Raw genomic sequence first — 72,089 nt, 5'->3', positions numbered from 1 at the left:
TTCCAAGGAATTGGCTTGGCCCATCATTGATGACTCCATTATTTTCCCCACATAATCTAAAGGATGTCTACTAGAATTCCTCAAGTTTCCATGAGGTTTCAACCATGGGGAATGTTGTTAGACATCATTTTGTCCAGATTGCCCAACACAAGCCAACAAGCAGCCTATTTACTAAAACATTTATTTTGCACACAAAATGGATTGTGAAAAACTTATACAAAAACAAAAAACCTAGTAAAAACAAATTAGAAACTATCCTACAAATAAAATTCCTAATTCCAATCACATAGCAACCGCAAACTCACATTCTCATTCAATTTGTCATTGATTTGTTGATATGATGTATGGTGTCATACAACTCCAAAACTTCTAAACCATACAAAATGCTTTAGAGGGCCTTCATACCCATGCCACAAATGACTCAACTAAACTTTTCTCATTGGTGACCCCTTAACCACTTCTAACCAATTTTGTAACTTTTACAAGAAAATTTGCACTTTTTGCAAAATTGTCAATATGCAATTTTTGCATTTTTGCTACTTGGACTTGGTAGGACTAAAAATTATGACTCCAAATAAACTATGGAAGATATTTAAGTCATATCTATACCATTTCCATGCCTACCTATCTTTCTTTACATATTTATCCCTCTAAAACCACATTTTGCACTTTTCTCCTAATTGACAACAATGAAACATTGCACCTAATGTGCTCACCTCATGCATACATTAATGCTTCTTGTTTCACATACATGACTCATGACTCACTCATGACTCCTTATTCCTAACTACTAGGTCTAGGTCCTATCTGTAGGGCCCATTTGCCGTTGCACCAAAAGCCATGACTGTTAGTGAACATGGAACATCACATAATTAACCACATGTGAGCAGGGGAGCACGTCACATCACCCAAAAATCTCCCCCTCGACGCGCATACCAGGTGCTTACGCGGGTCGGGAAGGCACCGGGGAGATTTGAACCCATGACCAAGCCAAAAGCCCTGACTGTTAGTGAAAATAGAACACCACATAATTAACCACCCGTGGGCAGGGGAGCGCATCGCATCACCCAACAATCTCCCCCTTGACGCGCATACCAGGTGCTTACGCGAGTCAGGAAGGCACTGGGGAGATTTGAACCCATGACCAAGCCAAAACCAGGCTCTAATACCAATTGTAGGGCCCATTTACCATTGCACCAAAATCCATGACTGTTAGTGAACATGGAACACCACATAATTAACCACCCATGGGCAGGAGAGCACGTCGCATCACCCAACACTATCCAGGCTCCCAGACCCTTATTTTCTTCTTAGACCTAACCTAGGTGCTCTCGCACCATATACTTATTTCCTTATTCATAATAAGAAAAAATTATTATAACATATATACACTCAAATTTTTTAAATAACCAACAATAATTAAATTAGATGACAACTGCATTGCTTTTATATATGTATATCTATATATACTCAACAAAGTTATAATTATTAACATGTAGTGTAAACTCCAAAAATTTATTTATGATCTTTATGTTAGTAACAACATTATATATGTGTGAAAATATAACAAAAATATATCCATACATACATAAAATTTTATTGCAAAATCATTTTTGCAATGTATCTATGAATATTTATAAAAAAATCTTCAATATGTGTGTGTGTGGCAGAAATGTGGACAACATATACTTGATTTCTATAACAAGGAGTATATGTGTGTGTGGGAGAGAGAGAGAGAGAGAGAGAGAGAGAGAGAGAGAGAGGGAGTGAGAGAGAGAGAGAGAGAGAGAGAGAGAGAGAGAGAGGGGTTCAGATAACATATGCATAATTTCTATAACAAGGAGGAAAGATAAAGTGTAACCAAAATTAACTTTTAGTTCCTCATTCTCAATGTGAACTATTTAATATATATTTACAATATTTATGGTTGTAAGTGTCCACATGAACCCTATCATACATAGTACACAAGAATTACTATATTTTTATATGCATTATAAATGAGCAGTCTAAGTTAATCAAGGCATTGATATATTTTATTGAATATACAAAAATAATTGTACTAGTCTACTAATTAAATAAACAAATATGAAATCAAGTGTATCAAATTTCCACAATCCATTTAAATATTATAGATCTTCTGGTTTTGATCGTGTATATATTTTTTAGCATCAATATTTCAAATCACACTCTGTGATCTTCATCAACATGATATAAGATAATGTTGGATATGTAAAATCAAACATATTAAACATTCTCTTACATCTCGATGATGGATCACATAGTGTGATATGAAATGTTGATGCTAAAAAATATATCCAAAATAAAACCCAAAAGATCTATAAAAAATATGAAATCACATAATCATATTAGAAAATCAAATAAAAGATACATGGTTATGCATAATTGGGACCTCAAGGAAAAACTAATGACTCCCAATTTTAATTATAAATTGTTGTAAAAGGCTTCAGAAGGTACGCCAAACCATTTTGAAAAATTATCCCAAGGCTGAGCACAAACTGATCCATTTAGCTCTATAATGATGAAATTTTACTAATTCTCCTAGATATAAAATGAATTACAAGGCATGTGGAGTATCGAGTTGGTCCAAAACCAATAAATTAAAATTTAACTAATAAAACACTAGTTACCATACAATCGAAATATAATGCCTCTAGTTACCATAAAATCCAAAACATACACTGTTTTTGCCACCACTTTTTACTTCAGCCAGGATCAATTCTGATTGAAAGATCGGGTGGAGCTTTACAACTCGTGAAGATAGAAAGTGCGTAAAAAAAAATCATCCATCATATATAGCTCCCGAAAGGGACAGGGCTTAATCCCAAATAGCTTTCACAGATCGCACGATAAGTTACATAAACGAAAAGGCGCGCTAGGTAAATGCCACATCTTGCTTTCATATAAACATCTTTTAAAAGTCTACGTTACATGACTTCATTTGAATTTTTCATGTTACGCTGTTCGAGTACCTATCAATTTAAATTATCAACTCTATCTTGGTCATGTGCAATGGGTATTTCGAAGAATTAGGGAAGGTTAAAATTGTATAATAAAATAGATTGAAACGAAATGTGCATTTATTTAATATAGGTGCAAAGATTCAAGTATGACTAAGCAAAGACGACAATCAGGCTTCAAATTTAAAATAGAGTGGAAGAGACAGTGAAAAATATATGAATAGAAAGAAGGTAAGATAGAAGAGAATAATGTATGGGAAAGAGACGGATTAAGAGAGAGCTAGGAGATAGAAGTATTGGTGTTAAATTGGTTATTTAGATAATTAGTTTAGAAATTACAATACATTTTAAAGTGCATCATTCATCAAGTACAATAGACATTTCAAATATAAAGAATTTAGCTCCAATAAATTACAAATTTGATATGATGATTCTTATTTAAAAACATAACTATCTAATTAATATTAAGATTTCTAAAGAGGTCCTATCAAAGAAAAAATAGTACTATATAACAATGGTGTTAGATTTGAATGTGGCACCATTCCTAGCTTTCCTAACTCCCACAAAAATATTTTTTTAAAATTTGATAAAAAACCATTTAACAATAGAAACACCAATACATAAATGTGAAGTGCACAAATTTTCATACTAATCATATTTTACTTGAACTCAAGTGCAAACAATTGGTGGAAACCTTCCAAAGTGTTTGGCACACCAATGAATAAAAGGATAATGTTGCATGGAACATGACTATCAATGTTTAGAAGACATTTTTTTTTTTCTTGAAAGCAATCACATTGACGCAAAGAACAATGATTACTCGATGCACTTTGTACACATAACTTCAACTGCCTTGCATCATTTTAAATATTTATTAACCAAGATAGATACCAAGTCTACCTTATATGTAAAGTCTAAGAGTTCATTGCTAATTATTCTTTAATAAAGTTAGTATTTTGTTGTTTCTTTTGATTGTTTTCTATCATTGTAAAGGAGTAATAACTACAATGATTATTGACCTATAATTATTAAAGGGTAAATTTTAATTATTTATTTATTGATGTTGAATATTTCTTGTTTGTTTTGATCTCTTTTTGTTGTTGTGAAGGAATCAAAGATAACAGTAATATTGGTCATCAATTTAATATAAAGTCGATAAACAAAAATTTAACATTTTAATAATAGATTTAACCCAAAACAATTAATGCATATTGAGTTAAAATTATCACAATAAGACTAGGGTATCATTATCGAGGTACATCAACGTTCATACGTCTTTAACAAAATGTAGCAGTACTAACTTATAGGTATCCATCACATCCGTCTTATCCCATCTAAAGAAGCTTTCTCCATATTTCAACTCCAACCCATTTCAACATCAAAACTTGACAAGTATATAAAAGATGAACAACTAACAAATAAAAGATTAAAATTGTCACTGACAAATTCCATATTGAAACCAAAGAAAAGAAAAGAAAACAACAAAAGTACTCTTCATATTTATTAGTATGAACAATTTGATATCATAAGACTAGGACAAAGGTATCATTATTGAAGTATATCAATATCACAATAAAACTAAGGTATCATTACTAAGATATATCCATGTTCATAACTAAATGTAAGAGTATTAACATATGGCTTTCCATCACATTCAACCTGTCCCATCTAAAACAGCTTTCACCTCATGACGAATCGAAACCCACTTCGACATCAATCTCTGAGAACCAAACTGACAAGACCTCCTCGTGCCGCCTCTGTATTGCTCAGGGAATTTGTCCTCACATTTTCCTCTCCTCTCCCAAGAGCATGATTATGATCAGTGGGCCATGTCAAACTTGGTAAAGAACCCCCGCACACATATTTGCGAGCCTTGCAAATGTTGCTGCAAATCCTCATGCTGCTCCATGAATCCTCCTGATAAATGCGATGGCTCCCACAAACCTCGCATACTCTCGGCACAAACGCCAGATAACCCACAACACGCTCTATAACACCTTCCACGACATTCTCAGCACCATCTTTGCCCACAGGGGCGGTCTCGATGTAGTTTCTGATCATGTGCGGCAAAAGCGAACGCAACCCCACAGACGTCTCGGGTTCGACTCCCTCCTGTGAGCAAACCATGCTTATCTTCTCTCCCAAACGCACATTCACCTTCAGCACAGAGCTATTCACAAGCCCAATTTTACAAACAACATCATTCCCCTGCAACAAGTCTTCTACTGCAACTTCGACTGGGAAACGTGCTCTCCGTCTCCAAGACCCGAACTTTACACCACTGAAGCACGTTTCCGCCATTAATGACCGCCTGTGCGACGCCAATATTCCAGGCCTCCTCTGTACCAGAAAAACGCCAGCGGCTGCATGAGCTCAACAAGAATAGCCGCGGCCGCTTTCGCAGCCTCTTGAGTCGCCTCTCTGGCTGTTTCACATGCCACAGCCATGATCTCGGCATCTACAAGAATCCACCACCGCTTCTCATTTTCTGCCCGGGACAAGAAGCAGGAACAGGCATACAATTTATCCAGCAATTCCTCCTCCCTGAACATAGACCTGACGTACCTCTGGAGCGCTGCAAGCAGAAGATCCAATTTGGCTTGCAAATAAAGAAGGGATTCGGGTGGATTGACATCAATGATATTGAAAATGTAATCTTTGCAATTGGGCATGCGCCGGGCTTCAACTGACCACGCCAGCCCTTTCATTCGCATGATCTCAATACGCCCACATCCGACATCAAATTTAATGGAGTCATCTGAGGTCCTGGAGCTCTGCCATATGGCGATTTCAATTTCCAAATCCAATATGTACTCATTGCCTCCGCCTCAGAACTTTTCTGTACACCACAATCTGTGTGATTGGTTTTAAACAGTTGGGTAATTATAAGTAGCAGGTTTCATGGGCCTTCTTGTCTGTTGCACTCTACTTTCCTCGCAGCATCCAGGAAACGGAGAGGATTAATTCCTCCAATTTCTCTAGCCTTCCATGTCCACTTCATTCGCTTTTCATAGCAATATCCAGGAAATGTAGTTCCATTTTCTTTTCCCCTTCCTCACACTGGCTAGGAAATTGGGAAGCTGCCCCTCCAGCGCTTCATGGCATCCTCTTTTATCCAACTTTTTTCAGATCCCTTCGTCTTCCCGTTTTCCTTTTTCCTCTCCCTCGCCTCCTCCTTTTCTCTTCAATATCCCCCATTTCCTTCTTTGTTATTCCTCTATTTTTCCGCGTCTTTTCATTTTCATAGTCTAATTCTATCTTTAAAAAAAATTTGTAGAATACATTATTTTATTAATAAACTAATTTAAAACAACTAGTGTACATGTGTACTTCACTGCAAGGAAATTAGACTTGAAGAAAAGAATTTCAAAAAAATTGTAGAATACATTATTTTATTAATGAACTAATTTAAAACAACTAGTGTACATGTGTACTTCACTGCAAGGAAATTAGACTTGAAGAAAAGAATTTCACATAGCAATAAAGCTATTTTGATACTTTTCACAAATATTTTTCAATATATATATGAAAAGTATTTAAATTCAAGATATACTTTTGTATTATGTTATTAATTAAGTCGATAGGTTTATTGTAGGAGTTTTGTTCTTCAAAATTGTTTTTAAATGGAAAATTTGTAAGAGTTGTTGATTTTTAATTTTCTAATCTGGTCAACCCAATTTTAGAAATTTCTAAAAGGTATTTAGTTTCACAGGCAAGTTTCTAATATGTGTTAATAGTCTTGCATATCCACTGCAAAAGCTGCAATGACCCCTTTCTAATCTTTAAAAAAAAAGTAATTTAATGTAGATCATTTGGAACTTTTTTGGAACGCTTTCCATAGAAAATTCTTCCAAACTTATAATTTGAGTTTTAAATTTATGCACAATGGAGAAATGCAATGTGTATAGCTTTGGAGTGCTGGTGTTGGAAGCAATAAGCATAAAACATCCAGTCATAGAAGGGCTCAAGGAGGCCTAGTTTAATGCAAATCAAAGTAATAATGGAGGTGAGCTTCGGTAAAGGATATTTTGGATGAAAGACTCGAAGATCCACAAGAAGCTATGGTGGAAAATATTGTGTGGCTGTTAAAATTTATGGGGCCACACAAGACACGGCTTACAAAATCATTAACCATTCTCAACTATTTGCAGGCTACATAAATGGTAGAACATGTGTTTTTTTTTCTTAGAATTTTCTAGACCATAGTTACAAGTATGAATGTATTATAAATTGGTAGAACGCATGCTTTAAATTATATTCACTAAGATGCCCTTTTTTTCTTCCACTACATGTTGGGATCTAATCTCATTAGTGTACTCTTTAATGTTGAAATTACATAACAAATTTGTAGGATGTTTGTGAGCAATGTTTCTGGATTAGATTGTGTGAGTTTTTTTAGCATCAACGTTTCAGATCATACTACATGATCCATCATTAGGACAAGAGAACATCAGAATATGGAATGAGCAGACTAGGACACCACAAGCAGTCCTAAAAGGAGAGGGGGGGGGAAGGCACAAAGACCAAGAGGACCAAAAATAAAGACCTAACCACCCAGAGAACCGGTACAGAATAACCAATCACATGAAAAAATGCAGATAATGTGCATAGATGTAAAGGAATTGTTAATATGCATTAAAAAATAAATAACTAAATAAAAATTTTAAAAATAAATAAATAAGTAGATAAATAAAAAATTAAAAAATTAAGGATCAACGAGAAAAAAGGAGGAAGCACACGATTATGAAAAAGAATAAATAACTATGAGACGTTGAAAATACAAAATTAGGACTTAAAAATTAAGTATTAAAATAATAATAATAAAAAGAAGGCTCAATCCCTAACCTAAATATATAAAAGAACAAAAAATAAATAAATAAAAGCATGTGCAAAAATTAAGAACTTATATACGACTATATCTAAAAAATCGAACAAGCCAAAAAAATATTTTTTTATTATTTTATATCCCCAAGAGAAAGAACAAGAAGAGAAACATTAGAAAGGCCCTAATACCAAAACGAAGAAGCTATACACCAAATAAAAAGCTCAGGAGCAAAAAACCTAAATGAATCGATCGAACCTAAGAACTAAAAATGCTACTATAAGAAAATGCGTAAATATGCCATGAGTGCGAAGCAAACGCAACACTGGAACTAACCCAGATTAAAGAGAACGAGCACAAAGAGATAAAAAGAAAACCATAAATAAATAAATGAGGATAATAATAGAAAACAAGACATCAAGAAGGAAGACCCAAGGCTGAAACCACCGGCACAGGAAAGAGCTCTAGGGTTAGAGCGACACAGAGGGCTAAGACGGAATGCAAAAGGAGTGGAGAGACAACAGGAAGCAACCTGAAAAAAGAACACAGAGAGTATGAGGAGGGAGGAGCTCGGAGACCACAAGGTGGGGCCAAAATGGGGGAGTGACGGGGGAAGGCTAGGGGACATACCCGGGGGGGCAGGAAAGCTCGAGAAGCGTCAAGGGTGATGCTGAGTCTTAAGCGAGCCCAGGAGAGGTTGCCAAGACGAGCTGATGGACCATCCATCATCTCGATTGAGGTTGATGGGATGATAGTTAATTTCAATAGCTTCCTTAGGTTTTCTTTTGAAGAAGTTATCCTCCTTGGAAAGAATTTTGGCGGCCTCCAGACAAATGTGATGCTTGGTGGCCGAAGAATGCTCAGCAAGGGCAGATTTATGGGTTCTATCATGTCTGATATCTGCACCATGCTCCCAAATTCTGGTACGAAAAGAACGGCTTGTTTCCCCTATGTAAGGGGCCCCACAAGAGCACTCAATCTTATAGACTCCCGAGTCGAGGAAAGAGTCTTTGGTGTCCTTAAGGGGAGGAACTCGATGACGTAACTGCGAAAGGGGTTTGAAAGCAGTATGAAGACCCTTTTTAGATAAGATCTTGGCCAACTTCTGAGAGATGCCATCAACAAAAGGAAGGGTGGCGAACTGGGGAGGCTGGTTGGGTGGAGGACTGAGGGTACATCTAGAAAGATAGAAGGACTTGGCTCGGTTGATAGCCTTGGAGATCTGCCTGTGAGAATATCCATTTAACATGAATACTTGACGAAGATGAGTGAGCTCTTCATGCAAGTTGTCATCATCACAGATTCTGAAAGCTCTGAGGGCGAGGGTCTTAAGGATGCCAACCTTCTGGCTGGGGTGATGGTGGGAGGATGCGTGCAAGTACAAGTCAGTGTGGGTGGTTTTGCGGTGAACCTTGCGACCGAATGACCCATCAGCCTTTCGGATAAGAAGGACATCTAGGAAAGGCAACTGATAGCCAGATTTGAGCTCTTTGGTGAAGGAAATGTTGGTGACCAAACTGTTGATGTGAGAGTGAAATAGTTCAAGGTTCTCAAGCCCATGTGGCCAACAAACATTAGTGTCATCCACGTATCATTTCCACCATTTGGGTTTGAGGGGGAAGGACTGGATAGCCATCTCCTCAAAATACTCCATGAAGAGGTTGGCGATGACCGGGGAGAGGGGCGAACCCATGGCTACTCCATCGACTTGTTCATAGAAGACATTTTGGAAAGAGAAGAAGGTGGATCTTAAACAAAGCTCAACCAACTCTGCGATCTCATCCCCGACCTTGCGTTTGACAAGATTGATGGAGTCAAGAATGGGGACCTTGGAGAAGAGGGAAACCACATCAAAACTAACCAAGATATCGCTAGGTTCCAACTTGGTGTCCTGAATGAATTGGACAAAATGGTTGGAGTCTTTGATGAAAGAGTCAGACTTTCCTAGCAGAGGCGAGATGATCTTGGCAAGGTGGGAGGCCAATAAGTATGTGGGAGAGCGAATGGTATCCACAATTGGTCTTAAAGGGATGCCACGTTTGTGAATTTTCGGAACCCCATAGATGCGAGGGGTCACCTCTTTAGAAGGCAACAGTTTTTTCTTTGTTGACTCATCAAACGAGGACTTGGCCAAACTGGACTTAACTCTCGTAAGGATCAAAGAGCAAGGGTTGCGAGAAAGGATCTTGTAGCTATTTGGATCTGAGAGTAAGTCCAGAACTTTAGACACGTAGTCTTGCCTGTTCATCACAACAGTGGCATTACCTTTGTCCGCTTTGGTAATGACAATGTCATTGCTGCGAATTAAGTCATGGAAGGCGCGCATCTCAGAATTGGGGATGTTGCGCTTGGGTGGCTTGGCATGCCTCAGGGCCACAGCACAGTCTTGCCTAATTTCTTCGGCGACATCCGTAGGTAGGCCACTAATGGCATTCTCAATCTCAATCAAAAATTTGACATGAGGGATGGCAATAGGGGTGCAAGCAAAATTGAGACCTCGCTTAAGAAAATTAAAGGACAGCGGGTCAATGTTGGCACTAGATAAATTGACCACGATTTTATTCTCCCAATCGTGAACCAAAGAGGTGGAAAGAGGAGAGCTTGGGGGTACAGGCACAAAAGGGGAAGTGCGCAACGAGACCGAGGAGGGCGAGACATCTCGAAAGGTGAAAGGAGAGGAGGTCTCACCGGGAAGGGAAGGCAAGGAGGACAAAGGGATAGGAGAAGACGAAGCAGGCAAGGTCAAACTGGGGCCTAAGGTAGCGGCTGCGGGGGCTACTGACATGAGGTCGGCACATCCTAGGGTGACATGACCTGCACCAATAAGGGGGGATGGTAGGTGTGAGGGGGACCTCAATCTATCAAATCTACGATCTGCTGATTTAATGCGAGACTTTTCAGGCACGAAAGAGGAGGACGCATGAACAGGAGGTGTACCTGTGCAAGTTGGAAGAGATCCGTTGAGCAAAGATGACCGTTGAGAAGGGGAGGACCTCTGATCGAGCGCGCCAAGGATGGGAGACTGCTGCAGCCGATTACTGGAGGACATCGCGTTTGGAATGACCAAGGGGTCCCTGTTCTGTCTGCGCCTATTTGCCGCCAACGAGTGGAGAAGATCCGGGCTGGAAGCGCTCCGAGGAGAGACACGCGGGTCCAAGATGGGAGAAGGCACTGGAGTGATGCTCTGCGGAGCTGGCGCCAAGCGTCTGAGTGAAGAAGCAACCAGCGAGGGATGATGGAAGACTCGCAAGGAAGGAGCGCGCCGAGTTGAAGATAACCGGTCTGGACCATGCAAGTGATGAGGACCCGTGGGTGCAAGAGGGGCCACGGGATTGCTAAGCACAGGAGCAGACAGGCCAGCGTGGTCAACCACTACACTGGGGACATCAGCCAAAGCGGAGGCCGAACGAAGAGATGAGTCACAGGCCGGAGAGAGCCGAGTTCCTCCCATTAAGGACACCAAAGACTCTTTCCTTGACTCGGGAGTCTACAAGATTGAGTGCTCTTGTGGGGCCCCTTACATAGGGGAAACAGGCCATTCTTTTCGTACCAGAATTCGGGAGCATGGTGCAGATATCAGACATGATAGAACCCATAAATCTGCCCTTGCTGAGCATTCTTCGGCCACCAAGCATCACATTTGTCTGGAGGCCGCCAAAATTCTTTCCAAGGAGGATAACTTCTACAAAAGAAAACTTAAGGAAGCTATTCAAATTAACTATCATCCCATCAACCTCAATCGAGATGATGGATGGTCCATCAGCTCGTCTTGGCAACCTCTCCTGGGCTCGCTTAAGACTCAGCATCACCCTTGACGCTTCTCGAGCTTTCCTGCCCCCCCGGGTATGTCCCCTAGCCTTCCCCCGTCACTCCCCCATTTTGGCCCCACCTTGTGGTCTCCGAGCTCCTCCCTCCTCATACTCTCTGTGTTCTTTTTTCAGGTTGCTTCCTGTTGTCTCTCCACTCCTTTTGCATTCCGTCTTAGCCCTCTGTGTCGCTCTAACCCTAGAGCTCTTTCCTGTGCCGGTGGTTTCAGCCTTGGGTCTTCCTTCTTGATGTCTTGTTTTCTATTATTATCCTCATTTATTTATTTATGGTTTGCTTTTTATCTCTTTGTGCTCATTCTCTTTAATCTGGGTTAGTTCCAGTGTTGCGTTTGCTTCGCACTCATGGCATATTTACGCATTTTCTTATAGTAGCATTTTTAGTTCTTAGGTTCGATCGATTCATTTAGGTTTTTTTCTCCTGAGCTTTTTATTTGGTGTATAGCTTCTTCGTTTTGGTATTAGGGCCTTTCTAATGTTTCTCTTCTTGTTCTTTCTCTTGGGGATATAAAATAATAAAAAAATATTTTTTGGCTTGTTCGATTTTTTAGATATAGTTGTATATAAGTTCTTAATTTTTGCAAATGCTTTTATTTATTTATTTTTTGTTCTTTTATATATTTAGGTTAGGGATTGAGCCTTCTTTTTATTATTATTATTTTAATACTTAATTTTTAAGTCCTAATTTTGTATTTTCAACGTCTCATAGTTATTTATTCTTTTTCATAATCGTGTGCTTCCTCCTTTTTTCTCGCTGATCCTTAATTTTTTAATTTTTTATTTATCTACTTATTTATTTATTTTTAAAATTTTTATTTAGTTATTTATTTTTTAATGCATATTAACAATTCCTTTACATCTATGCACATTATCTGCATTTTTTCATGTGATTGGTTATTCTGTACCGGTTCTCTGGGTGGTTAGGTCTTTATTTTTGGTCCTCTTGGTCTTTGTGCCTTTCCCCCCCCTCTCCTTTTAGGACTGCTTGTGGTGTCCTGGTCTGCTCATTCCATATTCTGATGTTCTCTTGTCCTGATGATGGATCATGTAGTATGATCCGAAACGTTGATGCTAAAAAAACTCACACAATCTAATCCAGAAACATTGCTCACATACTAATGGATTGTGGAAATCTGATTATGTTAATTGTAGGATGTTGTTAATAGAATTTACATAACTAAGTGATGAAGTGATTGTGGGGCCTTAAAGACCCAAGGAAATGCGAAAAAGAGGAGATTTTACCACTTTTACAAGAGATTTTGGAGTTCGATTATTTGTTTTGTACATTTTTTTTTAAGGAAAGTTGTGATAATTTTAGCCATGCTAATTTTTTGTTTTCCCTTGACATATTTTGATATCTATGTGAAAAGATTTGAAGGAAAAGCCAGAGGCATGGGTATTAATTTTTCTTATGTTTTTTTGGAATTCACAGTTCCTTTTTAGAGAGCACAATTCATCTCTCTATTTATCGAGCTCTCCAAATATAGAGGAAAAAGAAATTGGTTTCTGATTTATACTTTATTTTTAGAGCTAAGATTAGATTTGAAGTAGTGGAGCAATGATTTTGGGGTAGATTTATTTAGCCCTCTCATTTGATAATATTTTAAGAGAGGGAGAGCAATTAAGAAATGAAGAAAAAAATGAGACATTGTAAATATTTTATCTCAGTAGATATTCAATTTTTGTTTGAAACATTAGATATATATAATAAACTTACACAATACAAATATATATAATAAACTTACATACCCTTCGTATATGTATGGGATTAGTGTAAGCTACTTTTAATATGATATTTACTAAATATATATTTAGAATGACCAAAATTTAATGCCTCGTCTCAACAACAAAAGGTTCCTCATTTTGGCTACTGAACATAAAAAAATGTCACCATTATGCCCTAGACTTCAAAATTAGAATATTACTAGCTTGTGGCATGGCATTGAGGTAATGTGTGGAATTTAAATAAAAAAATCAAAATCCTTAAAAAATCTTTAAACTAAACATTGTTCTTTAATTTCCAGTGTTTAATAATATATTTTAATAAACATATAGTTCTTTTATATGATAGATTATTAAAAATATTTGTTTCGTTCAATTTTAAAACTTGCGTATGATTAAATTTTTTTAATAAAATTATTTTGACGATAAACCATTAAATTTAATAACTTGTGTCAATTAAAAATATTTTAATTGAATCTTCCTATAAAATTATTTATAGATCACTATTAAGAAATTTTTAGATCTTCACAAGTCTTCAATTGAAAATGATACTATTTATAAATTTGTTTATATGTTTAAAATCTCAAAATTAAATCTAAGTATAACTTACAATTCATTTATAAATACACAAGATTAAATAGGTCCAAGACCTTAGATGTTTAGAGAAGAAATAGTTTGTTACTATTTATATCATTTATTTATGCAAGTCCAATGTTTCAATCCTTATCATCTTAATAATACTAATATTTCAATAGTAAGGAAATTATAAATGATGCAGTATAGGGAACTTCGAAGAAATCTGAATGTTGTAGAGTATGATGGATGCATCACATTTTTCATCTACAGTTGGAATGGACATGATCTATGCAGTCAATTTTTTATTTCTTAATTTATTTTGAAGACCTTTGTCCATAATATGAGAAGAATTTTAACATGAACAATTCTAAATGAATCTTTTGAAAAGTCTAGATTCCTTGGTCAAATTTTATAAAAGCTAATAATAGTCAAAACTTTAAAGTATCATTTTTTCCTAAATTTTTAAGCAGTAAGACCTCTCCATTTTACAATTTCCAGATGAACAAAAAAATACCTTTTATTTTTTAATAATGTAAAAAATAATTAACAATTAGAAAGTTGTTAAATTTCCTTTCCCAAATTTGGAACATTCTACTTATTTAAGACCTCTCCATTTTAAATTTCAAGAGGAGCAAAACAAAACTTTTATTTTTTAATGATGTAAAAAATAATGAACAATTAGAAAGTAATGAAATTTCCTTTCCCAAATTTGGAACAATTATATGTTAATTCCAGATTAGCAACAATGGTTTTTTCCCATTACTTATGGAGAAATTTATGTTAAATGTGAACTATTAATTATTTTCTCCACCTCTTCAGAAATTACATGCACATTTTTTCTTCTTCCTTTATTTATTCATTGCAATTCACACATATTGTAATTATGGTTGATAAAAAAATTATTTTCAATGACTTTATGTTTTGTCTGTATTTTTTTATAAATTTTGTTTCTTCAGCAAGATCTAGAATTGGACAAACAAGTTATCTATGGGTACCAATGATAGAATTGTGATAGAATATATATTTTTATTTTATTGATGATTCTTGTTTTTGTTCTATTTTCGATATTATTGAGAGCAAACCAATGTATAAGAGTCAAAGATGTAGATATTTTGGGAGCAGTCAACATGACCATATTTATTTGGAACATGAATAACAATTGCTATATTGATTATTTTAGCTTTCATACATTAAGTAGAATTTAGTTAGTGATATAATTTTTAAATTACAAGAATGTAACAAATTTTGCGAATATACATTTTTATTAAATAAAAATAATTACTAGATTTTATAATTGGGAAGAATAATTTGATTTTCAAATTACATAAAATATATATTTCTTAAATATTTAGCACCTATTAATAAAAACAAAATGAAATCATTGGTACTTTTCTCATCAAGTTTTTTTATATTAATGCGTCATATAACTTTTATAGATACAAATAAAATCTCTATCTTAGGCAAGAGCCTACAACACAATGGTAACTTGTGAGACTCTCACGTGGAAGGTCTTGGGTTCGAATTCGCTTAACACATAAAAAATAATTAATTAAAAAAAATAACAATAATTAATCTAGGCTTCGACCAACTACTGATCAAAAAAAAAAATTCTATTAACTTTTTGTTGCATGTACAAGACATGCAACATTAATCTAGGCTTTGGCTAATTACTGATCAAAATAAAATCTCTATCAACTTTTTGTTGCATGTACAAAACATGCAACTGCTAGTTTTATTAGTTGCTTTATAGCAGACATTTGTTAGCTACAATTATTTCTAAAATTTAGACCCAGTTAACTTTAAATAATTTTTGAATTCATTAAATTATTATAAATTTTGATAAATTTCATGTATTTACAAATCTCAAAAAATGATAATTATCAATGTTTCAATTGGTTGCAAGGCATAAATGTAAGGAGAAAAAAGAATTAGTAAAACTTGAAATTCAATAAATTTCTAGCTATATTCAATGCAATTAAATACTCCAAATCCATAACGTAAATTCTAGAAAGTAGTTTATTTATCACCTATAAAATCATGTGCTTGTTCGGAGAAGCAATTTTTGTCAATTACAACTGAAATTTGAAGGCTCATTCATTGTTTCGGACTAAAGCATAAGGAAGGTGGAAAATTAAAAAAAAAATTTAAAAAAAAATAAAAATATATATATATATATATATATAGGGCAAAACATTATATTTATACAATACTAAATGGTTCAAAATAGCTCCCGGAGAAAAGAACCAGAAAAGAACAACTTTGGTCATTGCCTGATACAAAAAAGATAGAGAAGAAGAAATACTGCATCGAGAGAGAGTATCTATCAACACTAATTAATCTTTTTCTAGAGATTCCCAAATCGAGAATATAGTGATTACAAAGAGCCCAAAACTCATATGAATACAATTCATTTTTTGGTGCCAGAGATAGAACTAAGAGCCCAACCAAAAATTGTCATAAATATTATCATCACTGATCTACATCCAAAACTCCAATTGAGACCATGATATTAGAAAGCCATTTGATGCAAGTGCAATCCAAGACCCTGTCCTACATACAATATCTCAAAAGAACAAGTGAGATCTATAAAAGGAAAAACATGCGAAATCATAGAGAAGTCATGATTTACTATTAATAAAAGATGAGAATGACTCAAGCTTATTCTAAAAATATTCTTTTGTCATAATATTAACCAAGTTGGGGAGATCAAGGAAGTTAAGTAGGGAAAGAAAAGAGTTAATATAAACCTCGTTAGTACCCAAATTAGCTAGACAATCAACTAAAAGATTGCCTTCTCTATAAGTATGCATGATGTAACATTTAGAGATTGAATCAAGAAGAGACCATACTTGATGTAATATATACAGTATAGACCAATTATATACATGGATTATTAATAATAATGGATGAATCCCCTTCAACATGTAACTTAGATATAGAAAGTGATTTTACAAGTTCCTAACCAAAAAGCAAGGCCAAGGCCTCAGCTTTATTATTAGTACACTGAGGGAGAGAAGATGATTATGCTGCAATCACATGACCTTAAAAATCTCTAATGAATATGCCATAGCCAAATTTTCTTGGATTTCCTCTAGAGGCCCCATAAAGATTGAGTTTGAAATAACCCTCACTTGGAGGAATCCACTTGGTTTGTGCTGGGATAAGAGGAATCTTGGATGGACACAATGGAGTAGGAAGATGAGGAAAAAGTAAACTCTTCCACTGATGAATAACATAGCAATCCCAAGGGAAAAAAACATGTTTATCCTTATATTTATTTATTGAAGTATTAACTAGCTCAACAATTAATCTCTCTAATCCTTCCAAAAATTGAGGGTTTGGAGATGACGCCTTTCTAAAAATTCTCTTGTTTCTTTTCCACCAAATTTCCCATACTACAGATGTAGGGATGTACTTCAAAAGACATGAAAATATTGATTTAGAGTATAAGATTGGCCATGCTTGGAATAAATCCCATAGAGAATTAGGTAATGGCATATAGAAATTAAGCTTATTAGGGACAAAATGCCAACAATCTTGGGAAAAAGGGTAGTTTAAGAGGAGGTGATCTGTTGTTTCTATAACTTGTAGATAGAGAACATAGTTAAAGGGATTAGAAATGCTCAAACTATGAAGATGATCACTAGTTAAAATTTGGTTCTTTAGTGCAAGCTATGCAAATGTAATATCCTCCCCTGATTTGAACTTTGACTTGCAGAAATTTAACTTAAGGAATATTGTCAAACACTTTGTATGCAAACTCATAAAGCTGATTTCCTCAATAAATTGCTTTCCAATGAGTAGATTTACGAACAACTATGAAGTGACATTAAAATGCATAATACACATCATAACATTTTCACAAACACTTGGTACACATTCAATAGTATATGAAAAATCTAGAAACTCTTTCAATCTGCTAATAAAGGGTGATTTTTAAATGTAGATGTGCACTTACAGCTACCTTAAAGGCTGCAACAACTATTCAGACTTGTATTCAACAATTATTATGCAAAATATCAAAATTTGACAGAAGAAACCTGGAATTAGTGGCCGTAGTATTTTATAGAAGTAGTCAGCCAGCTCTCCAAACTTCTAATCAGCCAGAAAAACAAGTAAACTTGATACCAACACTGTTCACGCCGTACTGTAGCAAAATACTGTTCATGCCGATTGTAGCAAAAACTAACTTCAGATCTGCACTTCAAACCCTTGTAAATTTCCTTATGCAAATGCCCCAAATGAAACCCAGTGTGTTTCCTGAAGTGAAAACACCCTTGATCCTCCTGACTGTGTCTTCCAACAACGAAGAGAATCCTAGCAAAGAGGGATTCCGTCCTCCAAGCCCGATAATCAAATATCCAGCAACATAACATTAATCTTCATCCAAGCATACATAAAAAAAGCTCTTCCATTTCTTTTATGGTGTTCTCACAAGAGCTCAATCCTTCATTTTCTCAATGTGGGATAAAATATAACTCCCTATATGTACCTTATGTCTCCAATGTGTTATAAAAATAAAGGGAACTCTTTTAATTTAAATATTTCCCACAAACTATAGTCTATGCATTAATAAAGTTAAATATTTAAATTTAACTTTATAAAATGGATTTATCAATGCATAACAAATCTTATCAATGATAAATAAATCTTCTTGTCGATTTTAAACAATTACCATCGACATACCACTTTGACTGAATGTCCGGCCATGTCCAAGATGACTTACTATAAATAGTAAGTCTGCCCAAAGTTGCCTCAGAACCCCTCAGAAAGACCTACAACTGAAACTCTCTAGGCCAAATGGCCTCGAAGCCCCTTTAATCTCCTAGTTAGCCTACGGGACTGTGGGGAAATAGGCTAATGACAACATCAGGCTATGAATGCTAGAAAGGGGACATTACAACAAAGCATCATGCTTTTGGCAGAACTAAGCTATTCTAGCAAAATTCAAAAGAAAAATATGTGGGTTGATTAAACTGGTTGTGTTGGAGAGCTAAGTATCCTAGTTTAATAGAGTATTTACCATCTTTAGTTGGAACCCAAAAGAGGCAATCTGGTTGATTAGACATAAAAGCATTCATTTCAGCTAGTACTTGTTTGAAAGATGTAGCCTGATTGTGGGATATAAGAAGAATTGAGGGGTCTTGCCAAATGACTAGCCCTGTAAATCTATGAATAACTGAGACATAAGTAGAAAAATATGTCCCCCAAGCTTGAATCACTACATTTGAGAAATCATTTAAAGAATCAATAGTGGCAAGGGGGGTAACCCATTCCATGAATCAAACTAAAAATTGACACTATCCCTGTTGTTCACTCACCATGATATGAATGAAGTAAAAACTTCTCGAGAAGCCATCATGAAATCCAAAATGATAGACCCCTTTGGCAGGTCTAGCACAGTAAGAACTTTGGAAGGTTCCAAGTTATCTAAATATTTCTTTTGTAAAAGGCAACACCATTTGGCAGAGGATTTTTCATACATTTACCAAACAAGTTTAGCATCAAAAGCCCTATTCCTATTGGTAATGTTGGGAAGTCCAACACCTCCTATTCTATAAGAGGTTGGCACATGTGGCATGAATAGAAATTAGCGGTACTTTCTTCTTACCATTCATATTATCTGACCAAAGAAAGGTGCGGATTAAAGATTCAATTTAAGAGATGATACCTTTGGGGGCTTGTAGAATGGAGAAGTAATAATTAGGAATAGCAGAAAGAATAGTTTTGATAAGAAAAATTATACCCAAGAGGGATAACCAGTGAACCTTCCAAGCACTAATTCTACTATTGATATGATCAATCACAGATTTCCAATAAGAGGGTTTGTTTAATCCCATAAAAAGGGAACACCAAGATAAATAGAAGGTAAATGACCAGAGGGAAAACCAAGAAGATGGATTATTCTTTGAGTAACCAATTGAGATGTATTAAAAACATAAAATTTAGATTTAGTTGCATTGATACAATAACCTAAAAATTTTGTATATAGATCAATGGCTTTCTTCATACTTTATGCTTCTTGATACGTTAATGATCCACAGAGTAAAGTATCATCAGCAACAAGAGAATGGGTTAGGGACAAAGATGTACCTACAATATTGATACCTTTCCGCAACTCTTTTTGATTAAAAGAGTTAATAAGTCTGCTAAAGGCCTCTGCCATAATGATAAACAAGCATGGAGAAAAAGGATCACCTTGATGAACTCTTTGGGAAGAGGCAAAGAAACCTACTGGTGCATCATTAATGAGAATGGAAAAATGTGCACCTAAAATGCAAGCTTCAATCCATTTGCACCATCTAGAAGAAAAACTAAATTGATGAAGGACTAGAACAAGGAAAGACCTATTCAGTTTATCGTAAGCCTTCATCATATCTAATTTGGCAACAAAGGCTACAATATAATGTTCTTTGATGGAATGTAGGATCTCATGGGCTATTATATTTTCCTAATTTTTATAGATAATTTTTTAGGTGCTAAAAAATGCTGAAAATTAGGGGTCTAGTTTCCACCACAAAACCATATGAAAATAAACTTATTTCCCTTTTATCTCAAACTATTTTATAGATAACATATATATCTATAACAATAAAAAATAAAAATTTTCTTTAGAACTATATTTTCTCTTTTATAAGGATTGAAATTTCAACTCACCTGAAATTGATTGTTTTCATCTCCCACCATATTTTTCAAAAAAAATCTATTCTAACCAAGACAAAAAATATACATTCTAGAAAAGGAATCTCTCCTCTAGAATGTCATATGATTTTTAGATTTTTTTTGATATGATTAATATTTTTTCTTTCTCAAAATCGACATCTTTTCGAGTGTTAAAATATGTGGTTGTGAAATTTTTTAATTTCAATATACTATATCTGAGTAAAACACTATAAACTCCACATGAGAATATTCTTGACTCTGAGCTTTATAAAATGGTGTTTATATGTTATTAAAAAAAGTATTGTAAAAAATAGTAAGAGTTATTTAAACACCACTTTTCTAAACTAATTTTATTTCTTCAGTAATTGGATACAAACTACTATAAAACATACATTAAATAAACATTTCCAATTGGAAAAGTGTGAGACCATATATAACTTATCTAAAATGAATTTATCTAGATCATATATTTTTTTTAAATTGAATTTTAGATAAAATACTCAAATTCAATCATTCTGATAAGTCAGCATGAAAGGTGACATAGCTTTGTACTTTTATCTAGAAGTTCAAGGAAATATAAAGGATAGCACGAGCTATGTAACAAAAGTAATAGATTATCAAAGTTATTTTGGAAGCTTTTAGAATGTTAGGTTTATAATTTGAGGGATGATCAATTGCAACCCATGTCAAAATTTTATATTTACAATAGCGATGTAAAGAAATTATTTTTGTGGGCCAAATTGATGATAATCTAGTGACACTCTTTGATATTCTGTACTTTGATCTAGATTTTTTATTTCCATTGCTTCTCACTCTCACTACAGGGATAGACATCTCCCTTGGGGTTTGTTTAATCTTGGTTGTGTGAAGTGGTATCAAGTTGTTGGTTACAGATTGTGCCATCACTTAGAATCTTGTGTCTTGACTTGCATGTCTTGTTATTGTGGAGTGATAGAAGTAAAGATTATAATCTGCATCAATTGAAGACTAGTGTAAGTCGGAAATAAAATAAGAGAACACATGTACAATTAATCTGAGTGTGTATGCCTTTATAGTTAATCTAAGGGCATTGTGTGATGGTATTTTTGTATGGTCATAAAAGTTCCTTTCATTGTCATTCTAGAGTCTACATCATTTTGTAGACTTGTTACCATTCAATCAAGGCTATTTGCATTATGTTATATACACAATTTAATGAGATGTTCATTCTTCATAATCTATATCTTTTCATCCCCCTTTTCATTAGCTAGATGATGAAATAAACTATCCCAAATTTGGATTGTGTTCTCTACGCGTAGAATCTTTCTCTTGGAGATAAATTGCATAATAACTAAATTGACAAGCTATTGTTGGGTCTCTTTTTCTTACTGATATCATACCAAAGCTTCTCTAATATTTTCTATTATTAGTTTTCTAATGGCTAATGGTTGAGGAAATTTTGTCTCCTTATTTATCCATTCTTTAGAGCATATTGTCTACTCATTGTACCAACTCTTCTCTTAGTTTTAGTTATCTCTTGATAAATTGCATTGTCATTATATTGACACCAAAAAATTTTATGATACCTCTGGATTATTGGACAAGCCCTTGATTCTTCTAATATTATAGAGGAAGGGATTACAACTTCCGCTTGTTGTTATTATGATAAACTCATATTTCAAATCTCTCAAATTCCCTCTAAGATTATCCTCAAACATCCATACCCCAAAACATGACAACTTGCAAAGCTCCTATCCAAGAAATGCAATATGCCCTCATAAGAGAACAATAAGTTACAAATATGTTTGAAGGTTTATGCTATAATTTCTACTATCGGCCAAGAAATTTATAATTTGATTTGTAAAACTCTTCTCTATTAAAATTTATTGCTTTGATTGTATAATGGAATTAGTTTTTGCCTATAATAGTTGTGGAAAATTTGCATCAATCTATTTAATCATTATTCTACTTTGATCCACTATGGATGCTAAATATTTTAGCTTCAAACTTTTATGTTCTCTTCTAAATAAAAATGAAATATTTTTGGTTTTTTTTTTTACTTATTAAGACAAGTTATTATAGTTGAGGGGAGCCATTGAAATGGTTGAATCTTATGTGTTTTTGGACAAGGCTTGTTATATCAAGACTTTTTTCCTTTTTCACTTCAAATTAGGTTTAAAATTATTTCAAAAATTAAAAAATAGCATACATGTAGAAGGACCAATCATAAACTAAATATGCACATTTGCTAATGGAAATTTTAGAGGATTTCTATAACACAAGCACCATATCAATGTTTTTTTATATTAAAACAACATCTAACAAGGGTTTTATTCTTTTAAAACAAACTATCCAAGATTGTAAAGATCGTATCAAAATATTAACAACACGTTATTAGTACAATAACATAAAAAAGTAAAGAGAGTCCAATAGTTGATTCTAACTATCTCTATTGATCATATCTTTATAGTCTTTATAAATCATTTGTTATCTGTCTCATCTTCCCCTTTGTATACATAATTGCATATCTTTCTAACCTTTATAATTCACTCTTCATGTCACCTCTTATTCTTTATTTACATTTCCACCAATATATCTTTCGTTCCTTTCCCTTTAACAATTGAGAGGAACTTTGACACATTGTGTATCTTATTAATTCTTGTCATGGGTAGGATACTATTATATCAATAGAGTGTTAAAATGTAATTAATATGATCAATTATATTTTAGAATTGTTTTAAGCTCTAAAGTCTTTTCTATAGTTTGTAAGTTATTCTTGTTTTTAAAATATTAAAAAAGACTATTTGTTTTCATTCTTAAAGATGCAATAAAAAAATAAAATTTTGAAAAAATTTAAAAAGAAAAACTATTACAAAAGAATTTGGATTAAATATACATGAATTTGATTTTCCTTATTTTCTCTGCATACTCCAGAAAGGATATTTTTTCCTTATAATTTTGAATCCATCACACCATTACAAATCATAAATATAATTCATTTTTTTAATCTATTCAATAAATTTCTTCTTTATAGCCCACCCTTTGTGTCCTTATTCTAGAAGGCTTTGGTTTTCTCTTGGCCATTGTTGTATCATCGAATTCAACTAAAGACTTTGTTTTGAACAATTTAATATTACAAATTGTTAATCATAACTATATAAATGACCATTTTCTCATCTATTTGGCGGGAAAAACTAATAATATTCATTACTTGTTATATAATACATAGATGTTTTCCACAAGTTTCTAAACAATTATGTATAAATAGTTGTGAAAAACTTAATGCTATTTACAACATTTACCAAATTAAGATAAATTGTTTAAAATTATATTGTTATAAATATATTCATTGTGAAGAAGTTTTAATATTTCTTGATATTCCTTTTTCCCTTTCAATCCTCTCCTTTATCCTTGTCAAATGTTTTTATTTCCATGATTGAAAGAAAATAGCCTATTCAATTGATAAACCTCTTAGTTCCACATGAAATTTCTAACCATAATACAAAATTAATCTTTCTATGCATGTATGTGTGCACCTCTCATTGTTGGGTTCCTTTCAATACTTCTTACTTGAAAGTTAAACTCTGATTGATTTTTTAAGGAATTTTTTTGATAGTAATAAATGATTCTAGGGTGTGGCTTTATAGTTTGTTGTCTTCTTCACAACTATAAAGAAAAAATTTAAATTTTAATTTAATAGGTCTTGTCTTTGTATGTGATATGAATTATTAGTCCTTGCCTTAAGGTAGTGAACTAATGTTTTTAGTTGTGGTTCATAATTAATTTTAATGATGTCACAGTGACTTTATTGCTAAAGTTTAAAATTGATTTATTTTTGAATTAATTTTAAAAATTAATTACTATTTTGTGATTGGTTAATCCCCATTTTCCCAGGGGTAAAATTGATTTACCATCACAAGAAATTACAAAACATTATATTCTAAAAACTTTCGTGATATCACCATGTCACTGATTTTTAGCAACAAGAAATCTGATTAGTTTATGGATATCTTCTTTTGATTCATACCTTTCTTAGGAGCAATGGTGAGGGGCAAGTTATAGTCATCAACGAAGCTAATGTCGTAAAAGTCCTGGGTGCCTATGTGAACTCAGCTAGGGTTACAAAAGGGGCACCACCAACACCATTGAAAAAGAGGCTAGAGCCACAACCACTTGTAACGCAAGAACCCTTTCTAGTTGTGTCACCCCCACTATCAACCCAACCATCCAACAAGTGTGCTAATGGACATGACTAGGTGAGGGAGGAGACACAAACACCAATTTCCAATAAGACTTTGCCTATGCTTGGTTGTATGTCTGACCATACATAGACATCACCGCTACCTACTCACCATTGTAAATGTCGTTGGCCTAACACAGACATCACCGTCGCCTGCTCCCCATCCATCAAATTAGTAAATTAATCTGGAGAAACGAGAGAACAAATGGGGCAAGGCAAGCATTTTAAGTAATGTTGGAAATTGAGGTAACATATTTAAAAGTAAATGAGATATGTAGAAATAGGTAAGTTGGGCTCTCTATACTCTGGTTAACGGCTCCCATACCAACATAGCCAAGTAGGATGCCCGCTAATGGTTGTAGAATTCAAACAATACACTTGTCACAATCAACTATTTAATTTGTACAAATATTATAATTATGTTCATAGAACAGAAGTTTCAAAAAGAACCATGCAAAGCTTCTCCACAACCACCTGAGATGTTTAGAAGAGATAACAAAAGTGTATTTTATTTTTTTAAAATTTTCTTTTGAAAAAATGATAATGATTTTAAACATTAGTTGTAGGTTGTATCTTGAATTTTTGACTATCTCATTTTCATCCAGATAAAATAGAATACTACTGTGCTTACTTAAGACTAATAATGTTGAACCACAAACTATAAGTACTATTATGTATGCCCAAATTTATACAATTAATAAAATTTAAATTTATTTGAAATTATATAAATTCTACAATCATAGAATGTTAATTAACATATAGATGCATTTTGCCATAAAATATTAACTTATCTTTTATAGGAATTAATTCTTTCATTTTGAAATATACATGTTAGATATATAATATAATCTAAATATCATATAGATTACAATATCTTTACCATAGTTATTTATGAAAATATATGTCATGATATTGAATTTATATCTACATGACCATGTACACTATGGCTAGATAATGGAGAATGATTAAATTGATAAATTCCACTTGTATCTCATGTAAAAATTTTAATTTTAATACTATAATTATGTTTATAGATTTTTACATTTTTCTTAATGGCATTCTTATATCAATATAAATTGACATTGAAAATAGATCCAAAATCTTGATCTCATACATCTAAAAAATATTTGAAATCTATATGTCACCCATTTAACAAAGATTCAAAAACTTAATGACAGACGTTAAATAAAGATCTAAAACATTGATGTCACTAATTTTACCTCAATGAATAGAAGGTTTGAGTAAAAACCTATGCAACTAAGACATAAAAATTTCAAGACAAAAAAAATATTAATTAAAATATTTGAAACAAAAGAATATAGGTCAAACGTTAAAAGTTTGAAAGAAATAACATTCACTACACTTTTACTATTAGACAAATTTGTCCTCCTTTTTACACAAAAGGTAGGGACTCTAGCTCCACTAGAACTCTTGTTAGATCCATTGAATGGCATGAAGCATGCTAAATTACTTTTTATGTGTTAGGGTTGTAAGGAGTTTTAATTTTCTTTCTCTTCTTATTATGTATAGTCAGTGTACATATATTTAATTAAATATACTAGTAATGTTTATTATGTATACTCAATATACATAATCTTTAATTAAATATTCTTGTAACATTAACGTATAAAAGTGTGATGTTGCATCCTCCTTCCAATTACCTACCTCTGCTCTCTTGTTGGCATCTATGAAATTTCATGGTAATTATTTGAAACTGTCAAAATTAAGCTACTTCTGTAAGTGGCAAGGTCCATGACGTTCACCCATCATATTAGCTTCGTGGCTGACTCCCCAAGCTTCTTCGACAATAAAGGTCAAAAGGATTCATGTGTAGTTAGCGAATGACGTCCATCAATGCTGCATTTTCCATGTCAAGGCAAACAAACTGTACATTTTTCTTTTGCGGGATTTTTATTAGGAAAGTTGTCGAAAGATTCAATTGGGTTCTTACATGTTGAAAGTATCTTGATGATCGAAAGAAGATTCCGTTGATCACTTTCACTATTTTTGCAACCACTTTTAGCTTCAATTTTTTTTTCTGAGGTTAGAATAGTCCAACCCAATACAAATTTGATACAAATCATTTCAAAATGGGACAGGCTAATCTCCAGACAAAATGTACTAAAGACAAAATAAAGTCTTCATTTTTTTCTTCAGATTCACAAAAATATAGTGATTTTTTTTTCCAATTTTTTGTTGTTTTCGACTACAAACTATGTAGATCATGAAGATCAGATGCTGAAATTTTTGAAAAAATCTATGATGTTTTCTATTTTTTGAAAATTGGTCATTTGTACAGTTTGTAGAGAGGATAGCCTCATCCATAGTGTTAGAATTGAATATGGCACCATTCCAAACTTTCTTTAACTCCCACTAAAAGATATTTTTAAAATTTGACCCATCATCATTGAACAATACAAACACCAATACATAAATGTTTTTACTTGCAACTCAAGCACAAAGAATTGGTGGAAACCTTCAAACTTTTGAACACGATCAAACAATAAGATAATGTTTCATGCAACATGACTATCAATGTTTAGAAGAATAGTTTTTTTCCTAAGGCAATTACGTTGTCACCTAGAACAATGATGACTAGATGGACTTTATAGACATAAATGATTAAGATAGTTCCAATATAATTATTCTCCAATAAAGTTTGTGTTTTCTTATTTCTTTTTATTATTGTCTAGCATTGTGAAAGGGTAATAGTTACATTGATTACCTATATGTTAGGTGTTTCTTTTGATTGATTTATACTACTGTAAAAGAATACTAAATCAGAATAATAATGATTACCAATTTATTATAGAATTCATAAACATAAAATTTAATAACTCTAATTTTAATATATATCAAATATAAACAACAATCATTAAAAAATTTAAAAGTCACTCACAAATTCTATGTTGAAACCAAATAGAAAAGACACAACAAGAGATGTGCTCTTCATGATTATTAGTATGGGCAATTTGATATCATAAGACTAGAACAAAGGTATGGACCAATATTATTAGTATGGACACTAGGAGACGTGCATGCGAAAATATGTAGAAAATCACACAAACTTTTTGACAGATTGTCATTATCATAGGTTATGTAAAAATGTTGAAGCATAGTGTTTGACAAAATACCTCAAACAAATATCTTTTCAATACCCTAAGTGCAGTACTTTAACAATAGAGAAATGCTATCAATGTTCTTGTTGCAACTACCTTGGAAGATGTGTGTGCAAAAATGTATAAAAGTAGCGAAGAGAAAAAAGAGAAAGCCGGCTGGAAAATTTATCCAGATTCTCAAGGCTTGTGGATCTAAGCTCATGAAAGAAATGTCATGCCGGAATACAAACAACAAGAACATCAATAATGTGAATAAGTAGTTGAAATATATGTGTCTCGTTATTGGATCATTAATATTGAAAGAAAACATCATGTGATTTTGAAAGATGTTGGATCTAAACATAATATGGTATTTAGTCAAACATTTTATCAAATTTTTTAAATTATTATTCTTTTGTGACTGAATATTAAGTATCTTCTATTTGTATTTCAAAATGTGTTGCTAGTTTAGAATATGGTATTAAAAAATATTATTAAAATATCAATATAAGAAATTGTTATTCTTAGTTTTTATCAATAAATATATCTAATGCAGGTGTAATGTTGTCATTCTATCATTTGTATGAATTATTATGTCATGAGTTTCAAAGATCTACAGAGCTTTTGAACGTGATATACATTCAAGCGATCTTTAAATTTTCATTAATTATTTTTTAGTCTCTTCTTTCTTTTTATGTAGGTGTTTTGTTGTCATTTTGTCATTTGTATGAATTATTATGTCACGAGTTTCAAAGATCTGATAGAGCTTATGAACACGACATATATTCAAGTCATCTTAAAATTTTCATTAATTACTTTTTTGGTCTCTTCTCTCTCTTTTTTTTAAGGTTGACATTGTGATATAGTACATAACTAGTATGGACACTAGAACAAAGGTATCATTATTAAAATATATCAATATCTGAATAAAACTAAGGTATCATCACTAAGGTACATCAATGTTCATAACTAAATGTAAGAATATTAACAAATAGCTTTCATCACATTCACCCTGTCCCATCTAAAACAGCTTTCACCTTATCATGAATCGAAACCCACTTCAACATCAATCTCTGAGAACCAAACTGGCAAGTCCTCCTCGTGTCGCCTCTGAATTGCTCAGGGAATTTTTCCTCGCATTTTCTTCTCCTCTCCCAAGACCATGATTATGATCAATGGGCCATGTCAACTTTGGTAAAGAACCCCCGCACACATTTTTGCGAGCCTCGCAAATGTTGCTGCAAATCCCGCTCGACGAAGCCTCCGGAAAAATGCGATGGCTCCCACAAACGTCGCACACTCTCGGCAGAAACACCAGATAACCCACCACACGCACTAAAATTCCTTCAACAACATTCTCAACACCGTCTTTGTTCTCAGCAGCGAACACAACCCCACAGACGTCTCGGGTTCGACTCCCTCCTGTGTGCAAACCACGCTTACCTTCTCTCCCAAACGCACATTCACCTTCAGCGTGGAGCTATTCACAAGCCCAATTCTGGAAATCACATCATTGCCCTGCAACAAGTCTTCTACTGCAACTTCAAGCTCGAAGCTGGGAAACGTGCTCTCCGTCTCCAAGACCCGAACTTTACACCACTGAAGCACATTTCCGCCATTAATGGCCGCCTGTGCGACGCCAATATTCTAGGCCTCCTTTGTACCAGAAAAACTGGTGGCCCAGCAGACCTCTTTAATAATATTTCTCGCCCGAGGTAAAAATGGCAGCGGCTGCATGAGCTCAACAAGAATAGCCGCCGCCGCTTTCGTAGCCTCTTGAGTCGCCTTTCTGGCAATTTCCCGTGCCACAGCCATGATCTCGACATCTACAAGAATCCACCACCGCTTCTCATTTTCAGCTCGGGACAACAAGCAGGAACATGCATACAATTTATCCAGCAATTCTTCTACCCTGACCATAGACCTGATGTACCTCTGGAGCGCTACAAGCAGAAGATCCAATTTGGCTTTGAAATGAAGAAGGGATCTGGGTGGATTGACATCAATGATATTGAAAGTGTAATCTTTGCAATTGGGCATGCGTCGGACTTCGACTGACCACGCCAGGCCCTTCATCTGGATGATCTCAATACGCCCACATCCGACATCAAATTTAATGGAGTCATCTGAGGCCCTGGAGCTCTGCCATATGGCGAAAACTCGAGTAGATTATAATTGTCCCCCGCCTCAGAAATTTGCAGATTGGTTTTAAACAGTTGGGTAATTATAATTGTCCCCCGCCTTCTTGTCTATTGCACTCTACTTTCCTTGCAGCATCCAGGAAACCGAGAGAATATTTTGTACAACCAAATCTAAACACTATTTTTGAAAATATAAGACTCTAAAAGTCATGTGTTTTGCTAATCATATAATTTGTATAATATAAAAATACAAAAAATTCTTATATACTATAGACTATGCTTGTATCATCTAGAATTATGAACAATCAAATGATTTTATTTCCATTTCTAATGGAATATATTTGTAACATAAAATAATAATAAATTTCTTCCGTATTTCTCATGATCATAAACACCTTGAAAAGCATTATAATTGTCCTTCATGAAAAATTAAAGGTAAACCATTGAGACTCGAGATTTAAATTAATTCAATACTAATAGTAGACTTGGCGAAAATTTTCACTAATTGTTTTACTAATATTATTAGACCATAAATTTGTCCGAATGGTTATTGACAGCCTAACAACTATACATATTTTAGACACAAGAGTATATAGTTTAGATGCAACCAAAAACGTGCGTCGAGTTCAAAGAAAGCATCGAGGGCAAATCCGCAATAGTATTCATTTCGCTTCAATACATTTCCCACGCATAACCCATTCGTCAAAAGGAATCTTCTCTAGCCTTCCATGTCCACTTCATTCGGTTTTCATAGCAATGTCCAGGAAATGTAGTTCCATTTTCTTTTCCCCTTCCTCACATTGGCTAGGGCAGGGCTAGGAAGCTGCCCCACCAGCTCTTCATGGCATCCTCTTTTATCCAACTTTTTTCAGATCCCTTCGTCTTCCTCTTCTCCTTTTTCCTCTCCCTCGCCTCCTCCTCCTTACCTTTTGACATTTCTTTCCATCTCTGGTCATTTTCATAGTATTTTCCTATTTTCTTTTATTGTAGAATATATATATATATATAGCAAATTCACATAGCAATAAAGCTATTTTTATACTTTTCTCTTACACAAATATATATATATATATATAAAGTTGTCAAATTCAAGACATTTTTTTGTATTATGTCATTTTATTAGTCCCTACCTTGTATGGATAGTAATGCTTTAGTGCAAATAAAATCAAAACTAATAACCTAATGTTTGTATGTGGAAATATTTAATAATTATTTTATGTTTGCAAAATTCTAATTTCCTATTGGTTGCATCAATTTTTGGTAGGGGTAATATTTGACAAAAATCTGAAAAAATGCATACGAAATTGAAGAGGCGATAAGTATTGATTTAATAGCATTTATTATTATGTGGTGGAGCTATTAGAGAGCGGTAAGGATTAATTTATTGCACAAGATGATTGCATGAGAAGAAAACTTTTAAAACATTGCTATCGACAGTTTTGTAGTTATTCTTAGTGATAGGGACGATTGTAGATAGCGAGACAACTGTAGAAAGCGATGGTTGTAAACTGAGACAGAGACATATGTAAGTTCTCTCCTTCTTTGTGGCCTCTTTCCTCGTGGGCCTCTTTTTCTTTCCACATTCTTTTATCAAAACATAGAAAAGATTGAGGTTGAATAGTTTCCTGTGAAGAGCTATTTCTATGTTCAATGCAAATTGTCTTTGTTCTTATACATCACGATACCTGTGATAGGAATTACCCACTATCTCTATGATAGACGTTAGCCATTTTACCTATGATAATCATTACCCATTATTCGTATGATAGGCCTTAGAGGAATTAGGGGAAAATTTCAAAGAGAAAATGATGGAGCTCAATTTAATCAAAACTGATTTTAAGATAGTTATTTAGGGCTTCTTTACTTGTTCATGATTGCTTGTATTGTAGTCACAGAAATACTCATTTATTCAATTCGTTATAGTGCCCATGAATAGTACATTTCCCTTGCAAAATTTTTGTCTTATGTTCTTGTGTTATGATTTTGTTATTGATGAAAGAAAACCCTCCTATTTAAAAATCGTGGACATACAACTCATTTCCCCACAGGTGCTTCTCGAACCTTTGGAGCTCTCAACTTGAACTTAGCCAAAGCATTGTTCCCTAGGTATAGTACTAGGAATAAATCCATAGTCCAAATACTGTAGCCCCAAAAAAACCGCAATGCCCACAAAGTTAACACAAGAAAGCCCTTCAATTGCAGCCAACAATCCAAATGGTCCACTGGGTAGTCCTAACCCTATTTTCACTTTAGTATAAACGAACCATCCTATCAACCCAAATACAACCAAGAAGCTTATGCCCTCAAGAGCATCGAGGGAGCTACTTGGACCAACGGGAAGCCCATACCCAGTTGTTTTCAAGGTGTAGAGAGACCATCCCACCACAAGATTTGCAATTAGACCTCCCACAATTGTTGCTTTTCCAATGAGTCATAGGGTTTCTGCTTCATCCTTCACCTGCACTTTGGCTACGACAACTAAATTCTGTACAAGGTTCCAGTCCACCTTTGCGCTCAACCACTTCTTGCCTTAGGAGCTAGTTCAACTCTTCAAAAATCTCTCCAGATTCTTCGTAGATATGCCATCCATGCCTCCTGTAGATTTCATCACTTTACCAATTTTAGCTCCCCTCCCCTTTTCAGAGCTTTGGTGAGTACAAAGAAATCCTATTGAGATGGACCGCATTGCTCAAAATGAGAGATGGTAAAAAAGCCCCACCAATTTAATTAGTGATTTTATTATTTGGTCAATTTGATCTAAACAACTGATATATTCTTTCTCCACTATCAAAGATTGAACATTTGTTAATTTCAGAGCATTTATGGATCCCTTTTTTAGTACAAGATTCAGCCATACCAATGTTGAATAGATTGCCTCATAGGTATCACATTTCATTTCAAACCCTCTTCTAAATCTATTAAATTTCCATATGCATGTCACAGAATTTGAGTTCTGAAGATTGCCAAAGTAACCTTGAATTTGAGGCTAATTTGGAGGTGTTGATTAGCTTTAGTGGGGAATAGATTTTTGTACTCAGAGTAGTGTACAGAACAATTTTTGAACAGAATACATTTGACTTGTATTGTTTCAAATTTCTAATTTCTGAACAGTCTACATTTGACATGTATTGTTTCAATTTTCTAATTTCTATTTCATTTATTCTTCTAGATTCAATTTTTTGTACTTCAATTTTCTAATTTGTTTTCTCAATCCCAATATATGGTTGCTAGATCAGGATGACAAAGCGTGAAGCTGAAACAAATGCCCCTAATAGATGTTGCACACAGTTGTAATTTGTTTGTTTAAATCCCTAACATTGGTTAGAAAGCAGTATCTTCATAAACCATTATGTGAGAGTCAATTGCATACATTTGAATAAAATAATGATATGATTTAAGTAAATGGAATGTTAGTAGTCCTAATACCTATATCAATCTACTAATCACTTGAGTAGTCATATACTTTACACATGGAAAGAGCTCATTTGGTGTCTATGACTCGTCTCTAGTTGTACTTGCGATCATTTACCCCTAGTTAGCTATCATTTTTCTTGGCTTTGTAAAACTTTGTTTTCCCACAAACCAACTTTGTTTCATACACAATATCCTCTTTACCCCATTTTTTCTGATTTGATGATGATTAATCTCTTAATAATGTTACAAATTCATATAAACATAAATTTACAGTATCAAATCATAAGAATATAAATTTATACAATCAACTTATACATAAAAAAATATGACAAGAGATATACTTTTGTATACAATTTTACTAAAGAGGAACTGTTTATATATAATCTTACCAAAGAAGAAGGAGAATGCTTATTAAATGCAACTATGTTGGTGACATGGTGTTGTTCTTTGTTTTCAATCTGATGTCTAATTTGCTTGATGTCCTTCTTAACTTCTTGTAATTCACATAAGAATTTCTCCATTATGCAACAAGTTGGGCTTCTACCCACTTCTAAAACTTCACCATCCTCTCAATTCTAAAACTTCCTGCAATACAGATCAGTCGTATTTGAAACTCAATTAGAAGGATCTATGTTTTCTCCCTTTTTTTTGTATTACTCCACCATATATAAGGTTAAAGCACAATAATGTGCATGTGCTAATACTTGAACTCATATCTAATACACAAGGTAACCTATACATTTTGAAAATGCCTTTTCTTCCAACTTCTTGTAAAACAAAAGAGATACCCAAAATAACATTTATTACTTTTATGCTATAAATACTATTACGTTCTGAGAGTGGTGAAAAGAAAATCTGAGTTTTCAAGAACAAACAAAGATTATGAAGTTTTAGTACACTGGTTGTAAGAGTTGAGAAAGTGATTTGCATGAGATACACAATTGAGTTTGAAGAGATATTATCTAACTTTAACAAAATGGTATATTTTGAGAGTAAATAAATTTATTTTCCTTCAAAGATTGCAACACATGTGGAACACAAATTGGCACTGACGTAATGCAAAGAGAAGTGGAAGAAGTAAACCAAATGTTGATTTTCTCTGTGAGCTAATAGCTATATATAGCATTTAATGGAGTGTCATCTTTCCTATGCAGCTCTAGCAATGTTACATCCACATTGCTTGGATATACATTGGTTGTAGAGAATGGAGAAATCAGTCAATTTGGTTCCACGAAATGAGCCAGAGGTGAAGCACACATGTAAGAAAGATTAATTTTCAAGCTCTAGCGAGTTATCACATTGGGAAGATGTTTTCCAAGTTATTTTGTGTTAGGAAAGAAACTCTGTGGCAGGGCATAATGATTCTTACCACTTTTTCTAGTAGCACACACCTTTTTCAGTATCCAACCAGTTTATTTCTAATATAAGAAAATTTTTTGAGTGCACAACAAATCAAAGTTAAAACTCAGTAATTGTCAAAAGGAATTTCAGATGACATAATTAGCAAATGATGGACAAATGAGTATACCAGTCATTTCCCCACGACAAAGCAAAAAGAAGGAGCTTATGGCACAATTTTTACTTTTTACATATTAAGCAGGTATCTAAACTATGTTCCTCAAATTGTGTTGTCGTCTTGGAATATTAGAAATTTGATTCATAGATGGATTTCCTTTCTTAAAGTGGATTAGGCAATTGTAGAACCACCATTAAAATAGCTTGTCTTAGCTTTTGTCATGTTGTTCTTATTTTATGTCTCCATTTTAATTATGTTCTTGTTTTGAAATATACAATGTATTTTATAGAAATGTAAAAGCCTTTCACCTCTTCTTTAAGGAAACTTGAAAGGTCAAAGATGAAAAATCTAACATATTAGCTAGAATGCATTCATGAGAACTGGCCCAACTTCCTCTGTCAACATATGCTCTTGCAATGTTTCAAAAGAAAAAATTTTATTTCTTTCCATTGAAAAAGACAATGCTAATGTTAAAGGGATGGGCTAATCTCTAGACAAAATGCACTAAAGCCAAAAATAAAGTCAATTTTTTTTTCTAGATTAACAAAAAATATAGTGACTTTCTTCCAATTTTTTTGTTATTTTTTACTACAAACTATGCAGATCATGAAGATCAAGTACAAAAACTCTAGAAAAATTCGTGATGTTTTTGATTTTTTGAAAATTGGTCAATTTTACAATTAGCAGGGAGGATAGCTGAGTCCAATGTTAAATAAGGCATATGGCAGTCTATTATAGGTATGTATCTAGACATGGTCTCTACCAATTGTACTATCTGACACACGTCAATTCTATTTTGTTTGATTAAAAATTCTCATTAGACTCAAATTTCCTTTCCTTCTGACTTGAAGAAAGTTAGTGTATGTCCAATTAAATTGTTTAAAATCTTAACTCAAAAGCAAAAATCATGACTAATTAAGAAAAAATATTGGTCATAGGTGAATATACCCAACTAAAATTTTTTGACTCAAATTTATATGATTTTGATCATGGGAGAAGCTAAAATTATAATTAGATCCTAACACAATGCAAAACATTTTAAATGAAACCTACTTTTAAAATACCCTAGAAATTTTTGTTGGATATCATTTATCTTTTTTTGGGATTCGATGATGTGTAACTTGTATAATATGGTCATCCTTTAATGACATTCAATTTTGGCATCTTATCTTCTATAATATGGGTCATTGTTGGGAGGAAGAAAAAAGCTTAAAGTAAATGCAAAAATTTGATAGTGTATTAGTTGTGATAATATAGACTATAGTTGATCTTCTCACAAAATATATTAGTCCTTATCATTTCAAAAAATATATTAGTTCATATCATTTCATTTTATGTAATTACAAGTTCAATATAAGTTATTAATAAATTATAATTACTAATATTTAAATTAATATAAAATTATTGCATACTAAATTCCATTTATAGCATGAAAACTTCAAAAACTTATCTTCCTTATCCACTTTAAGATTAAATCTCAAAAATATTTCCAAATGTACACGAATTTATCTTCCTTAATACATTGTTTCAAAGTACTTTAAATCTTAATTTTATATTTGAGGATTTGGCATATTGTAATATCCCAAATGATACATTTACAAAGTTAGATTAGACTATAGATAGATGGTACCTTGTTGGGTGCAATGAAATGTCAAAGGCATATATGATTTTTATCTTCGAGACCAAAAGAATTATTGCCAGAAATGATGTCAAGTTCATGGAGGACAAGGAATTTAGAAGGTCCATATATTTGCCAATAGATGAGCAGATTGAGCAACCAACAAAAGCTTCAAGGCTTAGTCGAGGGTAGCGAAGATCAAGTATAGTTACTAGTACAAGTGTAGGTTCAAGTGGTGAAGATTCAAAAAATGTGAAGCAATTGGTGCAACAAGAAATACATCAAGAAGACATGTAGAGGTTGACATTTCATCCTCTACAGTTGGTAGTAAGAATTGTGAGGTTCAAGATACACAAAGGGATACTCAGGAGTTTGTGGGAGCTCCTAGGAAGAGTACTAGACAACAGAGCCAAGAAACCAAGTTCAATGACTATGTGGCATTAGTCAGTCATTTGGTAGATAGTGAGCCTTCAGACTATCAGGAGGTTGCAGAACATAAAGTATGGCGAGATTCTATGGTTGAGGAATATTCCTCAATAATGCATAATGATGTGTGGGAGGTAGTTCCTAGACCAACAGATAGGGTAGTAGTTGGATCACAATTGAACTATAAGATAAAGCACAGTGCAGATGGTAGTATCGTGAAATACAAGGAAAAGTTCATGGCAAAGGGGTTCTCTTAGAAGGAGGGAATAAACTATGAGGAGATATTTTCTTTAGTGGTTAGGTATACTTCTATATGAGCTATAATCTCATTTGCTATATATATAGACGGGATGGAAAATCCATCAAATAGATGTCAAGACAACATTCTTTAATGGTGAGTTGAAGAAGGAGGTATAAATAGAGTAACTAGAAGGCTTTGTAGCACACAACAAGGAGACCCACATGTTCAGATTGAAAAGAGCCTTGTACGAATTCAAGCAAACTCCCAAAGTGTGGTATGAGCACATTGATACATATTTGCAAGAAATGGGCTTTATGAAGATTGAAGTGGATGCTAATCTCTACTACTTGGTGGTTGGGGGTGAGGTTCTCATTCTTGTTCTTTATGTGCACAACTTATTTCTTATAGGTTCACTAGGACTCATAGAGGATTGTAAGAGGGATCTTGCAAAAGAGTCTGAGATGAAGGATTTGGGACTTATGCACTACTTTCTAGACATGGAGTTATGTTAGATAGATGAAGTGATTTTCCTTGGTCAAGGGAAATATTGTAGTGAAACCTTGAAGAGATTCAAGATGGAGGATTGAAAAGCCATGTCTACACCCATGATCACGAATTGGACGAAGATAGATACATCCAAGGAAAAGGATGTAGATCCGACCTTATATAGATAGTTGATTGGTTCACATATGTATTTGGTCAAGACCAGGCTAGATATAGCATTTGCAGTAAACTCTCTTAGTCAGTTCATGGTATAACCAAAGACAATGCATTGGACAACAACTAAGCATGTGTTGTGTTACTTATGTGGTACAATTGAGTATGAGATCATATATGTTCGAGGTGAAAGTATCAAATTGATAGCCTATACTGATGCAGATTAGGCAGGTATTACAATAGACAAAAGGAGCACTTCAGGGTGTTGTTTCAGTTTGGGATCCGAAGTTGTATCTTGGTTCAGCAAGAAGAAGAAGCCTATGACTATGATTTCAGTAGAAGCAAAATACATAGTAGCTAGTATGGCAACATGTGAAGCTATATGACTTTGAAACTTGTTAGTGGTCTTATTTCCAGTTAGAAGGTTGATACTACTGTGATACATTATGACAATCAAAGTTGCATCAAGTTGTTTGAGAATCGAGTATTTCATGATAGGTTTAAACATATAGACATCATATATCACTTCATCAAAGATTGTGTAAAATGGGGGGTTGTTCAGCTACTATACATACCTACAAAGTAGCAGGTTGCAAACATTCTGACTAAGGCATTGGAGAAGGTTAAACTCATCTTCTTCAGAGATAAGTTGGGTGTTATGTAGAACAACTTCCTTGCTAAGAGGGAGTGTTAGTTTGTTAACTTTGGAAAATTGTTTGTCCACATGCTATTATTTAGTAAATAATAGTTGTCCTAACTAATTAGTTAGAGTAGAATAATTGACTCATTTTAGAAGTAACTAGAAACCAACTTGGTTAGGGTTGTTAAGTTATTTTTAATATCGATCGTTGATTGAGAAAAAATCTTGACCGTTGGTTTTCCAATAGGAGTAGTATAGTAGAGGGTAATGTGGACATTTAGTGAACAAGTTGTAGAAACATTTACAATCTTAGTAAATCATTATTCTTCATGACATCACATTCCATCTCAACCTACTTAAAATTTGAATATATATAATCGTAAATTAAAAATATAAGGGTAACATAAAAGTGTAAAAGTGTCATATTACTAATTCACAACGGGAGCTATCCTCTCACAAAAATGTATAGTTGACCAATTTTCAAAAGATCGAAATAATGATGGATTTTTTGAAAATTTTCAGCATTTGATATTCATGATCTACATAGTTTATAGTTGAAAACAACCGAAAAATTGAAAATAATCAATATTTTTTTATGAATTTGAAAAAAAATAAAGTATGACTTTATTTTTTCTTTGGTTTTTTTTTTGGTGAGAGATTAATTCACAAGATGATAATATCTCCTTCCCTTGCTTTCTTATTAGTGTCTCTGAAATTTCGTGGTAACTTCAAACCATCAAAATTAAGTTGCATACGTAGGTTGCACGGCCCACATTTACCCATCGTTGTAGCTTCTTATACACGTGAAGATCGGGTGGAGTTTTACAACTCATGAAGATAGAAAGTGCGTGTGAAGGGCCATCATCCAACATATATAGCTCCCGAAAGGGCCAGGGCTTAATCCCAAATATCCTTCACAGATCACGTGATACGTTACATCTTGCTTTCAGATAAACATCTTTTGAAAGTCTACGTTACATTACTTGATTTGAATTTTTCCTCTTACGCTGTTTGAATTATCAACTCTATCTTGGTCATGTGCAATGGGTATTTCGAAGAATTAGGGAAGGTTAAAATTGTATAATAAAATAGATTGACTACATTTTTTAAATTTTCATATAAGTGAATACTTCAAGCAACTAATCTTGACATATTACTGACATTTATTTTATTATTTTTTGCTATAACCTATCATTCATATTTCAGTTATTTTTGTCACTACACTTAGAGTCCTTGCCTTTTCGACAAGGCATGGATTATAGCTCTGCAGAGCTCTTGTTTACGGGTAGAAATCTTATATATTAATTTTTTTGTAATTAAGTTTTTAAAGTATGTTATGCTAATATACGATATGCTAGGGTAGATTTTAGATTTTCTACTAGTACCATTTTCCATATTAAATAATTTTTAGAATAGTGACCTCGTAGAAGATTTAAAAAGAGAAACCGTAAACTATTTCTCTTCATTCTTCCGATCTAGGCCAATTCAAGAATTTTGAATATTGTTAAAGATTTTCCACAGATAAAATTTTGAAATAATTATTGGTGGCTATTACAAAAAAAGAAGCGGGGCACATTCCAATGGCATACATAGTAAGGAAACTAAACAGTAAACTAGATAGTAGATTATCTGAAGACATTGTTATTTATTTTATTTTTTGTGACTAAAAGAGGGGTAAAATTTTTATTGAATATCCAAGAGAGTTGAACAACACAAGAAACAAAGAGAACTACATAGCTTTATCCTAGTCCAAAAGTTGATCTAGCATCTGAAATAAATCAAGGGGAAGCATCCTAAGATCAAGAATGTTCCAAGCCGGCCCCTGCTCAGAGGCCCATTTAGCCAAACAATTAGCCACACCGTTCCACTCACGAGGGATATGCATAAAGGACACAAAATCTAGAGAATTGCATAACTGAATGATCTACTGAATAACCAGAGCCAAATGTCAATCCACATGCACAAGGTTCCTATTATGCAATAAGTTCATAACCACCTGCGAGTCAGTCTCACAAATGAGTATTTTCTAGCCACATAAACAATATTGTTCCACTCCAACCAAGATAGCCAAGGCTTCCATGAGGTTATCAGTATGGTAACCCTTGTATGTAGAAGCCATTGTTATTGAATTTGTAGCTAATTTTGAATTAATTATTTATGAGCATGGGATTGAGCATGGAAAAATTTGGAGTTTTTGTTCAAATATATAATATTTTCTCTATTGTTTGACTTTTTTTTTTAGGGGTTTGTGTTTGTCGGTGGCACCATATGAGAAGGTTAGTTGTGTGGATTTTGTGAAAGAGATTCCAAAAAATTGTAATAGGAAACTTGCTGAGAAAGGACTTGAAATAAATTAGCTACTTCCAAGCTTTGATGTTTTTGTAGTCTCAAGCGAGTGTTAAAAAACTATTGCTTCAGTTAATTGTTAAGAGCTACTATTTGTGACAATTTAATACAGAAGTCCATATTTATTTCTAGTTTTAAACAAATTATTTTCTTAATTACTTCAACTTCCCAATTAGTCAAATAACAAACCCTTGGATTGTGTAGAAAATTGCCCATATTTGTAGCCAGGAAGCCTAGCCTGAGATTTAATTATCTCATCTAAAAATAATTGCTTCCCAATCTTCGAGCCCTCTTAGCCTAGAACAAATTTCTGCCTGTATATTAGCCTCCACTGAAAGGCCACCTTCCATAGACCATTTGCTTTTTTGCAAATTACGTGTTAAGGAAAGCTTTTTAAATCTCCTCAAATCTTGAAATGATATCTGAGGCAGAGAGTTTTGATACAAATCTTGACCCTTGATGTTTCAATTGTTTTTCTTAAGGAAAGCCCACATATAGTTGCTGGCATTAACATTAACCAATCAAATCAAAGAATTTAAAAGATTATATGAAATTTTAAATGTTTATATCTTTTTCTAATTTTTCATTGTTTGATAAATCACCTTTTTTATTCATTCTATTGGTCCATACTATTTTTGGTGGCGGAGAAAATTATTTTTCTTGAACAAAAATACAAATATTTTCTAACTACTTCATCTTGCATTAATGAATGCATAAATTACAACTTTAAATAAATAACTGAATGCATTTATTTTTTTTGAACCATTCCTAGCTTTCCTAACTCCCAACAAAATATTTTTAAAAAAATTTGACCAAAAACCATTTAACAATAGAAACACCAATAAATAAATGTGAAGTGGACAAATTTTCATAGTAATCTTGTTTTACTTGATCTCAAGTGCAAACAATTGGTGGAAACCTTCCAAGTGTTTGGCACACCAATGAAATAAAAGGATAATGTTTCATTGAACATGACTATCAATGTCTAGAAGACATAACATTTTTTCTTGAAAGCAATCACATTGACACAAAGAAAAATGATTACTAGATGCACTTTATATACATAACTTCAATTGCCTTGCATCGTTATAAATATTTATTAACAAAGATAGATCCCAAGTCTACCTTAGATGTAAAGTCTAAGAGTTCATTGCTAATTATTCTTTAATAAAGTTAGTATTTTGTTGTTTCTTTTGATTTTTTTCTATAATTGTAAAGGAGTAATAACTACAATGATTATTGACCTATAATTGTTAAAGGACAAATTTTAATTATTTATTTATTGATGTTAAATATTTCTTGTTTGTTTTGATCCATTTTTGTTGTTGTGAAGGAATCAAAGATAATAGTAATATTGATCATCAATTTAATATAAAGTTGATAAACAAAAATTTAACATTGTAATAATAGCTTTAACCCAAAACAATTAATCCGTATTGAGTTAAAGTATCACAATAAGACTAGGGTGTCATTATCAAGGTACATCAATATGTCTGTAACAAAATGTAGCAGTACTAACATATAGGTATCTATCACATCCATCTTATCCCATCTAAAGGAGCTTTCTCCATATTAGGACTCCAACCCATTTCAACATCAAAACCAAAAACTATATAAAAGATAAACAACCACCAAATAGAAGATTAATTAATTCACTCTCAAATCCCATGTTGAAACCAAAGAAAAAAGAACAAAACAATAGATGTGCTCTTCATATTTATTAGTATGGACAATTTGATATCATAAGACTAGGACAAAGGTATCATTATTGAAGTCTATCAATATCACAATAAAACTAAACTAAGCTATCATTACTAAGGTACATCAATAACTAAGAGTAGAGTATTAACATATATAGCGTTCCATCTCATTCACCCTGTCCCATCTAAAACAGCATTCAATCTCTGAGAAGCAAACTGGCAAGTCCTCCTCGTGCCGCCTCTGTATCGCTCAGGGAATTTGTCCGCACATTTTCTTCTCCTCTATGATCAGTGGGCCATGTCAACTTTGGTAAAGAACCCCCGCACACATCTTTTCGAGCCTTGCAAATGCTGCTACAAATCCTCATGCTGCTCCACGAATCCTCCTGATAAATGCGATGGCTCCCACAGACCTCGCATACTCTCGGCACAAACGCCAGATAACCCACCACACGCTCTATAACACCTTCCACGACATTCTCAGCACCATCTTCGCCCTCGGGAGCGGTCTCGATGTAGTTTCTGATCATGTGCGGCAAAAGCGAACGCAACCCCACAGACGTCTCGGGTTTGACTCCCTCCTGTGAGCAAACCACGCTTATCTTCTCTCCCAAACGCACGCTCACCTTCAGCGCGGACCTATTTACAAGCCCAATTTTACAGATCACATCATTCCCCTGCAACAAGTCTTCTACTGCAACTTCGAATTCGAAGCTGGAAAACGTGCTCTCCGTCTCCAAGACCCGAACTTTACACCACTGAAGCACGTTTCCGCCATTAACGGCCGCCTGTGCGACGCCAATATTCCAGGCCTCCTCTGTACCAAAAAAACTGGTGGCCCAGCAGACCTTCTCCTTAATAATATTTTGTGCCCGAGGTAAGAAAGGCAGCGGCTGCATGAGCTCAACAAGAATAGCCGCCGCCGCTTTCGCAGCCTCTCGAGTCGCCTCTCTGGCTGTTTCACATGCCACAACCATGATCTCGGTATCCACAAGAATCCACCACCGCTTCTCATTTTCTGCCCGGGACAACAAGCAGGAACAGGCATACAATTTAACCAGCAATTCCTCCACCCTGAACATAGACCTGACGTACCTCTGGAGCGCTACAAGCAGAAGATCCAATTTTCCTTGCAAATGAAGAAGGGATTCGGGTGGATTAACATCAATGATATTGAAAGTGTAATCTTCGCAATTGGGCATGCACCGGGCTTCGACTGACCACGCCAGCCCCTTCATCTGGATGATCTCAATACGCCCACATCTGACATCAAATTTAATGGAGTCATCGGAGGCCCATAGACTCTGCCATTTGGCGATTTTAGTTTCCAAATCCAATATGCACTCATTGCTGCCCATGTTGAAAACTCGAGTAGATTATAATTGTTCTCCGCCTCAGAAATTTGCTAGACCCCAGTCTGTGTGATTGGTTTTAAGCAGTTGGGTAGTTATAAGTAGCAGATTTCATGGGCCTTCTTGTCTGTTGCACTCTACTTTCCTCGCAGCATCCAGGAGACAGAGAGGATTAATTCCTCCAATTTCTCTAGCCTTCCATGTCCACTTCATTCGCTTTTCATAGCAATATCCAGGAAATGTAGTTCCATTTCCTTTTCTCCTTCCTCACACTGGCTAGGAAATTGGGAAGCTGCCCCTGCAGCTCTTCATGGCATCCTCTTTTATCCAACTTTTTTCAGATCCCTTCGTCTTCCCCTTCTTTTCCCTCTCCCTCGCCTCCTCCATTTCTCTTCAATATCCCCCATTTCCTTCTTTTTTATTCCTCTATTTTTCCGCGCCTTTTCATTTTCATAGTATTATTCTATCTTTAAAAAATAAAATTGTAGAATAAATTATTTTATTAATAAACTAATTTAAAACAACTAGTGTACATGTTTACTTCACTACAAGTAAATTAGATTTGAAGAAAAGAATTTCACATAGGAATAAAGCTATTTTGATGCTTTTCACAAATATTTTTCAATATATATATATATATGTGAAAAGTATTTAAATTCAAGATATTTTTTTTATTATGTTATTAATTAAGCCGATAGGTTTATTGTGGGAGTTTTGTTCTCCAAAATTGTTTTTTAATGAAAAATTTGTAAGATTTGTTGATTTTTAATTTTCTAATCTGGTCAACCGACTTTTAGAAATTTCTAAAAGGTATTTAGTTTCACAAGCAAGTTTCTAATATGTGTTAATAGTCTTGCATATCCACTGCAAAAGCTGCAGTGACCCCTTTCTAATCTTAAAAAAAAATTAATTTAATGTAGATCATTTGAAACTTTTTTGGAACGCTTTCCATAGAAAATTCTTCCAAACTTATAATTTGAGTTTTTAATTTATGCACAATGGAGAAATGCAATGCGTATAGCCTTGGAGTGTTGGTGTTGAAAGCAATAAGCATGAAACATCCAACCAGAGAAGGGCTCAAGGAGGCTTGGTTTAATGCAAATCAAAGTAATTATTTGTTTTGTACTTTTTTTTTCAGGAAAGTTGTGATAATTTTAGCCATGCTAATTTGTTGTTTTCCCTTGACATATTTTGATATCTATGTGAAAAAGATTTGAAGGAAAAGCCAGAGGCATGGGTATTATTTTTTCTTATGTTTTTTTGGAAATCACAGTTCCTTTTTAGAGTGCCCAATTCATCTCTCTATTTATCGAGCTCTCCAAATATAGAGGAAAAAGAAATTGGTTTCTGATTTATATTTTATTTTTAGAGCTAAGATTAGATTTGAAGTAGTGGAGCAATGATTTTGGGGTAAATTTATCTGGCCCTCTCATTTGATAATATTTTAAGAGAGGGAGAGCAATTAAGAAATGAACAAAAAAATGAGAAATTGTAAATATTTTATCTCAGTAGATATTCAATTTTTGTTTGAAACATTATATATATATATATATATATATATATATATATATATATATATATATATATATATATATATATATATATATATATATATATATATATATATATATATATATAATAAACTTACACAATACAAATATATATAATAAACTTACATACGCTTCGTATATGTATGGGATTACTGTAAGCTACCTTTAATATGATATTTACTAAATACATATTTAGAATGACCAAAATTTAATGCCTCATCTCAACAACAAAAGGTTCCTCATTTTGGCTACTGAACATAAAAAAATGTCACCATTATGCACTAGACTTCAAAATTAGAATTTTACTAGCTTGTGGCGTGGCATTGAGGTAATCTGTGGAATTTAAATTAAAAAATCAAAATCCTTAAAAAATCTTTTAACTAAACATTGTTCTTTAATTTTCAGTGTTTATAATATATTTTAATAAACATATAGTTCTTTTATATGATATATTGTTAAAAATAATTGTTTCATTCAATTTTAAAATTTGTGTATGATTAATTTTTTTTTAATAAAATTATTTTGACGATAAACCATTAATTTAATAACTTGTGTCAATTAAAAATATTTTAATCAAATTTTCCTATAAAATTATTTATAGATCATTGTTAAGAAATTTTTAGATCTTCACAGGTCTTCAATTGAAAATGATACTATTTATAAATTTGTTTATATGTTTAAAATCTCACAATTAAATCTAAGTATAACTTACAATTCATTTATAAATACACAAGATTAAATAGGTCCAAGAACTTAGATGTTTAGAGAAGAAATAGTTTGTTACTATTTATATCATTTATTTAAACAAGTCCAATGTTTCAATCCTTATCATCTTAATAATTGTAATATTTTAATAGTAAGGAAATTATAAATGATGCAGTATAGGGGACTTCGAAGAAATCTGAATGTTGTAGAGTATGATAGACGCATCACATTTTTCATCTACAGTTGGAATGGACATGATCCATGCAGGCAATCTTTTATTTCTTAATTTATTTTGAAGACATTTGTCCATAATATGAGAAGAATTTTAACATGAACAATTCTAAATGAATCTTTTGAAAAGTCTAGATTCCTTAGTCAATATTTATAAAAGTTAATAATAGTTAAAACTTTAAAGTATCTTTTTTTCCTAAATATTTAAGCAGTAAGACCTCTCCATTTTACAATTTCTAGATGAACAAAAAAAGACCTTTTATTTTTTAATGATGTAAAAAATAATTAACAATTAGAAAGTTGTTAAATTTCCTTTCCCAAATTTGGAACATTCTAGTTATTTAAGACCTCTCCATTTTACAATTTTCAGAGGAGCAAAACAAAACTTTTATGTTTTAATGATGTAAAAAATAATGAACAATTAGAAAGTAATGAAATTTCCTTTCCCAAATTTGGAACAATTATATGTTAATTCCCGATTAGCAACAATGGTTTTTTCCCATTACTTATGGATAAATTTATGTTAAATGTGAACTATTAATTGTTTTCTCCACCTCTTCAAAATTTACATTCAATTTTTTTCTTCTTCCTTTATTTATTCATTGCAATTCACACATATTGTAATTATGGTTGATAAAAAAAATTATTTTCAATGACTTTGTTATATTTTGTCTATACTTTTCTATGAGTTTTGTTTCTCCAGCAAGATCTAGAATTGGACAAACAAGTTATTTGTGGGTACCAATGATAGAATATATATTTTTATTTTATTGATGATTCTTATTTTTGTTCTATTTTGGACAATATTGAGAGCAAACCATGTATAAGAGTCAAAGATGTAGATATTTTGGGAGCAGTCAACATGACCATATTTATTTGGAACATGAATAAGAATTGCTATATTGATTATTTTAGTTTCCATACATTAAGTAGAATTTAGTTAGTGATATAATTTTTAAATTACAAGAATGTAAAAAATGTTACGAATATACATTTTTATTAAATTAAAAAAAAAATTACTACATTTTATAGTTAGGAAGAATAATTTGATTTTCAAATTAGATAAAATATATATTTCTTAAATATTTAACACCTATTAATGAAAAAAAAATGAAATCATTGGTACTTTTCTCATCAAAATTTTGTCATTAATGTGTCATATAAATTTTATAGATATAAATAAAATCTCTATCATAGGCAAGAGCCTACAACACAATGGTAACTTGTGAGCCTCTCATGTGGGAGGTCTTAGGTTCGAATTCTCTTAACACATAAAAATAATTAATTACAAAAAATAACAATAATTAATCTAGGCTTCGACCAATTACCTATAAAAAAAAAAATCTCTATCAACTTTTTGTTGCATGTACAAAACATGCAACATTAATCTAGGCTTTGGCTAATTACTGATAAAAAAAAATCTCTATCAACCTTTTGTTGCATGTCCAAAACATGCAACTCCTAGTTTTATTAGTTCCTTTATAGCAAACATTTGTTGTTAGCTGCAATTATTTCTAAAATTTAGACCAATTAACTTTAAATAATTTTTGAATTCATTAAATTATTATAAAGTTTGATAAATTTCATGTATTTACAAATCTCAAAAAATGATAATTATCAATGTTTCAATTGGTTGCGAGTCATAAATGTAAGGAGAAAAAAGAATTACTAAAACTTAAAATTCAATAAATTTCTAGCTATCTTCAATGCAATTAAATACTTGAAATCCATAAGGTAAATTCTAGAATGTAGTTTATTTATCACCTATAAAATCACGTGCTTGTTTGGAGAAGCATTTTTTGTCAATTACAACTGAAATTCGAAGGCTCATTCATTGTTCCAGACTGAAGCATAAGGAAGATGGAAACAAATTAAAATAAAATAAATAAATAATATATGTATGTGTGTGTGTGTGTGTGTGTGTGTGTGTGTGTGTGTGTGTGTGTGTGTAGGGCAAAACATTATATTTATATTAATACTAAATGGTTCAAAATAGCTCCCAGAGAAAAGAACCAGAAAAGAACAACTTTGGTCATTGCCTGATACAAAAAAGATAGAGAAGAAGAAATACTGCATCAAGAGAGAGTATCTATCAACACAAATTAATCTTGTCCTAGATATTCCCAAATCAAGAATATAGTGATTACAAAGAGTCCAAAACTCATATGAATACAATTCATTGTTTGGTGCCAGAGACAAAACCAAGAGCCCAGCCAAAAACTATCATAAAGATTATCATCACTGATCTACATCCAAAACTCCAATTGAGACCATGATATTAGAAAGCCATTTGATGCAAGTGCAATCCAAGACCCTGACCTGCATACAATATCTCAAAAGAACAAGTGAGATCTATAAAAGAAAAAACATGCAAAATCATAGAGAAGTCATGATTTACTATTAAATAAAATATGAGAATGACTCAACCTTATTCTAAACATATTCTTTTGTCACAATATTAACCAAGTTGGGGAGATTAAGGAAGTTAAGTAGGGAAAGTAAAGAGTTAATGTAAACCCCGTTAGTACCCAAATTAGCTAGACAATCAACTAAAAGATTGCCTTCTCTATAGGCATGGATGATGCAATGTCCCTTTACTGATTTTATATGATATTTCAAGCCTCAAATCATATCTTCAAAATCAAACAACCAATATTTCAAAGATCCACCAATTTCTCAATAAACCCCAAATCAGGTATGTCAGAAATAGTGTAAAAAACTTCACAGCTTCACCTATTATTAATAAATCTGAAAGTGGAAATTTTTACAAAAATTTGAGCAGCATAACAGCCTATAAAATGACATTTCTAGATCTATATAACATGCACACAATAGCTCCCAAATGGAGGACAAAAACAATGCTCATCCGACTCCCGAAAATAGCACAAAATAGCTTGGAATGACCACAAAAACTTAACAATCTATCAAAGAAGTATAATCATATCCAAATACATATTTTCAGCTCTATTTTAACATTTAAACATTTTATATACAGCAGCAACCCAAACTGATATGAAATACTCAACTGGAAACACCAAACTCTTACAAAAAATACACCCAAAAACTCACAAATCTGCACTATTTAGCACAAAGGAAAACTCTGCATGAGCATGCACATGGAATGGCTTCAAACTCCCATCCTTAGCCTTCCTAAAAATTTGCAAACTCCCGTTCTTGGGTCTCCTTCTTCACAGGTTTGGTAGCCTCTAAAGAACAACAAAGCAATGCGTAAAAATCAAGTTCTGGAATGAGTCCAAAAATGCCTCCAAACCCCTTAAAAGAGGGCATAACCCTAACTCACGTCCAAGAGGAGTTAATAAAACATATTTTAATAATAATTTTCATTTATTAGCCCATTATTTTCCAAAGTTTATCCCCATTTTCCGAAACTTCACCTTTTTGGGCCTGCCTGCCTTAGCAAAGATTATTATTTTTAATTATTTGAAAAGGGGACATGACAAGTCCTCCCCTTCCAAATATTTCTTTTCCTCAAGAAATGGCTGAAAAATAGACCAATCAATCCACCAGGATCCCAAATGTAGTCATGAACTATACTATTGTCAATTAACACAGGCTCCTACAATATCCTCTGCAATATAACCAAGAGGAATCCATAATCAAACTGACAATTACTGCTCAACCAAACTCCAAAGTCACAACTTCCACAGTCAAAAACCCACGAGACACAAACTCTTAGAACATCAAAACTCAAGTAAAGTGAACAAATCAAATTTTCAATATAGTAAATACCATCAATGCATCCCACTGGCCCATACGGAATGTACAATCCAACTCTGCAACAATGGTGAATGCTCCCGAATGAAACTGTACCGATTATGGAGAATCCACACACTGTATAACTCCTGCAGTCAACACAACTCTGCAGATCACCGACCACTATCTCATAACCATAACTCCCATGCACCCCTAATGGTGAAAAGCCATCACAAGATAAACAGCAAGAAATGGAACCCAAACCAAGTTTGTGTGCCATCAACTCCTCAGCACAAGGATCAAATGGTAACTAATGTACATACCCTACAATATAATGTTGATAAAAAAAACCAACCTCAGTCAACAACTCACCATGAACAAGTGATACAACCCACTGTGACTGATCACCAGCTAAGTCAGAAGATGTCATAGCCAAAGGAGTAGAATCAATAACAACACCCTCTGAAGCATCACTTCAAAACTCCTGCTCTAAGTCATGTATTATCAAGCTGTCAACTCCAGGACCTATCACCATGTCATGTCCATCATAACTCTCATCCCGAGGCATCAAACTATCCCATAATTGATGATATGCACTAGGAACCAAAGTACGTCTCTGTATCATCATCTCCTCAACATGGTCATCAAAGGTGAATTGATGAGCATACCTCACAATGTAATGTCGATAGAATGCGCCAATCTCATTTAGTGGCTCAGACTGCAATCTAGATGTAACTAACTACAATTGATCACTAACCAAGTTGGAACTGACTACTAGCTCTGAAGACATCACCAAGGGAGTAGTATTACTAGCCAGAACCATGCAACCTATCGGCTCACCAACATCACACATGGTCTTTGATACATCATCTCTAGTCTTCGTGCCATTAGTACTAGAGGTCACCACCATGTCAGGCATACCACAACAATCTATTGCAGCACCCAACTCAACTGAACTCGACTCTAGTGGGGACAAACCCAATATGCCAATGTTAGTATCAAGGATGGATGCATCCCCATCTCCACTGTCTTTGACAATCTCGACCATGGACATCCTCAGATCACCAGACACCATAGCTTCTGACTGTATAAAATCTCGTAAAGATTGTAGTTTCTCTAACTCCATGGTCACCTTAACCAAATGAAACTGTGACTCCTTGAAAGCCAACTGTGTACTCTCAAGAATCTCAGAAGTCACCTCAAGCTGCTGAGTAAGCTCACTCACCTCATCTTCCTTGGCCAACAATGCATCGTATGCTGTACTGCCCCACTCCATAAGATAATCTCTATCGGCTATCAACTGCATATAATCCTATCTCAGAATCTGGATAGCCTCCCATAAAGAGTGGAACTCTGTCAAGGAAAGATAACTGCCTCCCTGCTCATCACTAGTAGGAGAACCCCATCCATAAACTGCTAACAACTGATGAGCAGCATCAAAATGCTGGCAAGCGATAGCAATATCTCACTCAATAACTCTCAACTGATTAGACACATGATGGCACTGGCTAGACTATCTCCTACAAACCTCCTTTGATGTACTGTCTAAAGGAGTATCCTCAAAGTTACTAGTCTCTAGAGTATTACCATCCATATCCTGTGAATCAACTCCAAAGCTCATATCAACATATGGAGTATCAAAAACTATAGCACTGATGTCTAACTCCGCTGTACCAAAAGAAACTTCCGAGGAAACTAAGTCTTCAAAACTACCCACTGCATCCTCTTGGATGTCATCAATGCCAATATGATCTTGGGACTCATCTGTACAGACTGCCAAATATGAAAGATCATAACACATTCCAGCAAGTATGATCGACTGGATATATGAACAAAGCCCAACACTGGAGTATAAAAACTAATACCAGTATCAGACAAGCTGCTGGCACAAGAAAAGAAAACACCGTGCAATCTGCTAATCGAATCAATGATAGCACCCAAACAAAAACTGCTACCAAAAAGTGCTAAAGATCTCCAATCAATTGAATCCCAAATGCCAATATAACAATCTTGAGTCCATATCTGTAAACTAGAATCAGCTGGTAACTCAAGAAAACTCCTCACCTGAGTAATATGACCAATACCAACTAACTCCACATACCTATCATGATGAGATAATGAAGTCACTGTACTGTCTTTGTTCACTTTCAACCGGCTAGACAAATCATGTAAAGTACTACCAGCCTCAACCTCATGTGTCGAAGCATCTAACTGTGCCTGGTACTCTTTCTTAGAAAAGTCATGAATGCTCAATGTCTGCTCATCTCTACTAGGTATCTCACCATCATGCACAACAACATCCTCATAATCATCATCTGAACCCACTACGTTGTAGTCACTACCTGTTGTAACTATACCATCCTGAATACCTGTGACATCACCCTTTGACGACCTGTATACAATTGTCTCAATTTGAGTATCAAGTTGACCATTACTATCAATTTGTGTAATATCCTTTCTCACTACCTCCTGTGGTGGAGTAGAATTTGAGACCTCAACCTGGCTATAAGCTACTTTCTCAAACTCCTCATGTAAGTTCTTGGTAATTGTGTCATTTTCCCTATGAGAAAATCTGCCAAATAGAAATCCAATCAACTTATCCACCTTAGCTAGGTCGGACAACATGTCATTCATTATACGGTGGTGCTCAACCAACTGTTCAGACATGTCATGGCTTATTTTCCTAAGTTTATCTCGAATGTCTAAATAACCATCCTTTCTACTATTCTGACTCTGGATATGAATTGTCCAAGATCGTGTCCTTTGAGACTCTGTACTATACCTGTCCATTCTAGATAAAGTAGAGTGTAACCCAAATAGGTTATAACTTCTTCAAACACCAAGAACTAACATGCAATTGATTAGAAGTAGCATGCAACCAGAGATTTTGACATGCAGCTAATTAGAAGCAACATGCAACCACCAAATTCACCAAGAACTAACATGCAAATGATTAGAAGTAGCATGCAACCATAGATTTTGACATGCAACTCATTAGAAGCAACATGCAACCACCAAATTCACCAAGAACTAACATGCAAATGATTAGAAGTAGCATGCAACCATAAATTTTGACATGCAAGATTTGGGTAGTTGTCAAAACTGACATGCAAACTTCTACAAACCCTCAGGCTGGCAAGATCATAGCTCTGATACCACTGCAATGTCCCTTTACTGATTTTATATGATATTTCAAGCCTCAAATCAGATCTTCAAAATCAAACAACCAATATTTCAAAGATCCACCAATTTCTCAATAAACCCCAAATCGGGTATGTCAGAAATAGTGCCAAAAGCTTCACAACTTCACCTATTATTAATAAATTTGAAAGTGGACATTATATACATGAAATTTAATACATGCATTAATAATAATGGATGAATCCCCTTCAACATGAAACTTAGATATAGAAAGTGATTTTACAAGTTCTAAACCAAAAAGCAAGGCCAAGGCTTCAGCTTTGTTATTAGTACAATGAGGGAGAGAAGATGATTTTGCTGCAATCACATGACCTTAAAAATTTCTAATGACTATGCCATAGCCAAATTTGCCTAGATTTCCTCTAGAGGCCCCATAAAGATTGAGTTTAACATAGCCCTCACTTGGAGGAATCCACTTGGTTTGTGCTGGGATAAGAGGAATCTCAAATGGACACAATGGAGTAGGAAGATGAGGAACAAGTAAAATCTTCCACTGATGAATAACATATCCATCCCAAGGAAAAAAACATGTTTATCCTTATATTTACTTACTGAAGCATTAACAAGCTCAACAATTAATCTCTCTAATCCTTCCAAGAATTGAGGGTTTGGAGATGAGGTCTGTCTAAAAATTCTCTTGTTTCTTTTCCACCAAATTTCCCATACTACAGATGTAGGGATGTACTTCCAAAGACATAAAAAAATTGATTTAGAGTATAAGATTGGCCATGCTTGGAATAAGTCCCATAGAGATTTAGGTAATGACATATAGAAATTAAGCTTATTAAGGACAAAATGCCAACAATCTTGGGAAAAAGGGCAGTTTAAGAGGAGGTGATTTGTTATTTCTATAACTTGTAGATAGAGAACATAGTTAAAGGGATTAGAAATGCTCAAACTATGAAGATGATCACTAGTTAAAATTTGGTTCTTTAGTGCAAGCCATGCAAAGCATCCTGCTTTTGGTAGAATTGAGCTATTCTAGCAAAATTCAAAAGAATGATATGTGGTTTGATTAAACTGGTTTTGTTAGAGAGCTAAGTATCCTAGTTTAATAACATATTTACCATCTTTAGCTAGAACCCAAAAGAGGCAATCTGGTTGATTAGACATAAAAGCATTCCTTTCAGCTAGCACTTGTTTGAAAGAGGTAGCTTGATTGTGGGATATAAGAAGAATTGAGGGGTCTTGCCAAATGACTAGCCCTGTGAATCTATGAATAACTAAGACATAAGTAGAAAAAGATATCCCCCAAGCTTGAATCACTACATTTGAGAAATTATTTAAAGAATCAATAGTGGCAAGGGGGGGAACCCATTCCATGAATCGAACTAAAAATTGACACTATCCCTGTTGTTCACTTACCATGATATGAATGAAGTAATAACTTCTCGAGAAGCCATCATGAAATCCAAAATGACAGGCCCCTTTGGTGGGTCTAGCACAGTAAGAACTCTAGAAGGTTTCAAGTTATCTAAATATTTCTTTTCTAAAAGGGAACACCATTTGGCAGAGGATTTTTCATACATTTACCAAACAAGTTTAGCATCAAAAGCCCTATTCGTATTGGTAATGTTGGGAAGTCCAACTCCTCCTGTTCTATAAGAGGTTGGCACATGTGGCATGAATAGAAATTAGCGGTACTTTCTTCTTACCATTTATATTATCTGACCAAAGAAAGGTGCGGACTAAAGTTTTAATTTAAGAGATGATACCTTTGGGGTCTTGTAGAATGGAGAAGTAATAATTAGGAATGGTGGAAAGAACAGTTTTGATAAGAAAAATTATACCCAAGAGGGATAACTAGTGAACCTTCCAAGCACTAATTCTACTATTGATATGATCAATCACAGATTTTGAATAAGAGGGTTTGTTTAATCCCATAAAAAGGGAACACCAAGATAAATAGAAGGTAAATGATCACAGGGAAAAATAAGAAGATGGATTATTCTTTGAGTAACCAATTGGGATTTATTAAAAACATAAAATTTAGATTTAGTTGCATTGATACAATAACCTAAAAATTGTGTATATAGGTCAATGGCTTTCTTCATACTTTATGCATCTTGATATGCAGATGATCCATAGAGTAAAGTATCATCAGCAAAAAGAGAATGGGTTAGGGACAAAGATTTTACCTACAATATTGATACCTTTCCGCAACTCTTTTTGATTAAAAGAGTTAATAAGTCTGCTAAAGGCCTCTGCCATAATGATAAACAAGCATGGAGAAAAAGGATCACCTTGATGAACTCCTTGGGAAGAGGCAAAGAAACCTACTGGTGCATCATTAATGAGAAGGGAAAAATGTGCACCTAAAATGCAAGCTTCAATCCATTTGTACCATCTAGAAGAAAAGCTAAATTGATGAAGGACTAGAACAAGAAAAGACCAATTCAGTTTATCATAAGCCTTCATCATATCTAATTTGGCAACAAAGGCTGCAATATAATGTTCTTTGATGGAATGTAGGGTCTCATGGGCTATTATATTTTCCTAATTTTTATAGATAATTTTTTAGGTGCTAAAAAATGCTGAAAATTAGGGGTCTAGTTTCCACCACAAAACCATATGAAAATAAACTTATTTTCCTTTTATCTCAAACTATTTTATAGATAACATATATATCTATAACAATAAAAAATAAAAATTCGCTTTAGAACTATATTTTCTCTTTTATAAGGATTGAAATTTCAACTCACCTGAAATTGATTGTGCTTACTTAAGACTAATTAAGTTGAACCACAAACTATAAGTACTATTATGTATGCCCAAATTTATAAAATTAATAAAATTTAAATTTATTTGAAATTATATAAATTCTACAATCATAGAATGTTAATTAACATATAGATGCATTTTGCCGTAAAATATTAACTTATCTTTTATAGGAATTAATTCTTTCATTTTGAAATATACATGTTAGATATATAATATAATCTAAATATCATATAGATTAAAATATCTTTACCATAGTTATTTATGAAAATATATGTTATGATATTGAATTTATATCTACATGACCATGTACACTATGGCTAGATAATGGAGAATGATTAAATTGATAAATTCTACTTGTATCTCATGTAAATTTTTTAATTTTAATACTATAATTATGTTTATAGATTTTTACATTTTTCTTAATTGATTCTTATATCAATATAAATTGACATTGAAAATAGATCCAAAATCTTGATCTCATACATCTAAAAAATATTTGAAATCTATATGTCACCCATTTAACAAAGATTCAAAAACTTAATGACAGACGTTAAATAAAGATCTAAAACTTTGTTGTCACTAATTTTACCTCAATGAATAGAAGGTTTGAGTAAAAACCTATGTAACTAAGACATAAAAATTTCAAGACAAAAAAAATATTAATTAAAATATTTGAAACAAAAAAATATAGGTCAAATGTTAAAACTTTGAAAGAAATAACATTCACTACACTTTTACTATTAGACAAATTTGTCCTCCTTTTTACACAAAAGGTAGGGACTCCAGCTCCACTAGAACTCTTGTTAGATCCATTGAATGGCATGAAGCATGCTAAATTACTTTCTGTGTTAGGGTTGTAAGGAGTTTTAATTTTCTTTCTCTTCTTATTATGTATAGTCAGTGTACATATATTTAATTAAATATACTAGTAATGTTTATTATGTATACTCAATATACATAATCTTTATTTAAATATACTAGTAACATTAACATATAAAAGTGTGATGTTGCATCCTCCTTCGAATTACCTACCTCTGCTCTCTTGTTGGCGTCTGTGAAATTTCATGGTAATTATTTGAAACTGTCAAAATTAAGCTACTTATGTAAGTGGCAAGGTCCATGACGTTCACCCATCATTGTAGCTTCATGGCTGACTCCCCAAGCTTGTTCGACAATAAAGGTCAAAAGGATTCATGTGTACTTAGCGAATGATGTCCATCAATGCTACATTTTCCATGTCAAGGCAAACAAAGTGTACATTTTTCTTTTGTGGGATTTTTATTAGGAAAGTTGTCGAAAGATTCAATTGGGTTCTTACATGTTGGAGGTGTCTTGATGATCGAAAGAAGACTCCGTTGATCACTTTCACTATTTATGCCACCACTTTTAGCTTCAATTTTTTTTCTGAGGTTAGAATAGTCCAACCCAATACAAATTTGATACAACTCATTTCAAAATGGGACAGGCTAATCTCCAGACAAAATGTACTAAAGAAAAAATAAAGTCTTCATTTTTTTCTTCAGATTCACGAAAATATAGTGATTTTTTTTCCAATTTTTTGTTGTTTTCGACTACAAACTATGCAGATCATGAAGATTAGATGCTGAAATTTTTGAAAAAATCTATGATGTTTTCTATTTTTTGAAAATTGGTCATTTGTACAGTTTGTAGAGAGGATAGCCTCATCCATAGTGTTAGATTTGAATATGGCACCATTCCAAACTTTCCTTAACTCCCACTAAAAGATATTTTTAAAATTTGACCCATCATCATTGAACAATACAGACACCAATATATAAATATTTTTACTTACAACTCAAGCACAAAGAATTGGTGGAAACCTTCAAAGTTTTGAACACCATGAAATAATAAGATAATGTTTCATGGAACATGACTATCAATGTTTAGAAGAATAGTGTTTTTCCTAAGGCAATTACATTGTCACCTAGAACAATGATGACTAGATGGACTTTATAGACATAAATGATTAAGATACTTCCAATATAATTATTCTCCAATAAAGTTTGTGTTTTCTTATTTCTTTTGATTATTGTCTAGCATTGTGAAAGGGTAATAGTTACATTGATTACCTATATGTTAGTTGTTTCTTTTGATTGATTTATACTACTGTAAAAGAATACTAAATCAGAATCATAATGATTACCAATTTATTATAGAATTCATAAACATAAAATTTAATAACTCTAATTTTAATATATATTAAATATAAACAACAATCATTAAAAAATTTAAAAGTCACTCACAAATTCTATGTTGAAACCAAATAGAAACAACACAACAAGAGATGTGCTCTTCATGATTATTAGTATGGACAATTTGATATCATAAGACTAGAACAAAGGTAGGGACCAATATTATTAGTATGGACACTAGGAGACGTGCATGCAAAAATATGTAGAAAATCACACAAACTTTTTGACAGATTGTCATTATCATAGGTTATGTAAAAATGTTGAAGCATAGTGTTTGACAAAATACCTCAAACAAATATCTTTTCAATACCCTAAGTGCAGTACTTTAACAATAGAGAAATGCTATCAATGTTGTTGCTGCAACTGCCTTGGAAGATGTGTGTGCAAAAATGTATAAATGTAGAGAAGAGAAAAAAGAGAAAGCTGGCTAGAAAATTTATCCAGACTCTCAAGGCTTGTGGATCTAAGCTCATGAAAGAAATGTCATGCCGGAATACAAACAACAAGAACATCAATAATGTGAATAAGTAGTTGAAATATATGTGTCTCGTTATTGGATCATTAATATTGAAAGAAAACATCATGTGATTTTGAAAGATGTTCGATCTAAACATAATATGGTATTTAGTCAAACATTTTATCAAATTTTTTAAATTATTATTCTTTTGTGACTGAATATTAAGTATCTTCTATTTGTATGTCAAAATGTGTTGCTAGTTTAGAATATGGTGTTAAAAAATATTATTAAAATATCAATATAAGAAATTGTTATTCTTAGTTTTTATCAATAAATATATCTAATGTAGGTGTAATGTTGTCATTCTATCATTTGTATGAATTATTATGTCATGAGTTTCAAAGATCTATAGAGGTTTTGAATTTGATATACGTTCAAGCGATCTTTAAATTTTCATTAATTATTTTTTAGTCTCTTCTTTCTTTTTATGTAGGTGTTTTGTTGTCATTTTGTCATTTGTATGAATTATTATGTCACGAGTTTCAAAGATCTGATAGAGCTTATGAACACGATATATATTCAAATCATCTTAAAATTTTCATTAATTACGCCGAGAGGCGTTCTATACAATGGCAGCACAAATGCCTAGCACGGGAATATGCCAAGATTCCTGTCAATAAAAAAGAATTAGGAGCAGTTACAAACTTCCAAATTAAATATTAAAAAAGAATTCCCCAAATAATAGCTGGCCGAAATAATAGGGAGCCAAATGGAGGCCGAAATAATAGATGGCCAACATAAAAGACAATAAAAAATATTTACGAAATAATAACTGGCAAAGAAGATGCCAAATGAAACCCGAAATAATAGGGTCCGAAATAATAGGCTCCTATAAATTTTAATAAATTACATATATTCTTTTTTAAAATATGAAATAAAAATACAAAATTAATTTTTTTTAAAGTGAAATTTTTTTTTAAAAAAAATTAAAAATTTTTTAAAAAGTTTTTAAAAAAAATTTTAAAAAATTTGAAAATTTTTTTAAAAAAAAACGTTATGTAAACGTGGTCGCAGCGTGCGGCAGTAACAGCCGCTGCTGTCAGCGACAGTTACTGTCGGCACTGACACACATGTCAGTGCCGATAATAACTGCCGCTGACAGCAGCGGCAGTTACTGTCGCACGCTGTGTAAGTATGGGGTGGCGGGGGTGGTGGCCCGTCACCTCATTTAAATTTTAAAATTTTTTTTTTTTGAAATGAAACGCATGCGAATCTAATTATTAAAACATTTTTTAATTTAAAAAATTATTATCAACGACGATGTGTAGTGACGTGTACACATTTCATATGTGTATTTTTAAAAAAATTAATTTTTTAATGTTAATTTGAATTTCAAATTTGAGTGGAGTAGTGGAAATTGAAAGGTTTTTTTAGTGGAAATTGAAGAGTTTCTTAATGGGAGATGAAGAGTTTTTTCCGTGGGAGATGAAGAGTTCTCTGTCTCATTATAAAACACTCATCTCCTCTCATTTTTCTCGTCATTTGTAAAAGAATACATTTGCAGAAGACAAGTTTTCAGTAAAGCTTCATTGTTTTTGTTGAGAGAAGAAAAGAGGGAGATAAATCATTTGGAAAAGCATTCTACATTTGAAGATCACCAAGTAGATCAAAAAGCTAAGTAAGATTTTTATTTATTTTTTGTTTATATTAAGTTTTATTTTGCATTTTGATTATTATCCGCATTAAGAATTGTAGTTACACTATTTACATTTAGTTGTAAGTTATTTTTAAAATTAGATTTCTTAGCTTTTACATCGTTGTATTCAAATTTACATTTGCATGTTTCATGCATAATTTATATATAGTTGCATGTTATATATTTAGATATGATTTGTGTAGATTATTGTTTTTTCATATTTTTCAATGTTTTTTATAGATTAATGTGAAGAGACATCTGTTGGGGGATATGAGGAGCCTCTCAGAAGTTATAAAACCAAGGCTCCTCTTTTCATTTTCATTTTATGTTTTTGCAGGAAGGAAGAGGTGGAGATTATTGGAGGATTAGATTGGAGTTTTTGAATAGGAGTAAATTGAAGTTTTGGAATAACATTTTTGCAGGTGAGATTTCTATTTTTTATTTACATTTTCATTTAGATTTAGATGTAGATGTAAATTGAAATTCAAAATTAGTTATAATATTCTACTTTGATTTAGATTTCAATTTTAATTAGTTTCAGTTTGGTTGGCTCTCCTCCACAACAAACAGTGTATTGTGTATTTAATGGGTGCATTGGAATGCAGATTATCAGCCTAATGGCCAATCTCCAATTTCCTCCACAAGCAAACCAATCTTTGGAAAGATCCCTCTTCCGAACCAAAAGGATGTGGCAGATTTCTCTCCTCCCCAGCCTCTGAAAACAGAGGAAATTCCCAATATAGTTGTTGATTTTCGAAATGCTGCCAGGAATGCAATAGATGCAGGTATGTTTTTTTATTCTGATCTATCTTGGTTTGAAGAAGACAATGTTCCTGTTGTTGACATAATCAGTCCTTTTACGAATAGGGTTTGATGGTGTTGAGATCCATGGGGTGCATGGGTACCTTGTGGACCAGTTCATGAAGGACAGCGTGAATGATCGAACAGATGGCTATGGTGAAACATTGAAGAATCGTTGCAGATTTGTACTTGAAGTTGTGGAAGCAGTGGTGGAGGAAATCGGAGCAGAGCATGTGGGAATTCGGCTTTCTCCATTTTCGGATCATGCAAAAGCGTATGACTCAAATCCAGAGGCACTGGGACTTCACATGGCGGAGGCTCTGAATAAATATAAGATATTGTACGCTCATTTCTTTGAGCCCAGGATTGATAATTCGCAGACGACAATAGCGAGTGAAAAGAGCCTGATTCCCATAAGAACAACATTCAAGGGAACATTTTTGGCTACAGGGGGTTATGATCGGGATGATGGTAATGAAGCTATTTCTAGTGGCAAGGCAGATTTGATTGCTTATGGCCGACTATTCTTCGTAACTGATATTTCTATTGTATATTCTCATGCCCAGCACAGGAAGTTTTAATCTATACAGTTTATTTTGTGCATTTAGTGCACAAAATAAAGAATGCATATGCAATCAATTTTTTTATCAATCTTTATGATAGCTTTTTTTTTAAATAGAAAATAAAAAATAGAAAATAGAAATTATTCTTTTATGTATGTAGAAAAAAATTAGAAAGATTTTATGTATGTAAAAAATTAAAAGAATTCTATATACATCTAGATATTTTGAAAAGAATTCTATTTACATCTAGATATTTTGATTGAAATAACCATAATGTAAAAACAAAATATAAAATAGAAATGTTAATATATGTATGTAGAAAAAATTAAAAAGATTGCATGCATCTAAAAAAATTCTATTTACATCTAGATTTTTTTAGAATGGAAAAAAATGGATAATAGAAATATCAGTTGCATGTTTGTAGAAATAAATTAGAAAAACATGTATCTAGAAATTAAAAAGATTCTATATGTGTCTAATTTTTAGATTTTACTTTATTCTAAACTATTTATTGATGGAAATATATTTTAAAAATATTTATGTAGTTTAAAATTTAGATTTTAATTAATTTGTATGCAAATAGGAAAAAGAATAAATATTTTATATATATGTAGATTAATTTCTTTTTTTAAAAATTTACAAGTAAATGAGTACTTTATTCATTTAAAGTAAACAAGTTTTTAAGTAATATATTTTTATTTTAGAAATATATTAATCATAATGTTCATTTATTATTACTTATTTAATATACTTACTCTCAAATCTAAGACAATAGAAATGATATTTTATTAACTTTGAAATAGGGAAGTGTTAAGCAAGTTCGTTTACAAAAATACCAAAAATATATTTGGTCTTTGATCAAATTGGAGTTAATATTAGAAATATAAATATGATCATTAACAATTAAGCTAAATTCAGTTCAAAACAATAATATTATTTAAATTTAAATAATTTTTTTTGAAAAGAATTCTATTTACATCTACATATTTTGATTGAAATAACCATAATGTAAAAACAAAATATAAAATAGAAATGTTAATATATGTATGTAGAAAAAATTAGAAAGATTGCATGCATCTAAAAAAATTCTATTTACATCTAGATTTTTTTTAAATGGAAAAAAATGGATAATAGAAATATTAGTTGCATGTTTGTAGAAATAAATTAGAAAAACATATATATAGAAATAAAAAAGATTCTATATGTGTCTAATTTTTAGATTTTACTTTATTCTAAACTATTTATTGATGGATATATATTTTAAAAATATTTATGTAGTTTAAAGTTTAGATTTTAATTAATTTGTATGCAAATAGGAAAAAGAATAAATATTTTATATATATGTAGATTAATTTCTATTTTTAAAATTTACAAGTAAATGAGTACTTTATTCATTTAAAGTAAACAAGTTTTTAAGTAATATATTTTTATTTTAGAAATATATTAATCATAATGTTCATTTATTATTACTTATTTAATATACTTACTCTCAAATCTAAGACAATAGAAATGATATTTTATTAACTTTGAAATAGGGAAGTGTTAAGCAAGTTTGTTTACAAAAATACCAAAAATATATTTGGTCTTTGATCAAATTGGAGTTAATATTAGAAATATAAATATGATCATTAACAATTAAGCTAAATTCAATTCAAAACAATAATATTATTTAAATTTAAATAAAATAAGCCATGTTTACTTTGAAACATCAAACAACTAATTAACTAATACAATAATTAAAATAAATGAATCTATTATGACATAGAAAAATATTTTCGGAGTATAATTTCTTTGTTTTTGAATCAATATGAGTTTTTTTTTCTACTTGAAAACATAAACCATCCTAATTGTCATCCTTAGTTAACCCTAACAACAACCCCTACCTTAGCCCTAGCCCCAACAATGATGTACAATATAACTATAATCCAACATTAAACTATAATTATAGCACTAAAACATATCCGTATTGATATTCTAAACTCTAATAATAACAAAAATCTCAGTCCAAACCATAATCTAAACCAAAAACCTACACACTAATATTGGTTATAGTCCTAACCCTAAAATCTAACCCTTAACCATAATGTAAAAACAAACTCCAAAATATTGATCAAAATCCTAAACCTACCTATATGGATAACCATGATATTAAACTCTAAATCCAGTCCCAAGGTCCTAACCATGGTGTAAACCTATAACCGAACTCTTAAAAAATTTACTAATCCCTGATCCTAATCACATTCCCAACTTTAAACTTGAACCATAAACCATAGTTGTAACCATAATCATAAACTTAAACAAAACCCTAACCCTAAAGGTACAATCATAAAATTAATAATAGCTTAGACCCTAATCCTAGCACAAACCACAATCATGACCAAATATAAATCTTCACCTTACCCCTAATCATAATTTCAATGTTAACCCTAACATTAGTTTCAATCCTACCATGATATGAACCCTAATATAGACTTCACCTTGATCCTCACCCTAATCTTAAGTCTAATTAAACCCTGACTAAAACCTAATCTAAATGATATATCTAACTATAATCCTAACTTTAATTATCATACAACCCAATGCTAACCCTCATGTATATTTAATCCCTAATCTTAACTCTAAATATTCTATAAACTCTAGAATTGACCTTGATTCTAACCATAACCCTAAAACCTAAATTGTAACCATAGCACAAAAGGTGGGGACCCCCACTACATGGCACAATTCTGGGTCTTGGGGCCTTGCGAAAGCACTACAGAGTGAGGAAATGTCAAAAAGGTGACATGTAGTAGCATGACGCAATTTTGGGCTTTAGAGCATTGCAGAAACAATGCAGCGTAAGGAGGCGCTAGAATGGAGACTCATGGAAAGAAGAGGAAAGACATTCATGTTGCTGGCAAAAAACTATGAAAAGAGATAACATGATGTCTTAACCTCCCACAAAAAATGCAAGGTTGATCCCAAGGGGGAATTTGGTTTCCCCAAAAATGAATGATGGTCATCGATGAAAGTCTTCCTCTCAAAATAGATGGCATAGATGCATCGTGAATCCTCACCAATGAAGGATTAAGTCGCAACCGTCGATGTAGATTCTCCCCTCAAAAAGGATGACTGAAATGCAACGAGGAAACTCCTCCGAGTGAAGGATTAAGTCACATTCGTCGATCAAGATTGGCTTTATTTCTAATGGATGACTAAGATGTAGTGAAGAGATTCCTCCCAACAAACGAAGCAGATAGCACAAAAGGTGTGAACCCCCTCCATGTGGCACAATTTTGGGTCTCAAAGACTCATGAAAGCATTGTGGAGTGAGGAAATGTTGGAAAGGCAATGCGTGGTAGCATGATACAATTTTGGGCTTCAGAGAATTGAAGAAACAATGTAGCATGACAATGCATCAGAATGGAGATGCATGGCAACATCTTGTGCAATTCTAGGCTTTAGAGTGTTTTGAAGACACTAGCGTATAGAGAAACGTTAGAATGGGAATGCATGGCAACATCTTGCACTTTTGGGAAGATGGGAAGATAGCTCGCGAAGAAATAAGAGTTATCAAATCTCGTAGCATGAATCAACCCAACCAAGAAAAAATGATCCAGCGTGGTCAATGAAGAAATCGAGCCAACACAAAATGTTAGCCGCCGACTTTAGCGATGTTAACCCTCTGCAAAGAACCTATCCCATTTAAGGTCTCTTAGATCAAACATCAGTGATGGGTTGAATAGGGGGAAAAAATAGCACACAATGCCCTCCTAAATGAAATTCTAAATGTAACACTAATAACCATGGTCCTACTTCTTTCCCTAACCTTATCCATGAGCGTGGGAATATACATATTATTATATAGGGCACCTTATATAATAATAAATATAATCTAAAATCCCAACCCTTACTCCCCTCCTAAATATAACTATGACCATAAGAAAACTTCTAAATATAACCCTTCCTCTAACTCTAGCCTTAACCATGAGCATAACCCTAGCCTTAACCATGAGCATAACTCTAACTCTAGATCTGACTCTACCATAATTGGACACTAACCCTAACCCTAACCTTAATTTTGATCCTAACTCAAACCCTAACCCTAACTCTAACCTTAACCTTGATTCAAACCTTAACCCTAACCCTAACCCTAGTCTTACTATAACGCTAACCCTAATCATAACCATAACCATAACTCTAACCCTAACCTTAACCATGACCATAACTCTAACCCTAACCTTAACCATAAACATAACTCTAATCTGAACCTTAACCATAACTCTAATGATAACCATAACCATAATTCTATCCTTGACCTTAACCATAGCTCAAACCCTAACCCTAACTCCAACCCTAACCCTAATGCTAACCCTAACCCTAATTCTATCCCTAAGGTTAACATTAACTGTAATGTTAACTTTGTCCCTAACCATATATCTACGTATGACTATAACATTTTACATTACAATATCCCAAAAAAAAAAAAAATTTATCTAAATTAAATTCCTTATATTAAATTAAAAGATATATTTGACTCAAACCCTAACCCTAACCCTATCCCCACTATAACCCTAACCATAACCATAATGATGACTCTAACCCTAACCTTAACCATGAGCATTACTCTAAACCTAACATTAACCATAAGCATAACTCTACCCCTAACTCTAACCCTAATTCTAACTCTACCATAATTGGATTCTAACCCTATCCCTAACCCTAACTGTAAGCATAAGTCTAACCCTAGCCTTAACCATGAGCATAACTCTAACTTTGGATTTGACTCTACCATAATTGGACTCTAACATTAACCCTAACCTTAATTTTGATCCTAACTCAAACCCTAACCCTTTAAACTCTAACCTTAACCTTGACTCAAACCTTAACCCTAACCCTAACGTTAGCCTTACTATAACCCTAACACCAACCCTAATCATAACCATAACCATAACTCTAACCCTAACCTTAACCATGACCATAACATTAACCCTAACCTTAACCATAAACATAACTCTAATCTAAACCATAACCATAACTCTAACAATAACCATAACCATAACTCTATCCCTAACCTTAACCATAGCTCAAACCCTAACCCTAACTCCAACCCTAACTCTAATGCTAACCCTAACCCTAATTCTATCCCTAAGGTTAACATTAACTATAATGGTAACTTTGTCCCTAACCATATATCTATGTATGACTATAACATTTTACATTACAATATCCCAAAAATAAAAAATATATTTTTAATCTATATTAAACTCCTTATATTAAATTTTTAAAAATATTTTGAAGCATAATTTTATACTAACTTCATACAACTCTAATTAAAAATTAATTAACAATTTTATAGTAACCTTATCAAAATAAAAAATAAAAAGTAAATATTTTTCCTATTGCGTCGCGACTGCCACTAGCTATATATACCTCTATATATATTACGCCGAGATTAATCGTTCTCGAGGCGCCTATTTTTATTTTCATTAATCCCAACTTCAATTAAAATAACTTTGGGATTAAAAAAAAATAGGCGCCTCGAGAACGATTAATCTCGGCATAATATATATAGAGGTATATATAGCTAGTTACTTTTTTGGTCTCTTCTCTCTCTTTTTTTTTAAGGTTGACATTGTGATATAGTAGATAAGTAATATGGACACTAGAACAAAAGTATCATTATTAAAATATATCAATATCTGAATAAAACTAAGGTATAAGATACATCAATGTTCATAACTAAATGTAAGAATATTAACAAATAGCTTTCCATCACATTCACCCTGTCCCATCTAAAACAGCTTTCACCTTATCACGAATCGAAACCCACTTCAACATCAATCTCTGAGAACCAAACTCGCAAGTCCTCCTCGTGTCGCCTCTGAATTGCTCAGGGAATTTTTCCTCACATTTTCTTCTCCTCTCCCAAGACCATGATTATGATCAGTGGGCCATGTCAACTTTGGTAAAGAACCCCCGCACACATTTTTGCGAGCCTCGCAAATGTTGCTGCAAGTCCCGCTCGACGAATCCTCCGAAAAAATGCGATGGCTCCCACAAACGTCGCACAATCTTGGCCAGATAACCCACCACACGCTCTAAAATTCCTTCCACAACATTCTCAACACCGTCTTTGCTCTCAGCAGCAGTCGTGATGTAATTTGTAATGAGCTACGGCAACAGCGAACACAACCCCACAGACGTCTCGGGTTCGACTCCCTCCTGTGTGCAAACCACGCTTACCTTCTCTCCCAAACGCACATTCACCTTCAGCGCGGAGCTATTCACAAGCCCAATTCTGGAAATCACATCATTCCCCTGCAACAAGTCTTCTACTGCAACTTCGAGCTCGAAGCTGGGAAACGTGCTCTCCGTCTCCAAGACCCGAACTTTACACCACTGAAGCACATTTCTGCCATTAATGGCCGCCTGTGCGACGCCAATATTCTAGGCGTCCTTTGTACCAGAAAAACTGGTGGCCCAGCAGACCTCTTTAATAATATTACTCGCCTGAGGTAAAAACGGCAGCGGCTACATGAGCTCAACAAGAATAGCCGTCGCCGCTTTCGCAGCCTCTTGAGTCGCCTTTCTGGCTGTTTCGCATGCCACAGCCATGATCTCGGCATCTACAAAAGTCCACCACCGCTTCTCATTTTCTGCACGGGACAAGAAGCAGGAACATGCATACAATTTATCCAGCAATTCTTCTACCTTGACCATAGACCTGATGTACCTCTGGAGCGCTACAAGCAGAAGATCCAATTTGGCTTCGAAATGAAGAAGGGATCTGGGTGGATTGACATCAACGATATTGGAAGTGTAATCTTTGCAATTGGGCATGCGCCGGGCTTCGACTGACTACGCCAGCCCCTTCATCTGGATGATCTCAATACGCCCACATCCGACATCAAATTTAATGGAGTGATCTGAGGCCCTGGAGCTCTGCCATATGGCGATTTCAGTTTCCAAATCCAATATGTACTCATTGCTGCCCATGTCAAAAATTTGAGTAGATTATAATTGTCCTCCGCCTCAGAAATTTGCTAGACCCCAGTCTGTGTGATTGGTTTTAAACAGTTGGGCAATTATAAGTAGCAAATTTAATGGGCCTTCTTGTCTGTTGCACTCTACTTTCCTCGCAGCATCCAGGAAACGGAGAGGATTAATTCGTCCAATTTCTCTAGCCTTCCATGTCCACTTCATTCGCTTTTCATAGCAATGTCCAGGAAATGTAGTTCCATTTTCTTTTCCCCTTCCTCACACTGGCTAGGAAATTGGGAAGCTGCCCCACCAGCTCTTCATGGCATCCTCTTTTATCCAACTTTTTTCAGATCCCTTCATCTTCCTCTTCTCCTTTTTCCTCTCCCTCGCCTCCTCCTCCTTACCTTTTGACATTTATTTCCGTGTCTGGTCATTTTCATAGTATTTTCCTATCTTCTTTTATTGTAGAATATATATATATATATATAGCAATTTCACATAGCAATAAAGCTATTTTTATACTTTTCTCTTACACAAAAATATATATATATATATATATACAGTTGTCCAATTCAAGACATTTTTTTGTATTATGTCATTTTATTAGTCCCTACCTTGTATGGATAGTAATGCTATAGTGCAAATAAAATCAAAACTAATAACCTAATGTTTGGATGTGGAAATATTTAATAATTATTTTATGTTTGCAAAATTCTAATTTCCTATTGGTTGCATCAATTTTTGGTAGGGGTAATATTTGACAAAAATCTGGAAAAATGCATATGAAATTGAAGAGGCGATAAGCATTGATTTAATAGCATTTATTATTATGTGGTGGAGCTATTAGAGAGCGGTAAGGATTAATTTATTGCACAAGATGATTGCATGAGAAGAAAACTTTTAAAACATTGCTATCGACAGTTTTGCAATTATTCTTAGTGATAGGGACGATTGCAGATAGCGAGACAACTGTAGAAAGCGATGGTTGTAAACTGAGACAGAGACATATGTAAGTTCTCTCCTTCTTTGTGGCCTCTTTCCTTGTGGGCCTCTTTTTCTTGCCTCATTCTTTTATCAAAACATAGAAAAGATTGAGGTTGAACAGTTTCCTGTGAAGAGCTATTTCTATGTTCAATGCAAATTGTCTTTGTTCTTATACATCACGATACCTGTGATAGGCATTACCCACTATCTCTATGATAGACGTTAGCCATTTTCCCTATGATAGTCATTACCCATTATTCGTATGATAGGCGTTAGAGGAATTAGGGGAAAATTTCAAACAGAAAATGGTGGAACTCAATTTAATCAAAACTGGTTTTAAGATTGTTATTTAAGGCTTCTTTACTTGTTCATGATTTCTTGTATTGTAGTCAAAGAAATACTCATTTATTCAATTCGTTACAGTGCCCATGAATAGGACATTTCCCTTGCAAAATTTCTATCTTATGTTCTTGTGTTATGATTTTGTTATTGATGAAAGAAAACCCTCCTATTTAAAAATCGTGGACATACAACTCATTTCCCCACAGGTGCTTCTCGAACCTTTGGAGCTCTCAACTTGAACTTAGCCAAAGCATTGTTCCCTAGGTATAGTACCAGGAATAAATCCATAGTCCAAAAACTGCAGCCCCAAAAAATACCGCAATGCCCACAAAGTTAACACAAGAAAGCCCTTCAACTGCAACCAACAATCCAAATGGTCCACTGGGTAGTCCTGACCCTATTTTCACTTTAGTGTAAACGAACCATCCTATCAACCCAAATACAACAAAGAAACTTATGCCCTCGAGAGCATCGAGGGAGGTACTTGGACCAGCGGGAAGCCCACACCCACTTGTTTTCAAGGTGTAGAGAGACCATCCCACCACAAGATTTGCAATTAGACCTCCCACAATCGTTGCTTTTCCAATGAGTCATAGGGTTTCTGCTTCATCCTTCACCTGCACTTTGGCTACCACAACTAAATTCTCCACAAGGTTCCAGTCCACCTTTGCGCTCAACCACTTCTTGCCTTAGGAGCTAGTTCAACTCTTCAAAACTCTCTCCAGATTCTTCGTAGATATGCCATCCATGCCTCTGTTAGATTTCATCACTTTACCAAATTTAGCTCCCCTCCCCTTTTCAGAGCTTTAATGAGTACAGAGAAATCCTATTGAGATGGAATGCGTTGCTCAAAATGAGAGACGGTAAAAAAGCCCTGCCAATTTAATTAGTGATTTTATTATTTGATCAATTTGATCTAAACAACTCATATATTCTTTCTTCACTATCAAAGAGTGAACATTTGTTAATTTCAGAGCATTTATGGATCCCTTGTTTAGTACAAGATTTAGCCATACCAATCTTGAATAGATTGCCTCATAGGTATCCCATTTCATTGCAAACCCTCTTCTAAATCTTCTAAATTTCCATATGCATGCCACAGAATTTGAGTTCTGAAGATTGCCAAAGTAGCCTTGAATTTGAGGCTGATTTGGAGATGTTGATTAGCTTTAGTGGGGAATAGAGTTTTGTACTGAGAGTAGTGTACAGAACAATTTCTGAACACAATACGTTTGACTTGTATTGTTTCAAATTTCTAATTTTGGAACAGTCTACATTTGACTTGTATTGTTTCAATTTTCTAATTTCTATTTCATTTATTCTTCTACATTCAAGTTTTTGTACTTCAATTTTCTAATTTGTTTTCTCAATCCCAATATATGGTTGCTAGATCAGGATGACAAAGCGTGAAGCTGAAACAAATGCCTCTAATAAACATTGCACATAGTTGTAATTTGTTTGATTAAATGCCTAACATTGGTTAGAAAGCGGTATCTTCATAAAAAATTATGTGAGAGTCAATTGCATAAATTTGAATAAAATAATGATATGAATTAAGTAAATGGAATTTTAGTAGTCCTAATACCTATATCAATCTACTAATCACTTGAGTAGTCATATACTTTACACATGGAAAGAGCTCATTTGGTGTCTATGACTCATCTCTAGTTGTACTTGCGATCATTTACCTCTGGTTAGCTATCCTTTTTCTTGGCTTTGTAAAACTTTGTTTTCCCACAAACCAACTTTGTTTCATACACAATATCCTCTTTACCCCATTTTTTTCTGATTTGATGATGATTAATCTCTTAATAATGTTACAAATTCATATGAATATAAATTTACAGTATCAAATCATAAGAATATAAATTTATACAATCAACTTATACATTAAAAAATATGACAAGAGATATACTTTTGTATACAATTTTACTAAAGAGGAACTATTTATATATAATCTTACCAAAGAAGAAGGAGAATGCTTATTAAATGCAA

The 72,089-nt window shown here is 33.3% G+C and overlaps 1 protein-coding gene across 1 annotated transcript; it reads left to right on the top strand.

Moving 5' to 3' along the window:
- Positions 1-44,951: 44,951 nt before the first annotated feature.
- On the top strand, positions 44,952-61,823 carry LOC149540966 (putative 12-oxophytodienoate reductase 11). Its single transcript, XM_089802759.1, has 4 exons — positions 44,952-45,060; positions 59,820-59,933; positions 61,047-61,226; positions 61,309-61,823. The coding sequence occupies exons 1-4, from the start codon at positions 44,952-44,954 to the stop codon at positions 61,821-61,823; spliced, it is 918 nt and encodes a 305-aa protein (XP_089658885.1).
- Positions 61,824-72,089: the final 10,266 nt, after the last annotated feature.

The sequence above is a fragment of the Cupressus sempervirens genome, chromosome 9 (genome assembly GCF_028749045.1).
Source record: "Cupressus sempervirens isolate cs-2001-9-10 chromosome 9, ASM2874904v1, whole genome shotgun sequence".
Classification (NCBI taxonomy): domain Eukaryota; kingdom Viridiplantae; phylum Streptophyta; class Pinopsida; order Cupressales; family Cupressaceae; genus Cupressus; species Cupressus sempervirens.
Note: the sequence above shows the minus strand (reverse complement) of the source record. Positions and strands in the feature narration are given on the sequence as shown.

Excerpts from the sequence above, each read along its gene's own strand:
- LOC149540966 (XM_089802759.1), top strand. The coding sequence starts at position 44,952 with ATGGAGAAATGCAATGCGTATAGCCTTGGAGTGTTGGTGTTGAAAGCA. Across the intron at positions 59,934-61,046 it reads CAGTTACTGTCGCACGCTGT|ATTATCAGCCTAATGGCCAA; the intron begins GTAAGTATGGGG and ends ATTGGAATGCAG. Across the intron at positions 61,227-61,308 it reads CAGGAATGCAATAGATGCAG|GGTTTGATGGTGTTGAGATC; the intron begins GTATGTTTTTTT and ends TTTTACGAATAG.